The following is a 71,534-nucleotide window of genomic DNA, read 5'->3' on the forward strand; positions in this document are numbered from 1 at the left end:
AGGGGGAGAAGTTTATCTTTGTAAGAAATCAAAGAGTCCAATAATTGGGATATTGTTGGAGCTCTTTTTGATGTATGGCAAAGGGGGAGAAATTTAGGTTTAAGTGGGAAACCTATATACCTTTGCAAGAAATCCTAGCTCAAGGGGGAGCTTAGGTGAAGGGGGAGCGATTGCTCATTTATTAGCAAAGGGCGAGAAGTTTATCTTTGTAAGAAATCCTAGCTCAAGGGGGAGCTTAGGTGAAGGGAGAGTCTAGGATTAGGTTCCATGATTTATGCATGTATAGATTGTATATTTATTTGCATTATTATTGCTATATTGTTTCCCTAACTTAAACGGGTTGCCAAACATCAAAAAGGGGGAGATTGTTGGAGCAATCTGGGTACCCTAAGTTTTGAGGTTTGGGAAAATATTTAAGTTAGGATTATTGTTGTATTTGATATGCATTGTGAGTGTGCAGGATATATGTACAACAAGGAAAGTCCAAGTGTGATCTTGGCAAAGGAGGAAAGTCCAAGGATGAGTCTTGGCGGTGTAAGTCCAAGCATGTAGTCTTGGCAACGTAAGTCCAAGTGTGACTTGGCAATGGATGAAGTCCCGAAGGCGCGACCTCTTGGCAAAGGAAGACCCGACAACAATGACAAGGCCGATGGAAGCTCCAGAAGGCAAGACGTGAAGGATGGGGAGGCATCCGAGGGACGCAAGGCTAATGAAGGAGGCTAGAAGGCTAGATCTAGGTTGGTCGGGCGAGAATGAGTGCTGAGTGAATGTACTCAGGGTAAAATCATAGAATTAGGCTTTACTGTAGTAGTACTGTAGCGTTACTGTAGCAGTACTATAGCAGTCGATTGGTGGTTTCATCAGTGGACTGGTGCAGTCGACTGGGGCAGTCGACTGGGAGCGAACAGAGAGTTGGTATCGAGCCGTTGGGCTGCAACGGTCGAATTTCCACGAAGGGCAGTCGACTGGTAGGCGGGGTTTTCTAACTTGTGGCCTATATAACCAAGCATTGGAAGCTTGGTTAAGGTTGACGAAATAGAGGTGGTTAACCCCTATTAGTAGTCTACCAATGTCTAGCTTCTCAAGAGTCCTTGGTGAGAGTTTGTGGCGAGGTTTCTCCACCCACAAGGAGCTACACGAGCTAGCCGGAGGTTTTCCGGGGAGTCATCCACCGACGGATCGGGATCGTCCACCTTACGGACAGCCGTGGAGTAGGAGCTTCATCTCCGAACCACGTTAAACAACATGTCATTGGGTTTGCTTCTTGTTTATTGTTTTCTAGGGTTAGCTTTGCTTTTGTTTGTTAGTATTTTTGTTTCCGCTGTGCACTAACAAGCGTAGGAAGCGACGATTTGGGTGAGACGCTATTCACCCCCTCTCTAGCGAACGTCAAGGTCCCTTTATTTGAGGAACTCAATTGCTAGTCGTGTCCACGAAAAGACAAACTTTGTTTCAAAAGAAAGCATGTAACATCCAAGTTGCCGTTAATCGAGTGCGATATGTAACCTCCATTCCAGGCCCCATGTGCAATTGTAGCAAATATGACATACTTTATCGTTGATTTTGAAAGGCCTCAAGTTGTGTTTTTGCATCATTGTGAGCACTAGCTACACCACCAATATGCGTATTAAATACTTCCATTACTTTTCTCTAATTATTCATCCCTGAATTAGTAAATGTCTCATCTCCAACTCGACATCTTCTATGAGAATTTTTAAAGAGATAGTAGCAAAAACAAAAAACTACATCTTTTGATATGCTATACTCTAACCATTAAAATTTTTTAAACCAAGCAATTTGGAAACTTCTATTCTCTTTACCAAATTGTCTTTGAGTATAACTATGACCAAATAGTTGACAAGGTTTTCTTATCAAATATTCTCTTCGAATCTAATCTCTAATAGAACCGTCAAATTCATTAATTGGTTTGCATAGTCCTAGGTCACTAACAATATCATTCGGGTTGAATTCAACACGAGAATATTTTTTTTTTATCTATTTTCTTCCATAGAACCCTTAGAAGACTTAACACTTCATTTTAAAAATTTCTTCATAACCTATGTCAATTTGTCAAAATTATTAATTTATGCAATCAACATAACAATTGCAGTATTAACAAATATAAATCATGAAATTAGGAATTATATGAAATAAGGAACAAGATTCACCTAAAATTGAAGGGATTTTGCTTGTTGTGAAGGATCGGCGGCGGAGTACAATGGCAGCGACGTCCACGGAACATGAGAACAGTAGTGGCGTGAGGCGTCAACAAAGTGAAGATGCGACAAAGATGAGGGCAACAATTTGAGGAGAGGGAGAAACAATGAGATCTTTTAGCTCGATTGGGATTTTTGGTTTGAAGAGGAAAGGGTTTACTTGGAAAAAGGTCCGGCTACTGGAAAAGGGATCGGGCAATGAGAAAAGGAAAGACTTTTTTTAGTGATACTTTTGAGAAAAAAGTCCAATAAATTTGAAAAACTACAATTATACCCTTTATCACGATTACACCTTCATTTTTTTTTTCCCAAAAGCAAGGGGGTACTTCCACACCCCCTCGTGTCCCCTTGCCTCCGCCGGTGATGGCGGTGAGATCGCAAAGAGATTGGCTCATCTTTAGAATTGTTAGTCAATCAAAAGTTTATGAGCAAATTTGATATTTGACTTAGTAAGAATTTATCTATATTCATTTAATATATACAAGGTTAATTATATGAATAAGTTAAACAAGTTATTAAATTAAATAAATAAACTTGAATACATTCATATTTAACTCGTTAATAATATTCATAAACAAAGATGATGAATTATCCACTAACAATGTTCATGAAATTGTACACATGAACAAAATTTCTAAATTATATTCATCAATCAAGTTTTTACCAAACTAATTGATCCTGTCCGAATGCTGAATCAACGGACGCTGGGCACGTGGCGCTCTCCGGTTGCTGACGTGGGTCTTCGACTGGTTGCACGAACCTCCGGCGAACCTGCACAGAAGTCGGGCCGGGAAGGGGTTCCCGGCGGCGACCCTCCGATGCTCAAGTCAGGCAAGCTAGCAGTGAGAAAAGTGGCTCCAAAAATATCAGAATGCGTACCTCCGGTGAAGGGTGAGGCCCTTTATATAGGGTTGGAAAGGGACTCACGCACACATATCGAGGCGAATACGTGTCCTTAGCCCATACCTCCATATGGGCTTGTCAGAAAAGCTTACCTGACCCCTTACTGCTACAGTCCGAGCACGTCTTTGACGGGACAGCGGACCCCTGTCATAAGATTCTGCGTATGGCTTGCTCCTCGGACATACCCGCTGTCAGAGGATGTTTCCTTGCCCTGTTCTCCTTACTATATGGCGAGTGTCCGGCCGGTCGGCAGTCCCTTTTCGTCCGGCCGGTCATACGTGCTGGACCGGGTGCTCGGCTGAGAGTGTTCCACATCAACGATGCTTTATGCTTCGGCCGAGCGGGCTATCCGCTCGGCCAGGTGACCCTTTTCACTATGAGCGTCGGAAACCCGCCCATGGTCGGGTTGTCTTCTGTCCGGCCCGGGAAGCTCCTGGCCGAATGTCAGGTCGACTCGGCATCCTTCCGTTCGGCAGGGCATCCTTCGTTCAGCGCGAACTTGGGGTTGACCTCCACGTGTCTTTGACCCTCCTCCCATGAGGGTTCCCCGTCCTTACCACCGGATCACATGCCTCCCCTTTAATTCTAGTCGAAGGAGGCGCATAGTCCGACTGACTGGACGCCCGTAGTGCCGAGCGGCGCATCCAAGAAACGATTCTCCGCTTCTCCACGTTAATCGCCTCTCATCCCACCTCTCTTGCGTTTTGCAAGGGATTCTCACGAAGTATTTTGTATAGCTAGTCCCCTCGGCTGAATATATCTCATTTCGCAAATGGGATTTTCGTCAAATGTTTACGGGGTACTCTTGGTAACCCGCCCGCTTGCACACTTGGTCTGCCGGACTCGCTTAGTTGAATACATGCATGGCTTTAACTGGAATTACCGCTAAACAACATTACTTCCGGCCGGAGGGTTTATAGTCGCCGGTCCGACTCTCGATATTTAACGTCGGAGCTCGACGGTCTTCTGTTCGCAGGGTTTATAGACGCCGGCTCGTCTCTCGATTTTTAACGTCGGAGCTCGACGGTCTTCCGCTCGGAGGGTTTATAGACGCCGGCTAGTCTCTCGATTTTTAACATCGGAGCTCGACGGTCTTCCGCTCGGAGGGTTTATAGACGCCGGCTCGTCTCTCGATTTTTAACGTCGGAGCTCGACGGTCTTCCGCTCGGATGATTTATAGACGCCGGCTCGTCTCTCGATTTTTAACGTCAGAGCTCGACGGTCTTCCGCTCGGAGGGTTTATAGACGCCGGCTCGTCTCTCGATTTTTAACGTCGGAGCTCGACGGTCTTCCGCTCGGAGGGTTTATAGACGCCGGCTCGTCTTTCGATTTTTAATGTCGGAGCTCGACGGCCTTTAAGGCTAACTTTAACACTGATGACATACGCCCTACCGAGCGGCGAGGGGTCTTCGTCTTCATGACTTGGCTCAGATAATTTTTACGCCCAGCCGATCGGCCCGGGGTCTTCGACATTGAGTCGGTGCCTCGGATCTTATACATCATGGAGATAGTCCGCTCGGCAGATAATGCCAATTGCGTTTTAACATTTTGCTTCCTGAATTTCAAATATACAGTCAAACGGAAAATATACAGCACACATTATATTGGTGCACCTTTCACCCTGCCCCGGAAAGGCTGGAGATAATTTGCGCTTCATGGTTGATCCAAGTCCCAATCCATCTTCATCCGCTCGGCGGTGCTCCCCCTTGAATGCCGGTTGGATCATTGTCTCGGGGGAGGCATCCGCTCGGGGATCATTGCCTCCGCTCGGCCACCTGATGCTGACGTTGTTTGTTGCTTCAGCCGCTTGGCTTGCGCATTCTCTCTCTGTTGCTCCACGAGCTTAGCTACTCTTGCCTTGATTAGAGCGTCGAGCTCCTTCGTGGAGAGCATCACCGTGGGCGGTCGTCCAGCCTCGTCCATTGCTTCCGATCGGATGCAGGAGCGTTTCCACTAGGGATGGCAATTTTCCCCACGGGTTTGGGGCCCCGCGGGGAAAACCCGAAATAGGGATGGGGATCCCCGATTTTTCGGGGATGGGGCGGGTTTGGGGCGGGTATGGGAATACTATCCCCATCCCCGAACCCGCCCCGAATACTTGTGATGATGGGAGATACAATGATGTAATTTTGCCAATTCTTGTCAACATACTTTCTTCAAACTTGTGTGTTCATGAAAAGAACTATAGTTATACAATATCCCTCTTGAAGGAGGCCACAGTGAAGGTCAGATGGAGTATATATTGTTAACTAGGACAAAATTACTTTGGACCTCTAACACACAAGTTTCGACTAATGACATGGGGCGGGGATGGGGAATCCCCGAACCCGTGGGTTCGGGTTCGGGGAATCCCCGAACCCGAAAAAATAAGAACGGGGCGGGGATGGGAATGGCAAACCCGCCCCCGCTCCGCCCCATTGTCATCCCTAGTTCCCACAGACGGCGCCAAATTGATCCTGTCCGAATGCTGAATCAATGGACGCTGGGCACGTGGCGCTCTCCGGTTGCTGACGTGGGTCTTCGACTGGTTGCACGAACCTCCGGCGAACCTGCACAGAAGTCGGGCCGGGAAGGGGTTCCCGGCGGCGACCCTCCGACGCTCAAGTCAGGCAAGCTAGCAGTGAAAAAAGTGGCTCCAAAAATATCAGAATGCGTACCTCCGGTGAAGGGTGAGGCCCTTTATATAGGGTTGGAAAGGGACTCACACACACATATCGAGGCGAATACGTGTCCTTATCCCATACCTCCATATGGGCTTGTCAGAAAAGCTTACCTGACCCCTTACTGCTACAGTCTGAGCACGTCTTTGACGGGACAGCGGACCCCTGTCATAAGATCCTGCGTATGGCCTGCTCCTCGGACATACCCGCTGTCAGAGGATGTTTCCTTGTCCTGTTCTCCTTACTATATGGCGAGTGTCCGGCCGGTCGGCAGTCCCTTTTCGTCCGGCCGGTCATACGTGCTGGACCGGGTGCTCGGCTGAGAGTGTTCCACACCAACGATGTTTTATGCTTCGGCCGAGCGGGCTATCCGCTCGGCCAGGTGACCCTTTTCACTATGAGCGTCGGAAACCCGCCCATGGTCGGGTTGTCTTCTGTCCGGCCCGGGAAGCTCCTGGCCGAATGTCAGGTCGGCTCGGCATCCTTCCGTTCGGCAAGGCATCTTTCGTTCATCGCGAACTTGGGGTTGACCTCCACGTATCTTTAACCCTCCTCCCATGAGGGTTCCCCGTCCTTACCACCGGATCACTAATCAATAGATAAATAAGTTTTCAAGAGAAACAAATAGGCTTGTAATATCAACTTCACTGACCAAAATTATTTTAAATATAAAAATTTTAAATAATCAAATAAATTTACATTGAAGGCTCAATAATTTCTAAAAATCAAGATCAAACACAAGCTCAAATTTGTTAAAAAGAAATCAAACCAAGATTAAATAATCAGTTTAATTACTTAGTTATTCTCAATTTGATTTGTCTTTGTTACCTTATTATATAAGCTTAAACAACATAAAATTTTACTCATTTACAATCCTATCGTTAGCTCCTTAAAGTTGATGGCAAAGTTGGACATAAAGATTGAGACGTTGTTCCTTTGATTCAGTCTATTAGGTATATGCACAAGGCATGAATCGTGATAACACACGAGATTGTCCAAACATAAGTTAAGTAGAAGGTAGATTTGGATGGAGCCATAAAAAGGGTTGTTTCGCTTAAGTTCGCGGTCGCTTAGACATGTGCTAAGTTCAAGACGTGTAGGTATCTAATATTGCATGTGTAAACTTATGCAAAAAGTCAAAGGATTTCATATAATTTTTTTTACACAATTTTCAAGGGAGATGCATACCCAATGGTCAAATCTCAAAATTTTTTTGGAAAATGGGTAAAATCCGAGGGCTAAAATAAAATTTCCACACAAGCTATCAATCTATGCGTATAATGGCTTGGGCTACAATTGCTCGGCCCATCGGCTCAATCGTCGACGATTCGAGCCCTAAACATTTCCGTTCCATCGTTACCGACGGCAGTGGCAGCGGCGCCGAGTGCCCTCCTCTCTCGCGGTCCCCGTCGCCGCAGCATAATTTTACTGGCCTTTTAATCTCCTTGCTCTGCACTCGCCATTTCCAGCGGAAATCATCCTGTTAGTGTTCTGCCTTGATTTCGTTCGAAGGTTCTTCTCTCATACTGATTACTTTTTCATAAAAGAGGTTCTTTTTTTCCTTCTCATCAACTGGAATGGTTGAATATCTTTTTTAATCCTGCATGATTCTTTGCACTCAGATTACAGATGGTTTTGATTTACCTATATCGGTCACTTGCAAAAGTTGCAAAACCGAGAATTTTCAAATCTTATCGCTCTGCAGCTGGTCATCATGATATTGCAGTCACTTATAGTAAACATATTCACAGTTTGTGTGATTCAGTAGAGAGCACACAGGTAAATCCTGCGAAGAAGGAGATATGTCAAGTAGATGGCCGACAATTTGTAGCGGGTGGGTTGAAGTCTTTCGATCACAATTCACTGGAAACAAAATTTGTTGTCGAGCCCGTTACTGACTGTGAGACGCCAAATTCTTGTGCCAAAATCTGTGATGAAGCTGAAAGAATTTGTAAGATACTGTCCAACCAGCCAAATTTGAACATAAATTCTAGTCTAGATGAAGCTGGAATAAGTGTCTCTCCAACTTTGGTAGCCGAAGTGTTGAAGAGACTTAGTAATGCAGGGATGATTACACACTATTTCTTTAGTTGGGCTGAGAAGCAGAAAGGTTTCGTGTATACTTCAGAAATCTTCCACCACCTAATTGAAGCACTCGGAAAGATCAAGCAGTTTAGGTTGATATGGAACTTGGTGGATATTATGATGCGTAGAGGTTTGCTGAAGAGAGAAACATTCACATTGATAATCAGGCGATATGTCAGAGCTAAGAAGTTGAAGGAAGCAGTTGAGTCATTTGAAAAGATGTCATTGTTTGGATTGAAAGCAGAATTATCTGATTATAACAGTTTAATAGATACAATTAGCAAGTCTAAAAATGTTAAAAAGGCTCAGGAGATTTGTAATGAAATGAAGAGAACAAAGAGGTTTATACCTGATCTTAAGACCCACACCATTCTTTTGGAAGGTTGGGGCCTTGTTCGTGATTTGGCCAGCTTAAGAGTAGCATATCAAAAAATGTTGGATGAGGGCATTGTACCTGATGTTGTGACTTATGGCATAATAATAAATGCCTTTTGCAAGTCAGGAATGTGTGATGATGCTATAAAGATCTTTAATGAGATGGAAGCAAACAATTGCAAGCCAAGCCCTCACATCTATTGTTCTCTCATTAATGGACTTGGTTCAGAGAAGAGATTGGATGAAGCCCTTAAGTATTTTGAGCTTTCCAAAGCTAATGGGTCTCCCCCTGAGTTACCAACTTACAATGCTGTTGTGGGTTCCTATTGCTGGGTCCTGAAGTTCGAGGATGCTTTCAGAATTATTGTAGAGATGAAGAAGTGTGGTATTGGTCCAAATGCTCGTACCCTTGAAATTGTACTTCAGCATCTTATCAAAGCTGAAAAGATAGAAGAGGCTTATGCAAATTTTCAGAGTATGGAAAATAAATTTGGTTGCGAGCCCCAACTAAACACATACTCAATGATGCTCAACATGTTTTGTACTGTTGAAAGAATTGACATGGCGATAAAAGTATGGAATCAAATGAATGAAAAAGGAATACCTCCTTGTATGCACATGTTTTCAACAATGATCAATGGATTCTGCTCCATGAATAGGTTAGATGATGTTTGCAGGTACTTCCAAGAGATGCTGGATAGGGGAATCAGACCTCCTGGCCAGTTGTATAGTAAGGTAAAAGACACTCTCCTTGATGGAGGGAGGAGGGATCTGGCTATTCACTTTGGATTGGAACTTGATCAGTTAAGAAACACTCCCCTGCATGGTTAAGGAATCCAATCTCATGACACATTCTTTGATAAATTCTTGATGGATTCCTTTTGAGATTATCTCATAACAAGAAAGAGAGGAGTATTTACTGCCTAGTTTCTTGAAGCAAACACAAAATTTGATTGGTTAAATTGAGCCAAAGCTTAGACCAGAAGTTTCATCCTTGTTTTATCCGGTGTTCTTGCCAGATAATCTTTCATATATCAGGATATGAGACAAGTGCTTCTATGGCTCCGACATGCATCATCATCAATTTGCCATATTGTTAATGATTATCGATTCAAGTACTTGAATCAGATAGAATTTTTTTACTTTAGAAATGAATATGGAGATCTTGATGTTTAGTCATAATTATAGGAGAGTGTATTGCAATCTTATTGTCCAACTGGATGTGCAGCCATGCCATTCGTTGACTTCTAATTAAGTAAAATCTCTTCCATTTTTTGACTTGATGCTAGTCATATCTTGTCACATAAGTCGGTTGTTGCCCTCTAATGTGGAAACTACTTTGGAAGTTGATGTTTAATCAAATGTGTCTTTTCCCTGTTCTCCAGAGTAAGGATCACTACTGTGATGATGATATAGGCAATGGCAGAATTGCCATCAGTCTATAGGTATGCTTCACAACGACTATGTTGAACCTTTGGAACTTCTTTTTGTTTGGTGTTTTAAATTCTTGATGCATTAATTTTGTTAATTATGTGCTATGTTATATGTGTGTTAGGTATTATTAGTTCACAGGGTTAGTTGGGGAAATTGAATCATCATTCCTAATAAACGTTTGTTATATAAAACATGTCAATGCACCAGAGTTACCCAGTGAAGTTCAGTTCCTTCGATGCTTTAGTTGGGAAAAATGAATCATGGTTCCTAATAAACTTTTTTTATACCAAACATGTCAATGCACCAGAGTTACCCAGTGAAGTTCAGTTCCTTTGATGCTTAAGTCACCATGATGCTATGGAAGGAATAGAATAATAAAATATAGAAGAAGAAGGTAAACCATAGTAGAGTTAGAGTTTAATACCAAAAATTAGATACTCATACCACCATTGACTGTGCATAAGATTGTGGTTCAAAACCTTAATGGGTTATCGGATCTTGTGGATTGTGGGGCGTGTCAATTATAGTCTGCAAGTAAGTGGCCAAAGCTGGGCCATATAAACTGGACATACTGAGTTAGAAGGGGATCACCATTTTAAGGTATCAGTTAGAATGGAAGAGGAGGTCAAATTGACCATCGATGAAAATGTTCTTCTCCTTAAGTTTTAAATGCTCGTTTTCCCTTTGTCTTGACATCCTCGTTCTCACAAATTATTATTAATTCATTTTTTCCCAACATCCTCTTCCTCGTAAACTATTACTGTTGCTTGGAACTTAGTCTCAACCTCAAGGGAGAAAATGCAAATTGAAGAAATTTTGTTATAGAGGCCCCATTACATTAATATCCATATGGAATTAACTGTAAAAGAGTTCTCACATAGTATATCAATAGAGACAGACCCTTTGGTTGACATGTCATTCATCAGAGGGCCATCATTTTAAACACACCGCTCCAGTTGACTTGTCATTCATTGAAGCCATTGTTCATGCCATACTTGACAACTCTACCCTTCATTGAACGGCTCTATATGGCAATTGCATAGTTCCATTTAAAGCTTGGAGTGAATAGGAGCAAATACACACAGAGAAAAGGAACAAGGCTATTTGTTACAAGTGTTCTAAATGGCGGTTGAGGCGGCCGCCTAGGCACCGCCTTTTCGGGAGGCCAACATCAACCACACCGCTTGGATCAAAGGGAGTATTTTAGGCGGTCAAAAGTCAATGTAGGCTACTGCCGCCGCCGCCGCCATTAGGTTAGAAATCTCGTCGTTTTGCTCGGACCGACACTGCACAAGTGAGGTGTCAACACGCCGTGACGAGTTCGAACCCCTCGCACGAGCCCGATGACGAGCCGGATGTGTCGCTTGAGCTCAACAATAGGCACAGATAGAGCCATCAATTTGGGTTGGGTTCGTCAGGTTGATCTGCCCTGCCAAATAATTTGAGCAGGTTGATTGAAATTTTAAAAACCTATTTAAAGGCGGGTATGTGTCAGTCGGCCCGCAACGAGCTTGGGTTGACCCGCATGTTGAGAAAAAAATCTCTAAAACTTAAAAACGAAAGTGGAAAATTCAATAGGTTGGTGGGTTTGACCCGCTTAATCCGTAACACAAAATTAAAAATTTTAATCTTATATATATATATATATATATATATATATATATATATATCTATATATATTGTGATGGGTTCACTTAACCCGCAATTCGTCTTGAGTTGGGTTTGGTTTGAGATTTCTCTTAATGGGTTAGCTCGCCCCGCCAAATGGCCGCCCGCCGCCATGGGAAATGTTGTGTGGAAAAATTACTAGGGGTGGAATTTATAGGATCAAACAATATGTTGCTAATATCAAGGGAAATGTTATCCCGTGTAAAAAGTCTTCGGATGAGGATAAAGTGAAGTGTAAGAATGTCATTGAAGAAGCAAGAACAAAAAAGAAACAAAAGAATATGAATGAAATGGAGGTGAGAGAAGAAGTAGTTCTTGAAAAATATGACGAAGATGAAGGGAGTCAAGGAACAAGAAGAAACCTGCCTACCCTTGGCGCTATTTGCGTCCGTCATGGATCCCGAATATTTATTGAGTGGAAGTAAGAAGATAAAACAACAACAAAATATTATTGATGCACTTTGGAAGCAAAGGACACACGGTGTGCACCAATATTTAGCTCGATGGGTGTACGAGTCCAGTATTCTTTTTCGTTCCATTGACAATGATAGCTTCAAAAGGTTTGCGGAAGCGACTGGTCAATTTGGCTCAGGTTATCATCCTCCAACTCAATGCCTATTAAGGGAGCTCTTATTGAAGGAAGAGGTATATAGAACTAAAAGTCTATTAAAGAAGCAAGAAGAAGAATGAACTTTGAATGGTTGTTCAATTTTGATCGATGCTTGGACCGATCGAAAAAGAAGAAGTATCATGAATTTATGTGTCAATTGTAAAGAAGGCACAACTTTCCTTTCTTCTAGGGAAGCATCGGATGAAGCACACACCGGGAATTATATATTTGAATATGTGGGCAGGTGCATTGAAGAAGTTGGGCCCTAAAGTATAATTCGAGTGGTAACGGATAATGCTTCAAATAATATGACGGCAAAAGATTTATTGAAGGAGAAGAGGTCATATATATTTTGGACTTCATGTGCAACTCACAGCGTCAATCTTATGCTTCAAGGAATTGAGAACCAACCTAAGTTCAAAGTGGTGATTGAGAAGACAAAGAACTTGACAATCTTTATTTATGCACATCACAAGACATTGTTAATGATGAGAAAGTTTACCAAAAAAAGGGACATATTGAGGTTAGGAATAACACTATTTGCAACCGCTTTTCTAACTTTGCAAAGCTTGATGGAGAAGAAAAGTGAACTAAGAGCTATGGTTGCTAGTGAAGAATGGAATACATGCCAACATTCAAAGAGTGCAAAGGGGAAAGGTGGCATTTAATACCGCTATGAGTGACTCTTTTTGGAATATGGTAAGTTTTTGCTTGAAGGTGTTTGCTCCTTTAGTTAAGTTGTTTCGTCTTGTTGATGGGGATAAGAAGCCATATATGGGATTTGTGTATGAAGAATTACTTAGAGCAAGAGAGGAGATTAAAGTGACATTCAAAAATCAAGAGCTTCACTATCGTCCGATTATTGATATTATTGATGAGAAAAGTCGTAATTGGCTTGACAGTTACTACATTTGGCGGCCTACCTCTTGAATCCTTATTACTCCTTCAATGACTGGAGCATAGGAAGTGAAGAAGTGGTCACGAATGAATTTTTCACTTGTGTTGAAGCATTCTTTCCCGATGATATTGATAATCAAAGTGAGGTAGTAAATGTAGAGTTGTTGAAGTATATCAACAAAGCGGGGGATTTGAAAGAGCATTGACTATAGTTGGATGCACAAAAAGCGATGAGAAATATGATTTGAGTAAGAACTAAGTAATAATTGCTTACTTTATTTTGTAATTTCTATTGCTTGTTTCTGGATTTTGCTTATTGTTATTGTTTGATTTGTTTTTATTTTGTTGGATGGTGGCATCTTTTTGGAAATGGTGTACCTAAATTGTAAAAGATGGCTAAAAGGATCCTTTCTTTAACTACAAGTTCTTCTTGTTGTGAGAGAAATTGTAGTACTTTTGAGTAGGGCTGTAAATGAACTAAGGGTTCGTGAACAAGTTTGGTGGTTGGCTTGGTAAGAGCTTGTTTATGTTCGTTCAATATACATAACATTAATTAAACAAACAAGCTTGAACAACTCGTTAAGCTAAATAAGCAAGTCTGAACACATATATGTGTTCAGCTCGTTAACGTTCGGGAACAATATTCGTGAACAACGTTCATAAACAATGTTCACGAATCATATGCATTAATAAAACTCTTTTCAATATGCTAAATAAAAAATAAAATAAATTAAAATAAATAAATAAATTTAAATTATCAAGCTCAATAATCAATCAATCTATTAAAAGTTTCAAACAATCAAACAAACTTGAATTGAGAGTTTGATAACATCTAAACGAACCAAACTCGAACCAAGCTCGAACCAAGCTCAAGCCAAGCTCGAACCAAGCTCAAGCCAAGCTCGAGTCAAGCTCGAACCAAGTTCGAACCAAGCTCAAGCCAAGCTTGAATTGAGAGCTTGATAACATTTAAACGAACTAAGCTCAAGTCAAGCTTCAAACAAGCTCAAGCTCATAAAAAATAAACCAAGTCAAGCTTGAACACTCATTTCAAAAGCTTAGTTCATTTTAAGCTCGACTCGGCTTGGTTACCTTATCAAACAAGCTTGAACACCTCAAAGTTCGGCTCGGCTCAGCTTGTTTACAACCCTACTTTTGAGGGGGTAAATAGTTAATTACTTATTGTGTAACTACTAATTAGCAATTACTAAATGTCTAAATATGTATTCAATATTAATATTTTTCTTTAATGTAGATCCATAGAAAGAAAAGAAATATACTAGATATCGAAAGGTTGAACAATTGAATCTATGTTCAATTCAATGCAAAGATCATAAACAAAAAGAGAAGACAAGAAGAAAAAGGAGTTGATGTGCTACTTTCTAGTGAAGCAACTATGTCATAAGGATAAGATTGTTGATGATGGAGATGAAAATACTGAGACAGATATTGAAGATGTAAGAGAACTTCATGAAGAAGAATTTGTATTGGATGAAGAAGAGGAAGATGTTATGGCTTTTGAGTTTCAATCCGATACAGAGGAAGTGTTGGAGAAATGTGGAGATGAACTAGAAGAAGAATTAGGGATATAGGATTATATGAGTTGTTTTGTATACTTTTGCTATTTTCATTATATGTTGAAGTTGAACAAATTAAATTTTGATTAATATTTTGAATTTGAATTAATATTTTGTTGCTTGTTTGTTTGTGTTTTTTTGCTATTTTGGACTATTTTTATTGTATGGTAAAATTAAATTATGTATATTTTTTTCTTAGAGAAGCCTTCAGAATTGATTGACCGATCGATTGAATATTGTCAATTGATTGGGTCAATCATTGGCTGGAGTTTCGTGAGGAAACAGATTGCTTGTCGATTGTCCAATCGATTGAACACTGATCCAATCAATTGAACACTGCCAATAGATCGACCGGCAAGAGTTTCGTGAGAAAAAAATATTGCCTAGGCGCTGAGAGGCGGGTGACTACCCGCCTACCGCTTAGCGCTTTTTAGAATATTGGTTTATATAATGACGGTAGGTTTCTACCAACTTTAAAATTTAAGCATAATATATTATTATTTTTTTTATTTTTAGCCTGAGTATTTATTTAACCTGATTGTGTTGTGTACTCTTGCAAAGAACAGGAAGTCAAGTGCTGCAAATATGAAATTGATCGAGTGGTTTGCTGTGGAAAAGCATGGTGCTGCCAATGCATATGATCTTTTCAGACCGCATGAGGCCAAGGTGTATTGGGCGTTGATAGTGTGGAAACCTGGACTACTGCCCAAGCATCACTTCACGTTATGGTTGATGGCTCACGGACGCTTGAAGATGGTGGACAGAATGTCGTATAAGCCCTACAAGCTGTGTTCGCTAAGCAAACAACAAGAGGAGTCCAACGCCCACATTTGTTTTCGCTGCCCCACCACTCGAGCGTTGTGGGACAAGGTGCGATCCTGGCTTGGTTATCGACATATGTTCACCGCCTATTTGGACCACTCCGGAGGTTATATCGAGGCAACGTTCGGCTAATGAAGGCTTGATACTTAGCAGTCACTTGTATTATCTTTCTTTTATGACAAACTCGCAATAGATGTCGTTTTGAGGGTGATGTACCTTGTGTTGAGAGATTGCTCCACAAGGTTCAGATCTATGTCTATAGTTTTGTAGACATCTAGAGCTTGTATTGGTTTGGTGACATTTATATATATTTACCGTTCTGCAAAAAACTAAGAGTATCTCCTCATTTAAATTCATGAACTTACTTTCCCTGGATTGTCTTTGATCATCTATTTTGTTTTTTGACAGTTCTGCTATTGCCATTTCACATACATTTGTTTCCCATGATTGTTTCGGATTCTCTTTATTGACAGATTTTGTGTTACAAAATTTCTACTTCCAAATTCTACCCATTTGGGAAATCACTGAATCAAAGCATATGCATAATAAAAATATTTGCTATATGTTAATTGTCTTTGTGTTTTTTTCAGTTAACTACTAATCCACTTTTCTATGTAAATTGTAGCAATATACAGAAAAAACAAAATTGACATACAGTGCTTTATTTGATTTACAAAATTGCTACTTAATAAAAAGCATGTGCCTGCGTTCTACCTTAGACACCCTTCATTTAATGTCTTTCTGCATGGAAATTCTGTTCTGTTTGATGGTATATTGTTTCTGGGGGTGACCTTTACGTGCATAAACTGAGGCCATATATGATTTGCAATTTTTTGGTGCCTTTTCACACTACACTCTTCTTGTTGTGGATGTTGTATTTTGTGCATCTAACATGATGCTTGTTCTGGAAAAAGTACAGCTGAATCGCCAGTTAATGTCGTTGCTATACATGCTAGCCTTCATCTTCCATTGGATCATAAGATGTCGGTGCATAATCTAACTGTGCAGGTGTGTATCCATTTATACCTGTTATGCACTTATTTTTTCCCAAAAGTGAAAGTACTAATGCTGTACTATGTCCATCAAATATATTCTTTTCATCTGCTATCAGTGCTTGGTTTATTGATCCCGTTATGAGTTATCCATTATGCTGGTGAATTATGTATACTTTATACCTTGTCATTAATTTTGTCTAGGTGTCGGATTAGTACCTCATGATTTATTAGATTGTGTATGTATTATAATGTCTATTGTGATTTTTTTGTTTATGATTCACTGTGTGCTGTATATATACAACGTATCAGTTAAGTGGAAGTTGATACACTTGCACTAAGGTTTACAATTGTTGCATAAGTGAAAAAATCAAGTTGATATTTTTACTGGGTCAAATAGTAACAAAAATTTGAAGCCTGCTAATATCCTTATTTCAGTTCATTTGTAACTCAACAAAAGCCAATCTTGTGCTGATGTAGTTGTATCAAACAATTGTCTTGTTTCTTGTCTTTCAATTATTGGATTTTATGTCTCTGGAACACCCTAGTGTTGTTTTAGCTTGTTTTGGTCATATATAGTTTCTGATAGCATATATAGATCTTATGTTGGTTGGTGGATGAGGATTTTATGCAATTAACTATCATCTAAATTATCATTCTCTCATCACGAATTGATTCTTATAGATATGATTGTTCTTCCTTTAAATAGATCTATTAAGTTAATCTTTAGAGACACCTGGAATTTAGCTTGTTTTAAACATGTATAGTTTCAACTAGAAATACAGGTAGGGCTGATGTCCGCACCTTCGAAATTTGGTGGAAAATGTTTTTTTTTTCTACTTAAATCTTAATGAAATGGATTTTTTATGTTTTTGTATAATCTAACATCACCTTTAGTTGGCAGGAATAGCTATTCTATTCTTATGAAACTATCCTTGCATTTGGTAACAAAATTAACCTGTAATATCAACTTCTGGCAGATATTTATTCCCTCTTAATCCTTTTACCTTTTACCTAATCCTTTTATTTACCCAAGAATACTATAGTGCTTTGTGATAAGTTGTAATTGATCTCTTCAAAAGCAAGTTTCTGGTTGTAGAGATATTTTGGTTGTTTAATCCCATTTCTGTTACATTCACAATTCATGCAAATCAAACCTACAAGTGGTAAGGCAAAGTTCAATACATATTCCTACTCTATTCCTATTTCATTTCATTCCCAAGAATAACTATTCAATTCCTTATTAATTCTATCCTGCTAACCAAGGGGTTTCAATGAGGTAATTTTCATGGTAAATTTAATTGATGGGTGTCCTTGTACTTCAAGAGCATAGCCCTGCGTAACTGTTCAACACTTTCACTGTATGTCAGGGTATCATATTGCTTGTAATAGAAAAGCTACTAAGCAGGTAACTAAAATGTTTGACATTTTTAATTAAAAGATTGCTACATTCCTGTATTTGTTTGCTGTCAGCAAATACCTGCAGGTGGTTAAGTACAGTTCGCTACCCCGCCCATACTTCCAGATTATTTTTTCTTCTTAAGAAACAAACCTAAAATGAATTACTGATGCTAGGAAAAGATGCACTTTGCATAAATTTATGACATGAGTGCACACTGGAATTTATTTCATTTTTTATGAATCTTACTCTTTGTTTTTGTTGCAGCCTGGTTTGTTTGGCTTGGTGGCAACAGTGAACTATAAGATTGATCAGCAACCATATCAGAATGTTTTCTATAATGGTACAATTGAAGTTGTTGAAACTGGATCATTTATAAGCATTGGGTCGGTTTTCCTTGTGACCCTTGGAGTTGCTCTTCTCATCTTCCTGGAATTGTAGGCATATGGTCAAATTCAACCGTTCTCAGAGGTACATCATCATTTGGCAGTTATTTGGCCGTTAATACACATCTAATTTTAAACTTCAAATGATTGGAAGTTTTGATTGATAAATAATTATTATTCTAGCTTCTTAAGTTGAACTTTCCATCAAATGCAAGAGAGAATGTGAGACTATGTAATTTCTTGCATCTCGTCATCAAGTTGTATTTGTCCTAATTATATGGGTCAGCAATATAAATGATATCCTTTTGTTGAGCTCTATGTGATGCTCTATTACCGGCAATCTTCAAATCTATTAAATATTTTTTTTGTTCTCCCTCTTACCTTTTATATCTTTCACTAATGGCTTCAACTCCTCTCTAGAATCTATTGGTCATTGAAAATTAATATATATATCATAGCTGATTTTGTTTCATATTATCTTGTGTTGAAGCTACACCTATTGCTTTCTAATATTAATATTTTTTTGTCTTTTTTAGTAACTAGGAAACATCCTTCTTAATATTCTCTGCTTAGCAACATTGCTTCCTAACTGCCCAACACTCTCCCAACCACAAAGTAGAGCATAGCCCAGTCTTATAAAACTTAATTTTCAGCCTAAGGGAAACACATTGATCACATAAGACTGAAAGTTTCTCTCAATTTTGACGACTAATTCTTCTTTTTATTAATGTTAGCTACATCAATCTCTTTTTGTGTAATTAGAGATTCAAAATATCTAAAATTGTTATAACGATTCTATTATTCATCCTCCTTAACTATTCTATGGATTCTTTTCTTTTTAGTAAACTTCATTTCATATATCCAATTTGTTGTTATACTTGTCTTAAAACCTTCAATTTCTATTTTTGTCTCCATATATGCTTCTTATTTAACTGGAAACACTCATCAGCTGGCATTGTATCATCTGAAAATAGCACACACCAAGGATGAATATGATTGGTTAATTCATTTACTACTGTAGTAAAAAGATAATGATTAAGAGCCAACCTTTAATGTAAACCTACCTGAATAAGTCTTTCAAATTGCTCTTCTAAAATCTTCATTTGTTACGTACACAGCTTCCGAACCTGGACCAAGGTGGTTGAACCGGTCACCACCTCCAGTTGTGATTTTTGCGTTGCACAGGCCTAAAGTTCTGTTCAATTGGAGTGCCTTTATTAATCCAACTAGCAACCTCCATTCAAATTTAAATGGTTGAACTGGCTGGTCTAGAGCCATTTTTGAAGACAGGTTACATACTAATCCTGAAAGAGTGTGCTAGAAAAGTTTGCTTTCTGCAGTATCCTCATCACAGTATGCTAACTCATGTTCATAACAAGAATACAAGATCAGTAGGTCTATCGGATCCATGGGCAAGAAGACTTGCAATTGTATTCTTGATCAATTACTTCTTTCTATGCTATTTGCAAACATGTTTTCCGCAAAATGAGTTCAGGCCTGATATTATGTACAAAGACATAACCAGTTTAGAAAGGAAAATGAATTGCAATTTCTTCGTCGAAGAGGTCTATCCTGAACGTGGTTTGCCATCTAATAAGAAGAGAATCTTCTGTCCCTCTATGATAGATACTTTGATGTTCTTATTTCCTGTGATCTGTTTATGCTTTTAACATTAAAACTCATTTGGAGAGTGCAATTTCCAGGTTTTAGCATAACTTTCTCTAAATATGCTCATTCTGGTTTATATTGATACCTTACTAGCCTTTTTTTTCGCTCTCCAGAGAACAAAGAGATCGCATATGGATGAGTGCTTGCAGGTATTTATTAATTTGCACAATTGATGAATGTTCAATTGGAAAATAGTGATGCTGTCCTCTTATCCTTTTCAATTGGTTTTTGTTGCTTAAGGAACTGCTTATGCTCAATCGCTGTCAAGCAAGTCTAAGAAAAAGTAGAACATATTATACTCCCAAACTGCTTAGTGCATAGCTTCTGACAAAATTTAGGCTTTATCAATTCATGAAAAAAGTCTGGAGCCATTGAAGTAGTTTTTTTATCTTATTTCAACTTTCAGGTTATTCATTATTCAACATATTGGTAGATCATTTTCTGTACTGATTTTTGCTGGAACGGAGTACTATTGTCTCCAGATTATTAATACTGTTTTAGTCGCTATAGATTTATATTTTAAAGTAACTAATCTCCAGATTATACTGGTAATATTATGTCTTTTGAAACTCAAGATTTAAACCTCGCAATGGAGAGATGTGGTCACTAAGAACTTTTTTTTTTCTCTTTATGCAGGATGATTATGATGGAAGATTCATCATTAAGAAGATTCTATCAAAGTTTTGCTAGTGTTTGATCTGATCAAGACTTTTGTCAATTGTGCAATCTATAAGGAATAAATTGTAGTTGAAATCTATTATGGCAGATGACTAAAAGTAAGAAAAATAAATTTAATGAAAAATATAATCTTTGGAAGTTTAGTGGAAGATATTGTGGTGTGGGGTTCGAAAAATTAGAATATTATGGTGTTTATTTTAAAAGTTTAATACTATGTTTATGCCTATGATTCGGATGCTTAGAAAAATGAATGATATTTTTCCAAAGGGCAAAATGAATGGTATTTTTTCAAAGGGTCGGAATTTCTTAAAAAGTGCATTATTTTTTTTATATTTTTGAAGAATATATATATATATATTTTTCAAAATACTTATCTTATTAAAAAATTTTAAAAATGTATATAAAAAAAATTATGTGACGACCTCTTGGCCACATGCGGCTACTCAAGTGGTTACTTGGCTGCGACCTTTTGGACTCGTGTGGTCTCCTGATCGACTAGTGGCTTGGTCGAGCAATCACTTGGTCGCCTATGGCTTGATCAGGCGATCGTCTGGTTGTACGATCTCCTAACCACGTGTAGTCTCCTAGTCGCATGTGATCGCTTGGCCTGCTAGTGGCTTGGTCGGTTGATTGTGGCTTCTTGGCCACCTAGGGGTTTGAGTTGATGACCGTCCGATTATGAGGCCTCTTGGTTGCGTGAGACCGTCTCGTTGTATGTGATTGCTTATTGCGATGATTGCTTGGTTGTGTGGGCGCTTAGATTAACGATCACATATGGTTGTGGATCATAATTTTTAAATTTTTAATAAGATAATATTTTGGATGAAAAGTGCATCTTCAATAATTTTGAAATTCAAATATGTCCTTTACGAAAATGTTCAAAAATAAATCGATATTGCGGCCGTTGGCAGGAAGAATAATATTTGAAATTAAATGTGTTTTTTAATTTAAAAAAGTAAAGTAGAATATACTTCTGAAATTTTCAGAATTTTAGATGAGTCGTCTGGGAAAACGCCAAAACTTTTTCACATCAGTCAAGTTGAAAGAGATGGAACCCTCCGACATTCAGACCGGCCACATGGGCATGTGATGATTGTAGTAAGCTGCAAATGAGTGAAAGGGGAAGGTTACCGACCTCCCTTTAAAGATCATGTTTTTTTATTAAAATCCCCGGATTGAAGAAAATTATATCTACAATCTTATGATTTACCTTTTTTCCAATTTTAATTTTATTATGAGTTAATTTATGTTTTTAGTCCTGTAACTTATAATATTTTTCTATTTCAATTATTTTTCCTTCAAAATTGAAATTTTTTAATTAAAAATATCTAATTTATGGTTAGAATATAAAAAACATATGGATCATAAAAAATCAAAATCTCCAAATTCAATTTATAACACATCATTTTTCGTTGAAAAATTTCAATTTTAGAAGAAAAAGGACTGAAATTAAAAAATATTACAAGTTAAATTACAGAAAATGTAAATTGACTTATGACAAAATTAAAATTGAAAAAAATATAAATTACAAAACTAAAAACATAATTTTCTCTCCTCGGATAATGATGTAACTGTAAGATATTTGACAGATGATTAACAACTGCGTGTATTATAAGATTTTTCTCTTATAAAATAAAAAATATATATGATATTGATTGTTAAGCGACGAGCTGTGCTGCTTTTAAATATATGATAGTGAAGAAATGTAAGATTTTATCATGTTGAAAGTTTGATAAATCAAAGTTTTTTTTTTTAAGTGTTGAAATGTTAATGTTGCCATTGGATACAAGGAAGTTTAAGATATAAGTTTGAGTGAAAGAGTATTGTAGTCTTTTATTTTAGTTCACTAGCAAATTACTCGGTCTAGTGATAAGCGAGTTAGATTCAGAGGCTTCAAGCCAAATTTCAGGAATCCAAATTCATACAACAATACTGAATGAGGTCCAACTTTGTCACCCCAGGGAGAAATAAGGAAGTTTCAAATTCAATGTGATGCCAAAACATCTTTTTAAAATAAATAAATAAATAAGTTCTTATAAATCCAAATGCAAATGGTTTGCACTTGCTTTAGGATGACCTTGTTTAAGTGATACATGCATTGTCTCCAAAGTGGGGTGATATCTTGGTTTGCATTGTGGGCAATACTAAAAGTGTCTCCAAACTCTCAGTTTGTGCCTGGAGCTGCTAAGCTATGCAATTTGTGCCACAGTCCACTTACTACTGTTTCCGAGGCTGGATTTTTTCTTCTTTTTTTTTCCTCTGAACATTATGTGCATTTGGCTCTTTGCAGAGCCTGCTGAAGTAAACATTCCTGACCACGTTGGATGTTGTAGAAACTTCGGTATCATCAACAAATGCAGGTTGTGCCGTATCAACAAGCACTCTGTGATGATTTCTTCCATCGCAGATGTCATGTTTTTCTATAAATTGATCAATGACTCCCTTCTGAGAAGAAGGTTTCTCCAACCAATGACATCAGAGCATCGAAAGGGGCTAACTACTAGTTGCTCTAAGCCCTCTCTTCGGCACACTAATAAATGGCAATGGAATGCGTTTTTAGATATAGACAAACAAACCTACAACAATCAAATTTCTCATTAGGACTATGAGACTATCTATGAACTTATTAATTCAACCATCTTTTGAAGTCACATCATGGCTGGTCCTCCTCCATACTCAAACGTCCAAATTAGTAAGCAACTAACTATTTGATAATCGATCAAAAGACTACCTCCTTGGCTGTCAGAGTCTTCCTCCAATGAATCTTTTTCCTCTGGAAAATCGGAAATTAAGGCCTCGATGCCATCCACTTGAAGCCATTTAAGGATGGTGGTGGAGGCGGTTCCCACCCTGAATCTGGCTCTTTCCGCTTTGATGGCACCGCAGATGTAGAAGACTGCATTTGTTCTTCCGTCCAACCTCTATGCCCTTGAAGAAAGAATTGATGTTCAAAAATGCCACCTCTGATCCCACTCTCTGGAGGTGTCATCCCATGGCTAGCCATGTAGGGCATATTGGTTGTGCCGAAAAGAAAGTGTGATGGTCTGCCGGATAGTCCAGCATGTCCCGAGACAGAGACATGAGGTACAGGTATCACTCCTCTAGCTTCTGCAATGTAAGGAATGCTCCCGGGTGAATAGTATGCTGTTGGAACTGACATAGCAGGTCCAGATGGAAGTCCACCATACCCGTAAGAAAGTGTTGACATGTTCGTGCAAGGTAGAGATGGTCTGGTGGCCACAGCAGGCTCCATTTGCAGCCCATCTGGTATGAACAAATGTTGCAGTTGATTTGTATCTTCTGTTCTTGTGATCGGAATTTCCGATCCCATTATTTTGACCAGTTCATGTGGTGCTTTCCATCCAAAAGTTTCAGGAGCTTTTGTAGATGACTGCCTGAAGATGTGGCAACCAGCATCACTTGAAGATGGGTTGTCATTTAGATCAAAGTCTCGATAGGAAGACTGTTTATAAGATGACGAAGAAGCTGAAGATAGGCTCCGTTCTCCATTTTGAATATTCAGCTTCCAAGATGAGAACGGAAGCATAGACATGTCCTCATCCCCGATACGATTAAGATCCAAATTCTGCTTCTCTGATTTTGAACCAACTTCAATACACGAATCTCCAGATGGATGGCTAGAGGAAGAAGGCAACTGTCTCAGCGATGTGGGTTCATCAGTAAACCCATCCACCCTTTCAGCCACATTCAAATCTATTTCAAGGAAAATTGATTTCTGCATTGCACATGATGTCCTTTCACCATCTGGAGTTCTTCTAGGAGATGCTGGTCGAAAAGCACTGGTTGCAGCAGAACCCTTCCACCCCAATTCACCTCCAAAATGAAGAGTAGCAGGCACTGCTGGAGGCCCTTTTGAAGAAGCAACAACTGCTACTGGAGCAGACACATTCAAAGGCATTTTTGGACTGGCCTTTGTTGAGTGCTCAGGTTCGTCGTTGCAAATATTTGCATTCAGATCAAAGGCACACCCATCCACAATAGCCATGCAAACAGATTCTTGAGCAGGAACTTCAGGTTCAGATGATTCTACATCTTGATCAAAGTTTTCTTGATCAGAACTAATATTCTGGGTGATCTCTGACCCCTTATCAGGAGATGATGCGCCAGTATGCTCAGTTCCAGCTGACGAACTGTTCCTACCTACTTGCTCAGTCAGTACCTTCTGTTTGTCATCTTCAGAACCATATGCTTCGTTGGAATTGACATTAGGAGAACTGCAGAAGGTTTCTCTATAATTAACCACCTCTTTCTCCACTGCTATAGCTACTTGCCTTGCAACCTCAAGAGCATCATCTAGACATTCAAGTTCTAGTCCAGATTTCTGGTTGACCTCTTTATTGGAATTGGTGGACCTCACAGCTTTTAGAAAATCAGCTGACGCTGAAAAATGACTTTTGCAATACTTGAAATTGAGTTCAGAATCAAGATCCCTATTGACACTACTCATGGCTTCCACCTTCTGACCAGACAACTGAGAATCACCACTATTGTCACGAATGCTAGCATTAAGAGAAGGATCTTGAAAAGTAGTGAGATTTGCTGGTGGCATGAACTCCTTGGTAGTCGTCAAACACTTGTCTTGCCCATTGTCAACAACCCCAGACTTAAGTTCCATCGCCCTTGAAGAAGAAGAGTCACCAATGTAAGAAACTGACGTGCATGAGATAGGTAGCTCTGCAGCAACTGCTGATGTTGCATTGGACGCAGGAAGAACAGGAGATGAATGAATATCGCTTGCGTCGATGGATTTGCTTGGTTTGACTTCTTTAGTATCCATATCAATTTCTTTCACAGTATGAAGGACATCCTTGGATTCTGATACATCACGCTGATTGTCTGCATCTCCTTTCGGACAAACAGGTGAACAAGTGCCTGCCGGTGGGGTTTCCTCTGCATTGCAAACAGAAGGCTCTTCTATAAGAGACAATTTCTGTTGACATGAGTTTGAGACAAGGGTTGACCTCAATGAATTCTCCTCTACGAAAACAGATTTCGAAAGGATTGTGTTCAAAGATGTGGAATGAAATTGCTCACATAAAGAACCCCTCTCATTTCTGGAATCAAGCAAACTCATGACGTTTGAGACCTGTGATTCAGGGACTGCAGATTTTGCTCCATCTTTTCCTTCACCAGATACGAAGGAAGGAGGAATACTGACAGGTGGAATTGCTGAATTTGAACCATTTTCACTAGTCTGCACATCCTCAGATGTTCCAGGTTGATTTTTTTGACTGATCCCAACATTATCCTGATCATGAAAGCATGCATCATCTTTTTTTGCACGATCCCATCTATCATGCAATACTTGTGCCTTTTCTTTAATTGCAGTACTTCTATGATCAAGGAGAAGTTCAATTGTAGCTCTAATTCCAGAGACAGATATTCTTTTATTGTCTATAGGAATCCTCTCAAATGATGCCAATAATGAAAGGATCAATTCCTCAACAACAATTCCATTTTCATCAGTGTTACTGTTTAGTGCTTCTTGAAGCCATTTTTTCAGAAAAGAAAGACCATTTAACTCGACAAATTGACTAAGACATTCCTTGTGGTTAGTAGCTGCTAAAACACTTGCAACCGTAGACCATTGTCTTGCTGCATCACCCAAGTTATTTGTAACATGATCGTTTAGCTTTTGAATAACGGAGAGTAGCTCTTCAACCCTAGCAATGCTTAAGAGTCCATCTCTCATCTCCGATAGGGTAAAGAAATCCTCAAGTGTCATTCTGACTCACAAGATAAATGAGCCAGTAAAAAATTCAATATCCAGTTCCTTGCGCCATGTCATCATCGCCAAGCAAGTAATAAGAGGATAAACTAGTAGAATTTTCTGCAATATATAGCACAACTCAATCAGAAGTCAACTCACAAATACCAAACCAAGCTTGGTTTCAGAAGAAATAATAAGGTTAATTAGTGCATTGCAAAATTTAACAAGTATCATTAATCATTTTCAAACTCACTGGAAGAGTGACTTCTTTGGCAATCTCATTTTAATATAATTGCATAACCAATGTTAAAAAAACAAAAATACTCGATAATAGACATTTGAATCTCTCTCACTGATATTGTAAGTTTTTCTGTTGTATAGGCTCTATAAGACCCATACTTGGCAACTCCAGAGACTCTCATTGCAAACTTAATTAGTGCATTGCACAATTTAACAAGTATTATTGATACTTGGCAACAATTAATTAGTGCATTGCAAAATTTAACAAGTATTATTAATCATTTTCAAAGTCACTGGGAAGAATGACTTCTTTGGCAATCTCATTTTCATAGAATTGCATAACCATTGTCAAAAAAAACACTTGGTAAACATTTGAATCTCTCTAACAATTATTGTAATTTTTTTTTGGTCGTATACGACGGATTAAAACAATTTTTGGACAATACCTATAAGACTCATACTTGGCAACTCCTGGCCAAGCTTCTAGTAATGCCAGGTCAGTGTGAGGATCAACTGATAGAATTACAGATATAGAATATATTTATAGCTAATATTTTCTTTCCTAAGTTCTCATAATTAAACAAATAGACATATGATGTCGAAATAGAAACTTACAGAAGAGGAAGATGGGATTCAAAGCAAGAAAACATGGTTCACAAAAGCACATAAAACAAGAGTGTCATCCAAGTAATACCCAATGGAGGCTACTAGGCTCAACCAAAAAAATAAATTAAAAAAGTATACATAGATTTACACAATAAGTGAACCTAACATTTTTCCACATAAGAAAATGAACTGTCTCTCATAGAACAAAATAATAGATAGCATATAGGTTGTGTCAGTTCATGAGTCCTGATTGTGAATTAGAGAAAGAAATCTTGAGTCAAAATTGATTGAGAGGAAAGCTCCATTGGATATTACACATGGAATGCATCCAGCAGATGATTCAAGATTTGTCTTGAAACGCTTTAAATTATTCCACAGTTCTTTTAGTTGGACTTCACGGCTTATGTGTTGATATGATCCACAATTCAAAAGATTGAAAAACAGATTGCTAGATAAATCCTAATGAGAAATCACAATGAGACACCCTTATCCAAACTTCTAAATTACAAGGATACCAACTGGATATATATGTTTGTAGTCATAAAATCAATTTATTGCTAATGATGCATTTTGGTTTTTAATGTTTTATGGCTACTTTTAGTACCATTTCCCCCCAAGTGACCCTAGGGTCCTGAACTTGCCACACAATAATTACGAAAAGTTTAACTACTACAGTTCTTCATTAAACATAAACATCCAATTCATTGAACACACACATGCAAAAATGACAAAATATGATAAGTGTATCAGAAGATTATTTCTTAGTTGCATAGCTCCTTAAACTGTAACATCTCTTTAAAAAGTAAATCCAAAATGGCATCAGCAATACTAAATGATGAGTACTAGTGCTCATGTTGGTCAAAGCCCAAATATACATAAACGTAGATTTCCTACAGATAGGGAATATATCAGACATCAATACTTATTGCTCCCACAGGTGTGGACCACAAAAAAAAATTTAAGGAAGTATCAACTGTGGAAAGAGGACCAGGCTTAAAGAATTTAGCAACACAAATAAAGCAAATAAAGCAGTTTGCAGCTAAATTTATTCCTTATGCATCTAAAAAATTACAATCCAGTGATCCCTGAGATGAGAACGTAACATGTATATTAAGAAATGAACGTTCCAGGTCCCAACGATATAGCCATAATTCCTAAACATCCAAAAACAATCAGTGGCTTCCCCTCAATTATAGCAATTAGGATAGAAAAAATGGCTTTGGATACACTATTCACTTAAGAGAGTACCATAACAAGAGCACTTAATTTGTCCATAGCAAATTTAAAACAAATCAAGTTTTCCTGAAAACGATAACTCACACAAATCTGAAATCTAATACTCCCATAACCAGGATCACCACAAATAGTAACAAGAACAAGAATTAGTTCAAATGATCAATTCAGCTTGCCTACAGAAGAGCCGTAAAACTCAAAGTTTCACCATTTGTTTTTACTACAACCACAACGTTAACATGATTACTTCGCAATGACAACTTTTAAGAAAATAAACTCCGAACAAATTATGAAGCAAGAGAAGATCGAGAACAAATTCCACGAGGAAAATAAAGCCGATCACATAATTCTACTTTAATACATAATATTTAAAGACATGATCGAAAACCTAAATCTCCATTTTTTTTTTCCTGGAATCGCCAAAAACAAACCCCAAACCGGTAAAAATAGGCATTAAGATCAAGTCATCGAGACAGAGAGAAGGCGAGCAGATCGGATCGAGGCCGACGACCGAAATTAGAAGACATCACAGGCAAATTCGAGCGAAGCAGGGATTACCACGGCCTATGCGCCGGAGAAGACGAAACCCTAGAGCTGAGTCCGAGTCTCCGCCCACCGAAGAACATGAGGTGAAGGAGATTTGATCGCTCCTGTCTCTGTCGCTCTCTTCTTTTGTCGTCTCCGTCCTCGTCCCTCTGCTCCAACGTGCTTTCGCTTTCTAAAGCGGCAGCTGCGCTGTGGCGGGCTCTGGCATCTGAGCCCAGCCCCTCTGTGTCTGTCACTGTCCCAATTCCTGTACTAATTATATTTATTCGACCGCCCACTGTCTAGAGGGTCCGGGTTAACTTAAACCGTCTAATTAATTGCCCAGGTTCCAGTCCGCAGGCTCAGCTCATATCCGGTGTGCGGGACTAGGTCTGGCATGTCCGTAAGCCGGATTTACCTACCTTTTTATTAACAAATTAATAATAACTATTTTTTAATTTTTTAAAAAAATAAATAAATAAATTATCGGGCTCACCTTCCTGCCTGCCCTGGTCGGCAAAGACACGTATCACCTAACACCAAACACTTGTTGGGCGTGGCAGATTTCTTTTTTAGGGAATATGACATGACACATGACATGGAAAAATGAATCTAACGGCCCTATGCCATATTTGGGACGATATATATATCTCCAATAGATCAATAATTCATTTTGATCCCATTTTTCCATGAAGTGAATTCAGAAGGAAGAACATCTTCATTGGAAGAAAGAACGGCTTGGGCAGTCAATTTTCCTACCAAACCATGGTAAAGAAGCCCTCTTGAACCAAGACCACCAATCAACCAATACATGCTCTTGGCAGTCTCACCGAGTAGGCCATTGACACAGCCTAGGAGAGGAAGAGAGCCATAAGGTGTTAATGGTGGCATGGCCCTCAAGCCTGCCTGTGCTCCGACGAAGGACCAGCTCTGTACCGGTGGATATGCAGTAGCGGCTTTCGGCAAGAGTTCTTCCATCGCCTTTGAAGCTTCCTCTTTAGAGACACTTGATGAGTAGTTAGTAGAATTCCAGTCCCATGTCGATCCAATGAAAACGTTCCGTGGTTCTCGAAATGCAAGCCACGCATCTGATAGTATTGCGGGTCTTTGATGATGATACTCTTCTCTGAAAAATGGTTGGATCGACTTCGAGTTAGAAAATGTAAGTGATCAAATAGGTTTGAGTATCAAACACGAAGAATGCTGACACTGTCTGAGACAATGTAAATGGACATAGGGTTGGGAACATACGAGAGATCAGTCGGCAAATGGAATTGAGCAACGACACCTCTGCACGTCCTCAGAGGAAGCTTTCCTGAGAGCTCTGGAAGTTTGTTGACTTGAGCACCCAGACATATGATCACTGCATCATATTCCTCTGCACATTTCTGGTTAGCAGTTAAAATCGAACTGTATATGACATTTCAATGCAAACACGCAATTGTATAAACATAACTCGCAGTCTCGCGTCATGCAGATAATATTTAGGAATTAGAATAATTCAAAAAGTACTTTAACATTTAAAAAATATATAACTGAAAAAAAAAAAAAAACAGACCCAAAGATGTGTAACCTGAGACTAGATTGTCAGATTACTCTTTGGGTATTTTTAAATGAATTATTTCTGGGTAAAAACTAATAAAAATATTTATGTTATTTTAACTAGATCATCATTTGACTGTTTTATCTTCAATGTTAAAATTAGCATGAGTTAGCAAATAATATGCAATTGTTTCAATTACTTTGTTTGAGAAACTTCAAGTTCACAGATGTAAATTTACATGAAGAAATTTAACTCTCTTTGGAGTGTGCTTTTACATCTATTTCTTGATTTCACCCTGGAAAACAAAGCAAATTATATAAATTCTAGGAAAGTGTTTGATGAAGTTAAATTCTCTGTTAAAACAAGGATAATTTATAAGCATAGCAGTACCCATTGAACTGCGTTTTCAAATAAAGTACTTCCAAGTATCAGCAGGTCACTAGTACAATTTATGGCTACTGGTGATTCAACCATAGAGTCACAATCCAGATTTAATTATTGCTAATATGCTAATTAAAAGATGCTTATATGTTTTCAAAAAGCAAACATGTCGAGAAAAAAACAATTCTCAAGAGACTTACCAATGTGAATAAAATATCTTTGTTTATAATGACACAACAAAGTTGTCAAGAAAAAAAGGATAGTGTGAAATAAAAGGCATTATAGATATTAAGCATCTTGTCCAGTTGAAAAACAACACCTAGTACCGGGCCAATAATTTCAGCAAAACAATGAAATTCACCTGATAATTGCTCGAGGTTGTTGATAGATTCTTTGAATAGATAAATCTCATTTTCTTCATGTTCTGCTAGCTCATTGCAAGCTAGAAACAGCGCCTATAAAGCACTTAGTTAAATAGTCAAGTTGAAACTTAATTAGACAGTAAGGTTAACATGAAGAAACATTAATCATAATACGCTATGGGCTATGATGGAACGAAATTTGCACCTGGAGGTATCTCTTTGGATGGATATTCATAGCAAGTGGCATATAAATAGCCACGTCAACAGGCACAAACAAATCTGGTACTAGAGATTGGGCAGCATTCCTATCCAGAAGCTCAAGATAGCAACTCTCAAGGAAACTCTGAGCATTCTAATGATTTAAAGAAGCAACAGTACTCATTAAAGACGATTAAAGAACCACATTTAATTGCATATGTCAAATGAGTTACCTCCCTCAGAATGTCCGCATTCTTCTCAGATGCTGGTCTTACAATTCCCCTGAAAAATGATATGACACAGAAATCAGCTAGAAAAATCTCTGAGATTTAGCATTGTGAGAACATATTGCAGTATGCAGATGTTAGTAGATGGCAGCTACTGCATGTTGGAAGAAATGAATAGGTAAGAGTTGAATCTAACTAGGATTTTGTTTTACATGTTAATAATTTCTGAGATAATCCAAAACATCATTTTCTTTTTCATGAAAATTCCTTGTAACAGGAGTAAATGATATAAAACCTAGCAGATCCAAAGCCAGCTATAAGGTTCATTTTATTTTCAATTAAACAAAAACTAATATACATTTTGGATATGTTTACCTTTGCCAAACAAACTTCTCGCTAATGTCAGTGAATGAATATTGAAATACTTCATCGGAAGATCTGGCTTCCGCAACTCTGCTTGCAGTCACTAACAAATCTAAGCATTCGCTCCAACACTCAGCACCTTTCCAAAGAAGCTTAGCTGCAAATGGCACAAACTCAACAATATCTAAAATCCCGCAATCCTAATGAACGGCACTTGTCACAAGACTAACAGAAATCTGTGCTTTAGGAGCTTTACTAAAACGAGAGATAAATGCGGGCACCTTTAGGAGAGTAGGGATGGAGAAGCCCTCCCGACGCACCGGATGCGCCACCACCTATCCCAGCATCATCATAAATATCTATACAAAGCCGAGCTTCCTTGGATCCTTGCTAAACAATGTGTCAAGATTACAAGTGAATACGATTAAAAAGAATCGATCTGATTGACAAGCCAGCCTTCACACAGGCAATTCATCATACATTTAGCCGTCACGGAGGAAATTACCTTGAGAAGGTGCCACGCCACCGAAATTCCGGCGAAACCAGCACCGAGAACGGCATATCTCGAACATGGCTTGTGCCGGGCAGTTGCAGTGGTGGAGTACGCGAGGCGACTCCAGGAGCGGAGGGGAGAAGAGACTACAAAGCGATTCCCGTTTCCGGCGAGGGGAAAACACCAACTCTTTCCGATCCGCCGGAATTCATTAGGGTTTTTACGGGTTCCGACGAAGGGATTTGGAAGCGGAAGGAGGCGAAGGTGAAGCTGGAGAGGCGAGAGCATGAGTGAATCCATTCTCGTTCTCGCGGTGACCACGTTAAATCGAGGTCGCGCGGACTCGTGATATATGGGCCGTGTTGGGTGGTACTTAATGGGCATACGTGCTGGACTCGCCCCTATTCGGCCCAAATTAGGCATGACCTTTCAATTGTTCTGGGTCTGGCTCGTCAACTCCTTAGTAATTTGACTTCCTGTATATGAAAACTTTGTTCGTTCCTAATTCAATTTACTTGGGAAATAAAAAATAAAAAATTACAACCTAGGCATTCATTTCTCATTTTAGTTCCCTAACTAACCAATTAAGTTTGATTGATAAAATAGTCAACTAAAGTTAACTTATAATAAGAAACTGATGTGACAAATACTTTCATATCTATATTTATTTTTCAAGGATTACGCCAAAAAATTCCACATGGTGCTTGTCTTAGCACCAATTAGTCAACCGTCACCAACTACTTAGGAAGAGTGACATGTATTATGTCAACGCACCTTCCATGCCTATAGCATTATTTATTTATGTCAATTATATTTTTCATTTGAAGAATATTTTAGTATTTCTTTATTCCAATAAAAAAATGATAATATTCATTTTGAATGATTGAGTATCATTAATTCTTGAATATATACTATGAGATTAGGGGATAAGATAATTCGCGGGACTTTTGTATCTGTTGATAATAAACTTTTAATTTATATGTGATAACATCAGTATATGAATCATCTATATCGATTTACAAAACCTCGAGAATAGGATTGAGTTCATTAATATGAAATAGAGTCTCGATAAAGTTGAAGAAAAAAAATACTCTTCCTCTTCCACAGTTAAGTACAAGTACAGTTTGTCGATTTATCTTACTGGACTTGATGATTTCATTAGGATTTCTAATTGATCAAGAAACAAGGATTAATTAAATCATTTGCATATCGCTCCACAAGTAATCACCACTCAACCACCAGTCCCCTGCATCGTAGCTCTCAGGACAGTCCACGTGGAAGTCGGCCCACGGGCCCAGCCGCCCCCACCACCGGGAACGACGTCAGTGCTGCCGGCGAGATGCTCCATCTCGCCGGCGCCCGGGAACGGGGAGAGCTGGGGAGCCGGGGAAAAGCAATCCTCTGACCACCCAGAGGCGCTATGCATCATCACCATTGCAGGCTCCGGCTGCCAAGGGACGGCGGCGGAGGAGGAGGAGGAGGCGGAGGCCGTAGAGACTGCAGAAGCGGCCTGGATTCGCTCGAGGAGGCGCGGGATCCACAGCCGGCGCGTTTCCTCCTTAAACGCTTCGCTGTCGGCGTCGCACCGGAGCTGCTTCGCGCGCCTCTGCACTCGGGTCCTCCAGTAGTTCTTGATCTCGTTGTCGGTCCTCCCCGGGAGCAGCCGTGCTATTTTCGACCACCTGCAGCATGCGATTCTCAGAAAATTAATTAATTGGTTGTTATCAAATCGCGATCGTTCGGCGAAGGAATTAACAAAATCTAGACTGCGTTGAGGATTATGTACCGATTTCCCCACCGGGAGTGGAGTTCGATGATGAGGAGTTGCTCCTGAGGAGTGATGTTCCCTCGGCGGAGGTCCGGCCGGAGGTAGTTCAGCCACCGGAGTCTACAGCTCTTTCCTGTCCGTTTCAACCCTGTTTCCGAATCCAAGCTTGCTAGTTAGGAATAATTAAGGATTTCTAGTTCAACAATAAACTGGTGAATTACCTGCAGAGCGAGCAAGGGCGTTCCAGCGGCCTTCCCCATGCTGGGAGACGTAGTTGACGAGGAGGAGGTCCTCATCGACGGTCCATGGCCCTCGCCTGAGCTCCTCCATATACCGCGGAGAAGGTGGTGTTTCTCAGGCGAGAAGACTTTGGTTATGCTCCTCTTCTCTTCGCTTTCTCTCCCCTATTTATATAGAGAGATAAGAGAGAGACAGATCGATAAGGAATTAAGGATCCTTATTCCTTGCTGCTTCGGCTTGCTTTGATGATTACGTAACGAGGAAAAGATTTGACAGTTTGACAGGAAGGAGAAGGAAGAACAGAGGATTTTTTTTTATCTTTCAACATTTTACTGGAAGTTTCGGTATTACTTATTTCACATACCTAATTTTCTTAATTTCAAAAATCATCCATAGAAATAACGCGCGCTGGATAGATAACTCCATCTTTAATTAAAGCAAATTTTGAGATGGAGACAATGAAAATAAAGGGAAGTGGGTTAAAGTGAGAATCAGAAAAGGAGGTCTCTGGTTTGACGCTTAAATCAGTACAAAAATGGGAGAAGAAATGAACACTAGATACTTGTATTTTCTAACATTATAAAATGTATCTGATCAATAGAAAGAGTCTTCCTTTTTATAATGACCCTAAGAACCCTCGTAAGTATGAGATGTAAGAGAATATCTAATGTCAGAATATATCAAGTAATGAAATATGCATAGCCATCTTCAAGGAAGATTTCGTTTTATGTAAATGAACAGTCTTTTGTAACCCTCGTATTAATGAGACGGTTGAGAATGTCCGATGTCAGAATATACTAAGTAATGCCAGACAATAGAAGTTTCACATACACCTTCGGAGGAAGGTTTCGTTTCTTGTATATGCCTTGATTGCGGAATTGGAAGATGCACAGACACCTTAGAGGAAGGTTCTGTTTTCTATATATGTCTTAGTGACGAAATATTCTCTGTCAAGTAGCTATTATTTGCCTCCTGAAGACAGTCCAACTGGCCAAGTGGCGGACCGACTATATGCTTGGAGATTGACAAGATAAGTGGAGAACATAATCCCTTAAGTTTATCGGCTCTTTGCCCAACCTCCTATATGTTGAGAGTTGCCTTAATGCTGAGAGATGGAGAACTATGTCCTGTAAATCCCACCAGGCCTTTGTCCGACCGATTATATGATGTGTGTTAACATTGTAGAAGCAAGGAGTTGCGCTCCATATATCCAACTGTGATGGAACCGACCGGGTGTACTTGGTGTGTCTTGGTAATGAATGGAGCACTAAGACCCTTAAGTCCGACCAACTCTTTGACCGACCAATCATATACGAAGATGCTTATGTTTGAAAATGAAGGGGGGTTGAACCCTATAAATTCGATCAACTTTTGGGCCAACCGATTGTAGATTGAGTTGTATTGTAATCTTGGAGAGTTGGATCCCGTATACTTGATCGGCATTTAGGGTCATCCAAGTTTATTTTATATATCTTTGTACCGAGTGGAATGATAAGTTTCCAAAGTCTGACTGACTCTGAGTCAATCAACTATATGTTTAAGGGATTTGTGCTCAAAGAATGGGTAGTGAGGAGCTAAGATCTAATGCAAGTGACTCGTTCAACTACATGTACTCTACTCTGATGACCACCTTACCATAACTTTAACTGTTATCTTACCTTTATTTTAACTGCCACATTATTTCAGCTCGCAACATACCATATAAAAAAATATATAATAAATTCTTTTTATATTCTTTTCCCTTCTTTTTTACTGAATAATTACATGAGTTTTTAAAGGTATAAATATATTAAAAATACTTACAAAAGTATAATCTATAAATCAATTTCGAACGAAATTAACTAATAAATCTACCCCAATCAAAAATTTAATATTTTTTGAATTGTACTGAATATCAGTATCGTAAGCCAACTTATGACAAAATTTTATAAAGTTTTAAAAATTCACCAAGTAAATTTTTTTTAAAAAAGTAAAGATTCGTGTAAAAACTCAAACCCCTGTGATTATTTCGTGAAAGGAGGGGAATGACGAAAATATGCTATATATTTTTGAAATTCTAGAAGTCGGGTAATACTGACATTTCAATAAAATACATGTCCCTCTTTTAAAATTTATTAAAAATTACCCCTCAAAGAGCTTTTATCAAAAAAAAAAAAAAACTTTAACTAAGATGTATAATTTTAATTAAAACTACTTTAAGATATATAATTTTGATTAAAATTATTCGTGCTCTTAGAATAATATATCATTAAAGTGAAAAAATAAAAATAATATATTAAATTATTGATAGAGTATAATTTAAATATTTTTTAAAAAATTAATATTTAATAATAATAATTATTATTATTATTAGTGGGAATGAGTCCGATTGACAAGTTTTTTTTTTTTTCTCAATTAGGAATTGACTAATAACATCTCTGTAAACTTCTACTTATTTTCCAAGTGAAGTAAAAGATGGAGTCAAATTTGTGAAGGCACTGGATGGAAGTAGAAATTGGGGAGAGATCACATCTATCAAAATTATTAAATTACAGGAAATTAAATAGAGTGACAATTAATTTTCCAGTTTAATAATTAAGCATTTAATAATTGTATAATTATCCTCACTAATCTTCCAGGCAATGGTCTTCGTCTCCGTTAAGGCGTTAATCATGCGTTCCACGTCGTTTTTTGGCGTTACTCGAAGACGAAGGGGAAAATCGATCGCTGTCATTAATGACCCCTTTATTGTTGCATAGTAGTTTTCATGGCACAAAATAGAAATTAAAGGGTTTAAAATTATTATATAAAATGACTATGAGTATTTGACGGTTATATAAAATGACTATAAATATTCTATAAATTAATATATATTTATATTTTAGATAAGAATTAATTTAAATTACACAAAATAGAAATTAAAGGGTTTAAAATTATTATATAAAATGACTATGAGTAATTGTCGCTTATATAAAATGACTATAAATATTCTATAAATTAATATATATTTATATTTTAGATAAGAATTAATTTAAATTACACAAAATAGAAATTAAAGGGTTTAAAATTATTATATAAAATGACTATGAGTAATTGTCGCTTATATAAAATGACTATAAATATTCTATAAATTAATATATATTTATATTTTAGATAAGAATTAATTTAAATTACACAAAATAGAAATTAAAGGGTTTAAAATTATTATATAAAATGACTATGAGCAATTGTCGCTTATATAAAATGACTATAAATAATATTCTATAAATTAATATATATTTATATTTTAGATAAGAATTAATTTAAATTACACAAAATAGAAATTAAAGGGTTTAAAATTATTATATAAAATGACTATGAGTAATTGTCGCTTATATAAAATGACTATAAATATTCTATAAATTAATATATATTTATATTTTAGATAAGAATTAATTTAAATTACACAAAATAGAAATTAAAGGGTTTAAAATTATTATATAAAATGACTATGAGTAATTGTCGCTTATATAAAATGACTATAAATATTCTATAAATTAATATATATTTATATTTTAGATAAGAATTAATTTAAATTATTCTTCATTTTTATTTCAGGCGCCCTAGTTTGCTATCATTTTTTTAAAAAAGAAATTCCTGCAAAAATTAATAAATTACCATTTTACCCTCTATTATTTTAATTTACGGCTAAAATACCATATGAAATATATCGCAAGTCATCTAATCTCACACACGGAGTCATTGTACTGAAAGCTACAGATCATCTATTTGAAGCTGCAGAGATGACGCACTAGGAAAGGTAACACAGCCGTTGACATGGAGAAAACTTCAATAGGGAGAGACTATGACATCTGACATTCCTTTCAGCTTTTTTCTGCGTACATTCAAAAGAGTCAATAGAACGTTAGGATAAAAATCAGGTACGGGGTCTCTCACGTAGGTTCTATGATGCTCAAGTCAATATAGTGACTGACTTTTAGGTTAGTCGTCCTCATATCGAAGATCTTAGTGCCCAGTGAAAAGCTAAGTCTTGATGAAGGTGATGCTCTGACTATCACCTCATATTAACTTTGACTATTATCTCATCCTAATTTTAACTTTTATATCATCTCTAAGTCTGCCTGTTAACATACGACAAAAGACGATTCACTTGTCCTCGGTACCTCCATTAATCTATCCTTAGTCCAATACGAAAGAAATCGTCAAGACATAAGAAATGACATACTCGAATATGTTAAACTTCGATCCTAAAATTTAATATGATAACACTTCATATCTCTACCGCACCGCTACAAGGGAACTAGGTCCGCCTGTTAATGCCCCAGGTGAAGGTTGCCACCAGCCATGACCAGATAAATTGTGCACGTGGATAGCGTGCCAAATGAAGATTATGCGGTACTAGTAGAATATCAAGTCACGTACGTAAAGAAAACACTGTGCAAGTCGTGTATAGGCACCGCCATCAGAGGCTGGTGGCTGGAGGTCGGCGTCCACCATACGAAACTACTGAGAGAGTAGAGTTTGTATTTTGCATGGCTCCCTGTCGACGTGTGATTTGACAAATGCAAATTTTAAATGGGGAAGAAACCCAGCAGTGCAAAACGAAAACGATAGGCATTATTTTTCTCTTTCAAGCCGATCATGAATTAATGAAGCTATTTCAGCAAAGGTTATATGATCTGATAAAGAAGCTAATTGAAAGCCTCTGCACACACACACTGTTCGGAGTGCATCTATGACATCAAATACAAAACACATGCATGAATGCGATTTCCCTTTCGGCCGCACTTCATTTAGGTTCCAGCCACTCTCGGAAGAGGGATAGCAGGTATATACGAGTCGTCGTGGCGAGGGAAACAGCTTGCGATAACTAAGAATGCAACCGGCTGGAACCTCATTTGCTTGAAGCTGGCTTGCTCTTTCGGCTGCTGTATATAGTATCTGGGTTGTCACTTTTATCGGTGTCGGAACTGTCCCTCTGGGAGTCAATTTCTGTGCCTCCTGCACGGTTTCGACGGTGTCTCCGTTCCTGCAAACTCCCATATAGGTGAGATTCATCTTAACAAATCTACTTGTGCACATAAAAGGTGGAGATTCAGTTGCAAAATATTATATCTGTGAACATTAAAGTTGCATCTGTCCTGAACAAGATTGCTGATATGCTTTAAGCAATGATAATATTTGCTAAGATGCTAAATAATTGCCTAATGGTTAATTATCGGTTTAAGCTTTGCTTGCAACGTGGATAAAATTACCCACCGACTACTCAGTAATCTGTTTGATGAGTGACGCATGAGTAGAGTAGGACTCAACTAGTATAGAATAGCATGATCTAGGGGAGTGAAAGCTTGTCAAGATTGGATGGCGGGCCTTGAGTGTGGTTCAATATGGCTAGAGGGGGAGGTGGTGAAAAGCTGTAATCCTAAAATTAAATTTGTGTAGCCAAACACACAATTCAAACGTTAGTTTCATGTGGGGTGCTGCTTGTGTGTTTGATTGTTCATGTCAAGTATAAACACAAAGGAAATAATTATAAAAGAAATACAAAACTCTAACGCACATATTTAACATGATTCAAGGACACTACTCATAATCCACAGCCTATGATGCATCTAGTGTGTCACCTCAGAATAGTTCCACTAGAACCCATTCACTCACAGAGGTATTGAGTAAACTTCTTACAATCCGAAACTTGAAATATTTACATCAGATCTTTTCTCACAAATATAGGAAATGAAATGCCAGTAAAAGTGATTATTACGAGCTTGAATTGAACCTTGCAACCTAATCCAATACCTTGGAGACTTTGAGCAATCAAAGCACAATATTAGAGGTGTATCTGAGACTATCGTTCAACCCCCAAGCTCAAAGCTTCCCAAGAGCTTTAATAAGAAGCCCTTGAACAACTTTATTTTTCCCATCTCCAATCAATTGTTCCAAGCAAATGTAGCCATTGAGTAGCCAATTACTATATCTCCAATCAATTGAAAATTCCTTTTAGTCGACTCTTCAAACGTCCAGTTAGTTGAAAACCAATCCAATTGATTGTTGCTCAAACTGACATAAACACTTTGTTTACTAAACTCTAGCATCCAATCGAACTAGGTTCACCCTCGCTGGAAACCAATCCAATTGATTGTTGCTCAAACATAAACACTGAATTTACCAAACCCTAGAGCTAGTCGAATTGGGTTCACCCTCCAGTTAACTAAATCATGTCAGTGCTCAGTCAAAAGTTTTAATAGTCACTTGGTAGTTTACCCCTACCTAGCAAAACATATCATTCATATCATCCCTGATGATGTTGGCCAAAGCAAAAATCCAAAATTACACATCATTCGTAATCTTTCATGGATTTCATTCTTTGAGGTCCTCAACCTCGTCGATGCTTCTCATTGCCCTCGAGTTTACCTCATATCCAGCCTTTGGGTCCTTCAAAATACACCAAGCCTCAAGAGCTTACTCCATGTGCCATCTTTCTCCCCTTACCTATGAGTCAACCTCAGAGAACTCCTTATGTTAGACCTTCAATTCTCGGATACACTAAGCTCCACGAGTTTGCTCTGTGTGTCATCCTTCTTCCCGCACCTTCCAAGTCCAACCTTGCATAACAAAGAACTTTCCATCCTAATGCTCCATCCCATCTTTTTCCAGCCCATTACCTTCATGCTCCATCCCCTCACCTCCTTTTCCATCCCATTACCTTCTTCCTCTTCATCTTCATTCACAACAGATCTTTTCTTTTTGCTCTAGCCTATCACCTTCGCCACATCTTCTAATTTCTTTAGAGATAGATCAACCACATTTCGGAAGTTTGGTGCAACTAACGACATACAATATTCCAAAAGAAAGAAAGGTTGAAGATCCACTCTTTTCTTCATAATTTTTGTTTTCTTCTTTTTTACAAACATTGTGATCAGCTGCATGATTTTAGTTGATCATTAGTTTTTTAAATGCTTTTGAAGAGGTAATACTGCAAACATATGTCGTAAAAAATGTTCAGATTGTGCACATAATAGTCAGAACCTCTCTTTAAGTGTCAAACTCATATCTCATACCCATACACATGTTGTGTCGTGTCAACGGTATTGGAGGTAAATGGCAGAGTAGAGCATCAAAGACAGAGTTTAAAGAGCTGGAGATTGGGGTTCGAGTAGCTGTATGGCCTTTGGGTTCATGTTCATAGATGGGGTTGAAACCAAGGTAGAAATTTTATGTTTGGTATAGTAGGAAGGAGTGGTAATGTTTTCCTATTCTTGAGGTGGAGGTTGTGGTTTGATGCTGATGATCAGGGAATTACAGGAGTCTGTGAGATTAATGCTCTTTTAAGGAGCAGAACTTGTAATTAAAAGATGTTGATTTGAACTTGCAAGGAAATGGTGATCAGGTGGCTTGGTGAATGTTGAGCAGCCTGTAGTGGTGGATGATGGTTGGTGAAAGATATGGTGAGAGCTTCAGTTAAGGGACTCTCTTCCTACAAGTGGAGCTAATGTGATTGTTAGGCAGCGGGAGTCTAATGTGTTTTTCTGTTGTTGCTTCCATGCTGGAGTTCACTATGCCAGAGGATGATATAAATGTGTTGGCAGGGGAGGTTAGTAATTCCATCAAAAGGCAGATGTCAATAATTATTGCCAATTCTAATGTGGAGGATGAAGTGATGGTTGATGTTAATTGTTCTAAGGACAGTAGGAGTTCTAGGAAGATGCTGTGCAAAAAATAAAGTCTAATAAAAGTGATCCATTGCTTCCTTCTTGGCAGCATAAGGGTAAAAAGGATGCTCTCTAGTGAGTTGAAAAGTAAAGTTGATATAGAGCGGCCTTCATGAAAAAATTGGTTCTATAATTCAAGAGGATTGACTAGGTAGGCTAGCTCAGAACACCTCTTTATCTTTTTGTCATGTAAGTTGAAACCAAGTTCAAGTTTGGTGGACGAGACTGATTTTAGTGATGATGATGATGCTAGAAGATGGGTGGATAATCTGGGTATAGAATGGAGTGACAATTGGGTGGATGCTTCAGGTAAATCTGGTTGTATTGTCTGTAGATCTGGCTGTATTGTCTTAATGTGGTTTAGGGAGAGGGTGCCTATCAGTGTGGTGTATAGACACAAGCAGTATGTCTCAGCATAAGTTTCTTCGAGTTCAAGGGATGAAGTACCATTCACTTGGCAAGACACAAGCATTCAGTTGTTGTCCAGAGAACGACCTTGGTGTTTCATTAAAAGACTAATGTGGGATGGTATTCCTTGATTGTTAGCTAGGGACTTCAACTGTGTGTACAGAAGAATAAAAGAAATGTGGACTTTACTTTTCAGTTTTAACAGATTTGGTTCATGGTTTCTCAGTGTGTTTTTTTCGCATGGCTTTGATGCTCAGAATCTTCCATTTACTCTCCGAAACCCATGTCAACACAACATGGTTGTGGGGATGGGATATGAGTTTGATACTTGACGAGAGGTCAAGTCTCTTCAGTGGACATACACCAAAAAAAAGATCTGTATATTTTTAAAACATACTTTTGCAATTCTACCTCCTCAAAAGCATTAAAAAAAACTAATGCCAACTAAAATCATACAGATGTTCATAACAACTTGGGGGAAAAACAAATATCAAGAAAAAAGGGCATATCTTCAAGTTTTCTTTTTCCTAGAATGTTGTGTGTAGTTAGTCCGAAGGGGAGCCTTGGCGCAACGGTAAAGTTGTTGCTTTGTGACCAAAAGGTCACAGGTTTAAATCTTGAAAGCAACCTCTTGCAAAAAGCAAGGTAAGGCTACATACAATGGATCCTTCCCCGGGACCCCGCATAGCAGGAGCTTCGTGCACCGGGCTGCCCCCTTTTTTATTTTTGTTGTGCGTAGTTAGTCCCACCAAACTCCCCAAATGTGGTTGGTCTATCACCAAATAAATTGAAAGATGTGGTGAAGGTGATAGGCCAAGAGCAAGAAGAAAAAAATGTCACGTACCTAATACAACAACAACAACCAAGCCTTTTCCCACTAGGTGGGGTCGGCTGTATGAATCCTTTTACGCCATTGAGCTCTATCTCCTATTATATCATCATCTATATTTAAATAAATTTTATCTTATTTTATTGTTGCTAACCAAGTCTTTTTTGGTCTTCCTCTTCCTTGTTTGATATGCATGTTTATCATATTTTCACATCGTCTAACTGGAGCATTTATTGGTCGTCTACGTACATGTCTGTACCATCTTAAACATGTCTCTCGGAGTTTTTCCTCAATAGATGCAACTCCGACTTTCTCTCTAATGCTCTTATTTCTTATTTTGTCCATCTTCGTATATCCACACATCCATCTTCGTATGTCCACATATCCATCTTAACATCCTCATCTCTGCAACTCTCATCTTCTGCTAATGTGCTCGAGTCATAGCCCAACATTCAGCTCCATATAACATAGCTGGTCTAACTGCGGTTTTATAGAACTTATCTTTAAGTTTAAGAGGTACTTTACGGTCACATAAAACACTCGACGCTCCCCTCCATTTCACCCATCCTGCTTGTATTCTATGTAAGACATCTCTCTCAATCCCTCCATCATTTTGTAAAAATGATCCTAAATATTTAAATCTCTCGGTTCCGGGCAACTCGTCCTCTCCTATCTTAACAATTATTTCATTACTTCTAATATTGCTAAACTTAAATTCCATATATTCTGTCTTTAATCTACTAACCTTAAAACATTTCCCTTCTAGTGTTTCCCTCCAAGATTTTAGCTTAGCATTTACTCCTTCACGTGTCTCATCTACCAAAATAATATCATCTGCAAACAACATGCACCACGGTACTGTGTCTTGAATGTGCGCAGTGAGCTCGTCCATAATTAGTGTAAAAAGATAGGGACTTAGAATTGATCCTTGATGTAACTCTATCTTTATTGGAAATGCTTCAGTTACTCCGCCTGAAGTCTTTACTCTGGTCGTTACATCCTCATACATATCCTTAATTAGTTCAATATATATTACGCTAACACTTCTCTTTTCTAAAATTCGTCATATAATTTCTCTTGGGACTCTATCATACGCTTTTTCTAAGTCAATGAATACCATGTGTAGATCTTGTTTTTGCTCCCGATATTTTTCAATTAATTGTCTAAGAATTGATTTTCCATCACCGTTGTCTCCTTCCTTAATCTTTTTCCCAAAGTTTCATAGTATGACTCATTAGTTTAATACCCCTATAGTTTACACAATTTTGTACGTCTCCTTTATTCTTATATAAAGGAACTAGAGTACTTATCCTATCAAGTATTTTTTTCGTTTTCAATATCATGTTAAATAATTTGTAAGTCATTCAATACCTTGTTTCCTAAGCACTTCCATACCTCTATTGGAATATCATCCGGTCCACTTTTCCATTGTGCATCTCATTTAAAGTTTGTTTTACTTCTGAAGTTTGAATTCTACGATAAAAATTAAAATTTCGATGCTCATTTGACCTAATTAAATTACCCAAGTTAAGTTGGTCTCCTAAACCTTCATTAAAAAGTTGATGAAAATACCTCTTCCACCGCTCTTTTATTTCTCCATCGCTTACTAATACCCTATTACATTCATCTTTAATACATTTTATTTGGCTAAGATCTCTTGTTTTTCTTTCTCTCACTTTAGCTATTCTATAAATGTCTCTTTCCCCTTCTTTTGTATCCAATTTTTGATATAACCGTTCAAAAGTTTCATTTTTTGCTTCACTCACCACTTTCTTAGCTTCTTTCTTGGCTATTGTATATTTTTTATGTTTTCCTCATTCTTACAAATATATAATTCCTTATAAGCTATTCGTTTTTCCTTCACTTTCTCTTGTACTTTCTCATTCCACCACCAAGATTCTTTACTTAGCGGTGCATGCCCCTTTGACTCACCGAGGACACTCTTAGCTACTATTTTCAACTTTGATACCATCTTATCCCATGTTGTATTAGAGTCATCGTATATTTCACCTAATGCTTGTACTTCTACCTTCTCCTTAAATATATATTGCTTCCCATCCTTTAACTTCCACCACTTAATTCTAGGAATTGTATATATTTTCTTTCTATTGATACTATGTTTGAGGCGTATATCCACCACTACTACCCTATGTTGGGTAGTTAAGCTTTCTCCTGGGATGACTTTGCAATCTTTACAAATCTTTCTATCATTCTTCCTAACCATAAGAAAGTCAATTTGCGATTTATTATTCTCACTTTTGAATGTGACTAAGTGTTCTTCTCTTTTCTTAAAAAACGTATTAGCTAATATAAGGTCATATGCTATTGCAAAATCTAATATAATTTTCCCTTCCTCATTCCTCGTTCCAAACCCATAACTCCCATGTACTCTCTCATATTCCTCATTTTTCACTCCGACATGTCCATTTAGATCACCTCCTATTAAAATCCTTTCACTTGGTGAAATATTTTGTAATATTTCATCTAAGTCCTCTCAAACCTTGATTTGGTAGCTTCATCTAATCCTACTTGTGGTGCATATACGCTAATTATGTTCATAGTTTCTTTCGCCACTATTATCTTAAGGGCTATAATTCTATCCCCTTTTCTAACTACACCTACAACTTCATCCTTTAACAAACTATCTACAATAATACCCACTCCATTTCTTGTTTTACTCTTTCCAGTGTACCATAACTTAAAACCCGTGTTCTCTATCATCTTTGCCTTCTCACCTGTCCATTTTGTCTCTTGTACACACAAAATATTAATTTTTCTCCTAATCATCATATCTACTACCTCCATTGATTTACCAGTGAGAGTTCCTATGTTCCAAGTTCCAAATCTTAGATTATTAGTTTTCCTATCATATTTGTTCTTATCTAACCTATGGTGTGAGAACTTTTGCCTATTTAACACTACACCCAAGTTCTCATGGAGATGTAGCGGTCCTTGCTGAGATGTTACAGTCGGACCTGTAACGCGAACTCTTGCATATTTATCACTACACCCGAGTTCTGGAGATGTAGCGGTCCTTGCCGAGACGTTACAGTCGGACCCTACAACGCGTTCCTTCCGGGGAACAACCTAGCATTAGCACAATAGTTTAATGGATTCATTCATGAAATATTTGCCATAGTTTGACGCTGTCACAATCGCCATATTTCATGTTATTTGCATAATAGTTTAGATAGTTCTTATCCTAACTGATAGTATTTTGAAAGAGGAAATTAATAATAAATCTAAAAACTCTAATTCATAATATTTTGAAAGGAACAATTAATAGTAAATCTAACAGCTTATTCTAAAGCATAATATTTTGAAAAAGTTATTTAAATATGTTTATTTGGGAATCCTGTCCTTCAAACCAACCTAGACCTCCCTTTGAGGAAGTTATGATGGGACAAATAACCTCCTATTATTCTTTCATGAGTTCAAAAAGTTCTTTTAATGATGAGGTGATTGAGTTGGGTCTTCATTGAGAGTTTATAATCATGCTAATGTTGGTGCAGCTTGCACTAATGATCCAACTCAGGTTTTGATTAATGACAAATGAGTTAAGTTAGGTGTATTTTTTATCTAAGTATTTTACCAAGTGTACAAGAATTGATAAATCTAGAGGACGAAACACCAGGCTGAAATCCAGCTAGGTCTGCAGGACTGGATAGCTGATGCGAAATCCAGATAGATCAACGGACCGACCTGATATCTGGCGGGAAGTCTGATTGGATCTGCGAGACTTGACAACCGGCAGAAGTCCAGTTGAGCCTGCGGACCTGACAACTGGTATGAAGACCTGGTGGGTCAAGAGACTAGTCAAACCGACTACAAGATGGTAAGTAAAGGTAAGTCACTGGAGAAGAGTGACTCGGTGAGGGTGCGTCCCGATTGAGAGACAGTAGATGTCGGTCCAGTTTAGATCCATTTTAGATTCCTAAACTGAGACTTTGAGTAGATCTTGATCTTGGGGAGGCATAGTCTAATTACTACTAAGTATTATTGTGCTAACACTTGTCTTGCAGTTTATTATTTGGTTTATTGGACTAGCACACTTTACAGGGCAAGAAGAGCGCAAAGAAGCCTTGAGTGAACTATCCCGAGGCGCCTTCCATCCCATGGAAGGCGCCTTCAAACAGTGGAATGCGCTTTAGCACTATTCATAGAAGGCACCTTCCACGAGATAGATTTTAGACCTCGTCGCAGATAAGGCACAACGAAGTCGGGATAGAGTTTGTCACATTGAAGGCGCCTTCAATGGCTATGGAAGGCGCCTTCCACACCCTTTATAAGGGGGACTCGACCAAGCTTCGGCACACAACACTCATACGATCATCTGCGCTTCCGATTGGACTTCCGAACGCTCCGGCTTCCTGTTACAACTCTACTGTGACGCTGCCACGCTCGTCTACTACTAAGAAGCCGACCAAACACAGAGATCAAGCCGACCCTAGTGAAAGAGTGTTTGGTAATCTTTTTCATTTGTGTACTTAATTACTGTAAAAGGATAAGTACAGTGTGTTACCCTTGTCCCGGAAGAGGCATTTTAGTGGATTACCCATCGATAGGTCCGTAGGACCTGAGTCTTGGAATAGGAGTCGCCGAAGCCTCTGAACCAAATAAAATCGAACGCGTGTTCTTTTACTTGCTTTTCTATTTTCGCTTTCTTACTTAGTTTTCCGCTGTTCGCTCTGTTCTTAAAAACAAAAAAGACTTGTTTTGTAAAATCACGTGATTCACCCCCCTCACGTGCGTCTCGATCCAACAGCTAATACTTTATTTTGTAAGAGCAGCTTTGCATTGAGTCTTCCTTCGCTTAGCCTTGTGTCAAGTTTTCATCGAGTTATGGCGAAGGAACACTATGCTATGCCTTTATTGAGTAGTAGTTAGTGCACCGAAATGTCCTCCAACTTTGATAGTGTCGGTCCAGGAGAATTCCTTGATGTTGTTGATGATGATAAGGTATTGTTGCTTTGTTTTCTTGAATGATGGAAGTGGAGATTATTGTAAATGCAGTGACTTTAATTATAGGTATTGCAATGATTGTAATAGATGAATTTTTCTTACCATTAAAAGGTTTAAACCTTAACATGAATTACCTAGCTATCTTGTTGTTCATTCTTTTGTTCTATCTCTTTCATGGTATTTTTTCCAATTGTACTTCAATCTTGTTTTATTCATGAATCACCTTGGACAATGAATAGATTATAACTAGTATTAGAAGGTGATACGGTTAGTGATGGAGGGGCCCAAGAGGAAAGGATTAGAAAAGTCCAGGCTATGTGGCGGTCAAAAGTCACGAGGAGGTGGCGGTCAATAGTCATGGCGACTTGGCGGTCAAAAAGGCAGGCTGACAGGGCAGTCAGGGCTCAGCATAGGCAGAAGCGGGTTGGGATCGGCAGAGCTGAGTGAAAGCAGCCCGAGCTACAGGCCTGCAGTAGAGGGCCCGGAAATACAGAGCACAGAGGCCGGTCAGAAGCGGCAGAGCTGATCAGAAGTAGCTCGATCCACAGGCCTGCAGTAGAGGGCCCGGAAATACAGAGCACAGAGGCCGGTCAGAAGCGGCAGAGCTGATCAGAAGTAGCCCGAGCTACAGACCTGCGGTTGAGGGCCAGGAAGTACAAAGCGCAGGATGCAAGTCGGTATCGGCAGAGCTAAGCAGAGGCCAAGAACTGGAAGTATAGGCCAATGGGTCGGAAGTGGCAGAGCTGATCAGAAGCAGCCCGAGCTACAGACCTGCGGTTGAGGGCCAGGAAGTACAAAGCGCAGGATGCAAGTCGGGATCGGCAGAGCTAAGCAGAGGCCAAGAACTGGAAGTATAGGCCAATGGGTCGGAAGCGGCAGAGCTGATCAGAAGCAGCCCGAGCTACAGACCTGCGGTTGAGGGCCAGGAAGTACAAAGCGCAGGATGCAGGTTGAAGATCAGCGTAGCTATGTCCAGACAGTTAGGGCTGCAGGTCTGCGAGTTGAAGGCCTGGAAATGCGAACCACAGGTGCCGGCTGGTGCGGGGACACCATGGATCGGAGGAGCTAAGTAATACGGGAGCGGAGAATCTCAACGGTCCGTCAGGGGTAATCATTACATACCAACGATGCGGGCGAAGGCGAAGGTTCCTGAAACGAAAAGATGCCCTCATAGCCAGTAGTAGCCTGCCAGCTGTCCCTCATTACAGGACAAAACCCAAGTGCGAAGGCGGAGGTTCCTAACAGAAAGATGCTTTCACAACAAATAGCAGCGCGACAGGTGTCCAGGACTAGAGGACAAAGCCGGGCGTCTAACGTTTTCTGACAGGGGGGCAGGTTCTAGCAGGAGGACGCATAAAAGGGGAGAAATCCCTCGTACGCAGGTACGCGCACACACTCCCCCGTCACTTTTTTCCACAACTGTTTTCCTTTTCTCCTTCTGTCTGCTTTTTTCTGGGGAAAAAGGACCTGACTTGAGCGTCGGAGGGCCTGATCCGGGGACTTTTTCCCTGGGTTTTGGTCTCTAACGTGAGAGGGGGGATCGTCTGAGTGTGCGCAGGGTCCTGCAGCCGCATCAGCCACCCGTGGGGAGCCTGCACCGCCCGCGACTTTCCGTCAACGCCCAGTCCACCGCGACCGGCCTCCGTCCGACTCAGCTTCCGGACGGGATCAGAAGGAATTATTTTCATATAGCAAATTTAATTATAATAATCTGCCGGCAGTTGTGCACAGTATAGGATTAACTATTTAATACATACTGTATTTTCAAAATTATTTCAATATAATCATATATCAGAATTAATAAAATGACAGTTGTATATCATTGTTAAGGACATAATTAGTCAAATATAATTAACTTATATTGGTATTAATATATATATATATTTTTAAAAAGGACAGCTCGCACGAAGCTTTCGCCAATGTGAGGATTCCAGGAAGGGTTAGACCGTTTTGGGTCTATTGTATGTAGTCTTATCGCCCCCAGGGCGTAGCACAGACGGTGGGCGCATGACATCTCTGGCGTAATGGCCAGGGATCGATTCTCAGGAACTGACGACCCCACCATGCGCTTATGGCCTGTGTAACTACATGTACCTCCCTCCATATCCGTGGGGTCGACATTAGGGGGCCGCTAAGGTAGCGGATCTACTTTTTTTTTTATTTTATGTAGTCTTATCTTCCTTTGCAAAAAGCCATTTCCGCAACTTGAACTCATGACCACAAGTCACATGGCAACAACTTTATCATTACGTCAAAGCTCCCCTTCTACAATGAATATTTTAACATTATATTAATTTACTCTAGGCATTAGTTATATTATATTATTATCCCTTTATCTATGTCCACAATTTGAACACATTTACACCGAGCCAATCACTTAAAAAAAAATATGTGCATGACACCTAAATCCATACCTATACCTGTATTGGGTACTCGTATCGAAGTGTCTAAGTAGCATAGGTCCCGCAAACTATGCTTAATGATATGTGGTCTATAGGGCCTAGTTCGCGTGGTGCAATAATAGGAAGGGTAAGAATAGAATTCTAGCCCAATTAGATATAGTGGCTGAAGCTCTTCAGTTGGCACCATGTCTCTCTATTTCCAGAGATCTATCCTTGTCGTTTCTATTATTACAAGAATCTAGATCAAAGAGAAGCTATATAAAAGAAAAGAATATGAATTAGAGAAGACTTACTGCATTCAGAGCAAAAGATATGCAAAGACACTAGGAGGCCGAAATAGCAGAGCAAAAAATCTTTTAGAGCAGTGAAAAGAAAGGTAAGGAAAGTATACAGGAGGTCGGGGAAAGTAAACAGGAGGTCCTAGTTATACTGTGGAGGTGTAGTGTCGAAAAAAGAAATATGACCCCAAACTAAGCTTTAATGATAGCAAATCAAAGAAATTATGAAAATGAAAAATTGAGAAGATAAATAAAAGGGAATAATGCAGTGAAAATTCTATGAGAAATGACCCTTTGAACTAATAGGGTAGTAATTAATGTGTAAAATTACTAGTAACTCAATAATTCATTGGGCGGCAACACGTGGGCCGCAGGATTCAACCAGCACGGATATCATTTTTCACAAAGAATGAAACTAAGGTGGCGTTTGGTTTATGGGTTTGGAAATGAGGGAATGGATTCATTCCCAAACCTTGTGTTTGGTTAATGGGAATGGAATCAAGATTTTGGAATGAAATCCAAAAATTTGGATATGGATGAAACCCACCCCCTCCCTTGGGTTTTGATGGAATAGGATTGTGAATTAAGTTTTAGACAAAAATACCCTTAGTATATTTGTTCATTTTTTTTTTAATTTCACACACTCTCTCTCTCATCATATTTTCTCTCTCCTTATTTTATCATCACATTTCCTCTCTCAAGATACTTTCTCTCTCCTCATTCTCTCTCTATATTCTCTCCCATCATATACTCTCTCTATTTATTTCTCTCTCTTCATTCTCTTCTATCACACTTTCTCTCCCATTATACATTTTCTACTTATTTTTTTATCATACTTTCTCTCTCATCGTACTTCCTCTCTCCTCAATCTCTCTCCTCATTTTCTCTCATCATACTTTCTCTCTCCTCAATGTCTCTCAGCATACTCTCTCTCCTCATTTTCTCTCATCACACTTTCTCTCTCTTTATTCTCTCTCATCACACACTCTCTCTTTATTTTCTCTAATCACACTTTTTCTCTAAGCACACTTTCTCTCTCATCATATTTTCTCTCTCCCAGTCTCGCATTTTCTCTCATCACACTTTCTCTCTCTTCATTTTTTCCATCACTCTTCCTCTATCAGTATATTTTCTCTCTCCTCAATCTCTCATTTTCTCTCATCATACTTTCTCTCTCTTCATTTTTCCATCACTCTTTCTCTCTCAACCCACTTTCTCTCTCATCATACTTTCTCTCTCCTCACTCTTTCATTTTCTCTCATAATACTTTCTCTCTCTTCATTTTTTCCCATCACTCTTTCTCTCTCATCACACTTTCTCTCTCATCATACTTTTTCTCTTCTCAATCTCTCCTATCATGCACTCTCTCCTCATTTTCTCTGATCATACTTTCTCTCTCTTCACTTTCTCTCTCATCATTTTCTCTCATCATATGTTTCTCTCACATTCAACTTTCTCTCCCATATAATTTTTTCTCTTATTTTCCTGTAAGGGTAAAAAAGAAAATTTAGGTTTATTCCGATTAAAAATATTTAACTAACCAAACATCATTTTTAAGAATGATACCCAAGCTCATACCCATTCCCATTCCATAATACTATGATACCCATTCCCATTCCGATTCCTAGGAGAGAACCAAACGCCCCCTAAATCAATCCAGAGCCAGCAAATGGCCAAGCGGAGAGTGTTGTAATAGAGAACAGCTTGTCTCTATGTTGAATATGTATATGTGGCAAGGTGCTATTAGAGGGTTCACACTCTGGGGATTATAAGAAGGGGAACTTTAGTCATTTCAGGGGCTTGAATGGCAAAAGGGTGACAATTTTCTCCAACTCGGACTTCCTCAGACCTCTTTCTAGCTCTTGCGTTCCTCTACTTGGATTCATAAACCCTCAATGCTTAGATAATTCAAAAATCCATTATAGTTCATCCCTTTATCCAAACCCTCTTACCTCAACTAAGGGCCTGATTCAACTGTGTAAACCCACCCTTGATGCTGAACTAACCCAGCAAAAAAACCCTCCGAACTGAATTCAGTTTGGGCAAACTCGGCCTAACTGACCGCAACTCTAGGAACTCTGTCTATCTCAAACTCCTCTAGTCCCATTTCCAATAATGATCAGAGCTAGATTGCCTAAGCTAGAAAACTTTTGTAATATTGTAACTTCTTGACAATTACAACATTCAGGAATATATAAGCTTGTTTAGCAGTTCAAAAACCACTAAGATATGAGCTATAAATCATCTTCGATGAGCTAGGCGAGGTCCTGATTTTGTTAAAATTTTGATAAACAAGACATTTTGAAGCTCAAGTTGAGCAGTAACTTCTATCAATGGACAAGTCAGAAGATGCAAGACTATTTGCGAACCCTATGAGATAATGGTCACCATTCATGCACTGTGTATAGCTGAACTCACACCAAAAAATGTCACCGCTCAGCTTATTTTTTCTTTTTAATCAACATGCTTAATTGAACTTTTCTTTGGTTATATATATATATATATATATATATATATATAATGCCAAAGTACAAATCTCTGATAAACATAGCCTTAATTTGTTTCAACAAAATACGAATGTGTAATTGTCCAATATAGCACAATCAAAGTGTCATATTTTGATGAACATCAGACCTAGATCAAAAAATATGTAGGCATCCTAGTATGTCTATGTCCACTAGTTGCTACTTTAGAGGTAAGAGACACATCTTCATGCAATTGTTTGAGCTGAAAAGATAACTAGCCTCTCAAAAATATGCGTCAAAACTGAATTAAACAGATACTGAGCAAGGTCCAATAAGATTATACCTCTCGTGGAATTGGCTCATCGTTGTCTAGCATCCGGACAACTTGACCCATCTTTGGCCTCTTCTCTGAATCAGGATCAACACACCGTAAAGCTGCCAAAAGAGCCCGTTTAAGTGCCCTTGTTGATGGTCTTGCGCCTATGTTCTGGTCCACAACTTCTTCTGACCGCCTACTCCCTACCATCATTTTCAGCCAATCAACAAGATTTACCTGCATAATAGCAAGCATATCATGGAGCCAAGATGATGGTGAACTACTTTTTAGTATGCCTAAGTTATATGGGTATTTTTTTAACTTGGATAAGCCACATAAAGACGAGATCATGGTAAGAACCTGGACTCCATGTATAATCAACAAAAGCCACAGATTAATAGCTGCAAATTAAGGTTGGTAACATGTGTATATTGAGTTTCAACCAGGGTAAAACTATTACTCAACTAAACATAAACCATGTTGCTCAAACTCGGGAAAGAGAATCCATACCCATGTGGGATACACGTGTATATTGAGTTTCAACCAAGGCAAAACTATTACTCAACTAAACATAACTATGTTACTCAGACTTGGGAAAAAACATCCATACCCATATGTCGGACACAAGTCTCTGATTTTTTAAAATGAAGACACGGGGACACGTTAAAAGTGTCAAAATTAAGGTGGAGTCATAATTAATATTAAAATTCAAATACTGATATTGATCTAATAATAATTAAAATTAATCTTTAAATTAATACTATAAATTAAGTATAAGAAATATAAGTTAGATAAGTTATATTTATAAATATATTTTATTACAAGTTTTATAATTTTTAGTTAAGTTATCTAAGTATACCTATACAATAATTATATAAGTTCTTTTAAGTTAATATGCCATAGTGTTATGGTATAATTTCTATAATTTACAATATCTGGATTAATTTATATAACCCAGCCAACAGGCCAACCCTGGTTTTTTATTGGTTCAGGCTGAGCAAAGAGAAAAGATGTCGCTCAACACATGATGCAAAACCTTCTTCCTTTCCTCAATGCAAACCCACCTCCCTGCGGCAATCTTCTAGCTCTTGCTTTCCATGTCACAAGCACACCTACCCACGCTGACCTTCACTTATTTTCCACAACACAAGCCCACCTCCCTGCATGACGTCGTTAAACTTCCATCACCTACGAAGTCATCAATGGAAGGTAATCTTCCTCCCTCTCCTCTTCTTCTTCGTCGTTCTCATAGAAGACTCTAGCTTCTTGGACTCTATTTCAATATCGGTATCCATGTACGGTATGGGTAAACAGCAAGTTTGAGTATCATTGGGCATAAAAGTATAACTTCTAATAGAGTTGTTTTCTTCCCATCTCTCATCGCATAGTTAAGTTGGAACTTAAGTCTATTATATGATTATATGCGTTAATCAAATTCATACAACAAAAACTCCCAATTAATGTTCCACATCGAATTCCATGTAAGTTCTGTGTTCTAACTAACATCAAGGTATTTTAAATTACTTTTAATCAAAAATATACAAGCCATAAAATAACAAGAGAAAAACCATTGATACAGTAGATGAACTTAGTCAAAATGGAGAAAGTTACAATATAATTCACAAAACACTTTTTTGTGTCAGAACTATCAAGCTATCGAGTAGTTACAAAACACTATAACTATATAACAGCCGATTAGCTCATGCAAAAAAAAAAGTACATAAATAGGCAAACAAACTTATCAAAACCAAAGGAGAAAACAAAGTACTTAAAAGCTATCGAGCTATCATTTCACCAATATGACATAAAAGCATGTCCATTGCCAAGTACATAATGAAGAATGCTTTAACAATAAATTTACACACACATTATTATGGGCACTGATTAAAAGTTAAAACTGCTGTGTGCTTGTTTTGATAAGTTCTAGTTGAAAAATATTTTGACGGTGAAACAAGTAACAAAGCTTTATGGAATTCAGAAGAGTAATGATGAACCATGTCTCTTGTGCAATCTTAAGAATAACCATTATTCTAGCCAACTAAGTTGAATGCATCTTTAGTTGAAAATCTTCGAAGTTCTAAGCATTCATGCAACTAGGTAGCTATGTCAATGGAGGTCAGGAAAAAACTAAGATAGGATTGCCAGCAAATGCAGACAACTAATGGAAATAGGTAAACAATCAGAATCTGCAGAGAATGCTAGGGCTAACCTGTGTAACTTGTTAATAAAAACTGAACAAAGTTTTGTGTGAGCAGACAATGCAAATACCTCATTGGTGGGGCGCCCATAATCAACAGGATCTCTCCCTGTAATTGCTTCTAGAAGAACAACACCAAAACTGTATACGTCACTCTTTTCATTTAAAAGCCCGGAATTAGCATATTCAGGAGCCACATAACTGTAATCGAGAAAAATACATAATGTTAATCCAACAAAAGAATAAAGCAATTTTTTATAGCAGAACTGGGGTGTGCTAAGAGAACTCACCCAAAGGTTCCCATAACTCTTGTAGTTATATGACTTTTACCAGCTCCCAACAGCTTGGCTAAACCGAAATCAGACACTTTTGCATTAAACTCATCATCAATCAATATGTTACTGGATTTTATGTCACGATGCACCACCTTTGGTTCGATCGCTTCATGCAAATATGCAAGGCTGCCAAAAAAACGTGTTTTTTCTTCTGATTATATTAAGAGCATGAGTGATCACTTGAATTGACTTTGTTGCACTAAGGACAAAAATAAAACATGAGACAATAACACTCTAGTTGTCATAAACAAACTAATACAAAAGCAAGGAGATGACCTGCATTTCAATTTGAACAAATAAATGAATTCGGACTTACGCTTTGGCAGTGCCCAAAAGAATCTTTATGCGAGCCTCCCAAGTGAGAGAACCCTTCTGACGCAAAGCCCCATGGAGCCACTGTTCTAAATTTCCATTATTGACATATTCATACACTAGCATCCTGAGTATATGAGAAATACAGATAAAAATGTTGCACAAAGAACTCCTGAAAACTGTTTTAATATCTAAGTATTTTTGACATGAACAAAATTTGTTACCGTAGTTATAGAATATACAGAAGTAAGATGTTAAGAAATGAAAGCAAAATCTTGAATTAAAAAATAGATCATTAATGTTAGTGCTATTGCAGCAAGTTGAGGTAACATAAATACTACAAAATTAAAAGTTTACAATTATTGTCGTTCACCTTTGGGTACCCTCCACACAATATCCAAGTAATCGCACTAAATTCTTGTGGCGTACATGACCAATGGCTTCCACTTCCACTCTGAATTCCTTCTCTGCTTGACCTCTATAACCAACATCAAAAAGGTAACTTTTGAGCTTTGCTGAACAAAAAATTACAAAACAACATAATAAAGGTTAAAAAAGGTGATGCAAAGAAAGCATACAGATTATTAAGAAGCTTTTTAACAGCCACAGGAGTACCATTGATGAGTTGTCCTCGATAAACAACACCATAACCACCCTCCCCAAGTATGTTATCCTTTGAAAAGCGATTGGTTGCAATTTCCAAATCCCTTAAGGTAAACCAGTGACCCCAGCCGAGGTAAGAGAACTCTGGGAGGCCGGTCAAAGGTGATGGAGCAGTCATAGGGTAAGATTGCCTCCGTGTGGTGACTATTCCGGAACATCCTTCATCTCCAGAATGGCAACTACCATCTTTATCCATGCAATGAGATGAACCTGAGTGACTGTTTTCATCCACATGCCTTGATGTTCCCATGCCCAAATGGGCAATAACCCTATTTGACTCCTTTTCGTTTGATTTGTCATGATGCGTAAGAACCCCATCATGTAAGACAAAATCATTAGTTGGTGTTTGTTGTACTCTCACTTCTTTAATTTCCTTTGAGACTGCTGGTATCTGGCTAACCGGGAGATTGATAGAAGTCCTCAACCTCTTCTGACTCCTTGCATTAAGACATATGACTAAGATCAAAAGAACAGCCAACATAGACACCCCGACTGCTATTCCAATTACAACCCATAGCTTAAGGCCCAAAAGAAAAGTTTTATTATTCAAATGTTCCCCCAGAGATGACATAATTCTTCCAGTAAATCACCTGTAAGGGGAAACAACTGACATAAATTATCACTTGCCGTTCAAAAAGCATGAAGCCCGCTAGAATTGTTTCTTTCACACAATAGTTTATAACACATTTAGAATCCAAATGGACATAACCCTAAGGAAGAGAATTAAATCATGAAAGAAAATCAAAGAAGCACTGTATACATCATCTCCAGCTTTGTGTTCCAACTCATGGCACTTCCTTTGAATTGGAATGCCAAAGCCAAAGGTACCATGTATAAACAACAAAGAAAAGATAAAATTACACAATGCTCTAGATATATATTCAATAAAGAAAGCTTACAGCTTTAAGAAAAACAGAACAGGTCTACTTGTGGGCCACTGCTAAATAGGACTAAAGGAGGCTCATTACTTACAAATGGCAGGAACTGTTAATGGTAGTCTGGCATGTTAATGCTCCTATAGCAAGGGACAATGACATAAGTGGATTAATGAAACCCAAAGAACACAAGGAACAACAACCCATAAACGAACACGTAGAAGGATAAGGAACAAACACAACTACAGAAGTCAACTAAGATAACAAAGCAGCCTCATAAGATCAATTTAACACCTTTTTTTCTTCCAGTTGCAAACTTCCAGGAGGTCGAGTGCAAAACTATTTTCCATGCATCGAAACTTGGTCAAAGGAATTCAACATTGCCGAAAGATCACAACTATATAAGATAGAGTGCGAATAACTTAATAAACTGAACAAATTAGGTTCCTCCAGTTCTTCAGAACCCTAATAGAAGAAAATTCGATGGATCTATCCTCCTCAACAAACTTGTGGATCAAAAACTAAGATCGATTCCTAATTCTACAAATAAGGAATCCTTTCAGGAGCTGAAACAATAAGAAAGTAGAGCTCCCACAAGACGAGCATTCCAAATCTAGACCTACTGACCAGGAAAAAAAAGGAAAGCGGCTCGAAGATGGCCCTTATGCCTAGAATGGAAGCTTGAGCTACCAACGTTAAAGGAAAAATAACCACGGAAGAAAAAAAAAATCCGACTTCACCAACTCCCGCACGTTGACGTACCTCTGACCTCCACTTCTTCACCGAGATCGCATCTTTCCGCCGTTGCACAAAACTCAGCAGCCTACTCCGCTTTCTAAGCCAACCCCCAGCAGAAAGAAGGCGCGCGGGGCCGAGCGCTACTCCAGCGCAACTCTGCGTCAGTCCACCAGATCAAAGGAACAGAAGACGGCTCAGCAAGGCACGAACGGAGGCGCTGCTGGAAAGCAACGTCCGCACAGATCTAAGCCGCAATGGAATAGCTCCCTCCCTGAAACCCTTTCCCCCGTCCCTGACTTCGGAAGAAGCAGCCGAACCCCCTAAAAAAATGGCTTTTGGACTCGCAGAGTGGAAGCAAATGGGGCATGCGACGAAGGAGGGGTAGAAGGGGGGGAGCAAGAGGTAGAGGGAGGGATGGAGCTGTCAAAGGTAGGTGGCAAGAACAGCGGCAGAAGGGAGCGGAGGAGGCGAGGAGATGGAGTGCAGTAAAAGAGTTGGAATGGTGGGTTTATTCCGCATTATTATCATCGTTAGTGTCAGTATTAATTAAAATCATCCGACTAATTCATCCTGAGTCAAAGTTTGTTCGATTTAATTAAAATATTGGTGTAGAATTCAACGTCATTGATGAGTGTTAGAATCTCCAGTAGTGGAGGTGGTTAGAGATAGTTAACAGTAGATTAAGATTTAGATATGATTATCCTCACCTATTCCTAGGTTATTATAAAGCTGGTATGCATGATACTTAGTGGAAGAATTTTTCTTAATCGTATGATTAATTTAGAAATACTAAATTAATAGATGATTCATTATAAATACTTTTAAATTTATCCTAATAGTTATTTTTAATAGTTAAAGAAAATTTGCATAGAGTTAAATTAGTTATTTTTAAAATTAGTAAACACTTTATTGGTGCCAAAACTCTACCCTTTGTAATTTACTAAATGTTATAGCAATTATAATGGTGCTAGCCATTGTAACGATGTAACAGTATAGCAGTTACATTTAGGATGCGTTTGGTTCAAATTATCATGTATAATCTTGGTTATGTGATTATCAGGTAATCGCATAACCAAAGTTATGGGGAATAAAACATAACCAAATGTTGTTTGGTTCAACCTAGGTAATGCAACAAAAATTTAATTGTTTGAAGGTTTTAATGAATACCTTAGTTTTATATTTTACCGTATTACCCTCAGTTACAAAATCAACTATTTTTACCATTTTAGTTTAATTATTATTATTATTATTTATTTATTTATTACTTTTCTTTTTCTTGTATATTTTTTTTTAACTTTTTATGTGTTTTTTATTTTTTTAAATGTTTTTATATTTTTTATATTATTTATATTTATTTTTTTTACATTTTTTAAATTTTAATTTTTATTTATTTATTTTATTTTTTAATTTTTAAAATTTTTAAATTTTTATAAATTTTTTATTTTTAAAAAATTTTAAATTTTTATAAATTTTTTATTTTTAAAAGTTTTAAATTTTTTATTTTTTATTTATTTTATTTTTTAAAAATTATTTAAACAATTTTTTTTTATTTTTTTTACATTTTTTCTCTTTTTTCCATATTTTTTCTTATCGGAGGGTATTTTTGGTAAAAAAAAATCGTTAACCCCGGAATCAAGAAAAACCTTAGGGGCCGTTTGGTATGTGCGTTTTCCATTTTCATTTTCTGGAAAACGCGTGTTTTCTGAAAAACGGTGTTTGGTTTACGTTTTTCACGCGCGTTTTCTAAAAAATTGGCTATCGTTTTCTAGAAAAACAGAGAATGACAAAAAGTCGTTTTCTGTTTACTAGAAAACGCGCGTTTTCCAGAAAATGAAAATGAAAACGGTGCAAACCAAACACACCCTTAATTTTCTGAGGTTTTCCGATTCCGGGCTGCATGACCCTTTTGCTGACGTGTCGGGCATGGAACATTACTCGGGAATCATCGAATACCTAAACCAAACAAGATTTTTGTTGATAACCTTGGATGGATAACTAAAGTTATCAAGAATAACTCCGAACCAAATGCACCCTTATAGTAAGCGGATAGGATTTTCAATTAAAACGGATGAATTCAATAAATTTTAAAAATAATAATAATACTACATAAAATATTTAGCCATTAATTTTATTAAAATAATAATTTGTTAATCCTTAAAATTTAAAGTAGAAAAGTTATTTATAATCTTACTTACCTGTAATATTTAACATTTTTAACTTCCATTCTCATCTAAAATAATCATCCTAACTAACAATTTATGAAAAAAAAAAAGTTTATATCTTACTATTCCCTTTCAAATAATGAAACATAAAAAAAAAAATAAAGGAACGATCTATTTTTCTTGTTGTTATTATGGTTGGACAAAGAGTAAAAAGAGTTACTTGTAAATAGTGGCTAGTCTGAGAAAATTAAAATAAATATCGTTGTTTTGTTATAAATAGAGAAGACAAAGGGAAGAAGAAGTAAAGAGTGAGAGCTTATCTTTTTCATTATCAACTTTGAGTAACAATTCACTGAGTTCAACAACGACTCAAATACAGTAAAATAAGGTTATTCTTATGGTGTCAATAAAATCCTAAAAAATATGAGAAGGGAAAGAAGATGTGAAGGCTAAGTGCTGTTGTTGTTGTTGGAAGAGGACATATGTTATGTTTCTTACTTGCTAAAAAGAGAAAAGAGAGAAAAAAAAAAAAAAAGCTCGAGGAAAAAGAGGAAAGAAAAAATCAAATAGAGGGATGGATGAAAACATGATGGTAATGTACTATACAACATGGTGAGGGTTGCAATATGATGGGGGCTGCAACATGCATGAGGAGAAAAGACAGAGAAAAACAAAAGAGAAATTTGTTTCAAAAATATTTTAATCCATTTTAAATCATCAAACACGTTTAAAATAATCTTAAACTTGATCCAGACTAAATCAATTTTAAATTAATTGAATCAATGTAATTTTTATCTTCACATTTAACTGTTGAATTTAGTTTAAATTCGATTTAATTTTAATTTAATATTTATTGTACAATTTAATTGTCTATTTATTATTATATATTTTATTTTTAAAATTTAATACTTAACCTTTTAAATCGTGATATTTATTTTAGAAAAATGATACTGATTAATAGATAATTTAAGTCGAGGGCTTTTCAAACATTGATCAATGACGACTAATGATGAATCGGCCGATAAAAATGACAATGAGTTATAATATTAATTTTTTAAAAAATCTTAGCTCGTCCCCACTATCCGACGCCCTTATTTTCTATAACTTTACTCTTTTCCCAGATCTGAAAACTAATTCAAAAGCCAAAGCAGATGGGTATCCGTAGTCGCTTAGATGTGGAATCGAGGAATGCAGTTGCAGACTTGCAGTAGAGGGAAAAAGGTGGGGAACGGTTTACAACCCAAAATATTTAGTCTTTGATTTTAAGTTGAAATTTATTTATGACTCCAAATTAAAAAATCATTTGTGTTCTCGTCTACTCATAATATTTAGCATTTCAAATTTTTATTTTATCTAAATAATCATTCTAACTCACTACCTAATAAAATAAATCTTATACTGTATCACTCGCTCTCTTGCAATTAATTTTCTCAATTAATGAAATATGAAAGAAAAAAGAAACAGCTGAATTATTATTATAAGTAGACAAAGAGGAAAAAAGTTGCTGCTTGTAAAGGGCTACATGTTGGAAAAAATAAAAAGAATACAGTTACTTTTGAGAAAAATGGAGAAGAGAACATATGAAGGAAAAAAGCTGCTGCTGGTAAAGGGTTACACTTGGGGAAAAATAAAAAGAATACGGTTGCTTTTGAGAAAAATGGAGAAGAAAAAATATGGAGGAAGAAGTTGTTGAAAAATTAATTTTAGTGACTAACAAATTAAATAGGGATAAGATGATTATTTTATGGGTACATCATAGTAAATCAATTTCTCGAGTGAATGAGAAATTAATGTTTAATGAAAAGATGATCTGATATGATCGGACAGAAGTTTAACTCGTACACGAGTTGAACTCATATATGAGATTACATGAACTTAACTCGAGTATATAGAATCATTGAGGATTGTGAAATTATAATTATAATTAATTTCATTAATTGATTAAAATATTAATCATAATTATGATATTAATTAATTAATTAATATTTATAAAATATTAAGTAAATAATTAATTAGATTAATTAATTGAATTAATTATTAAATAGTTGAAAAGGTTTAAGTGAAAAAGATAAACTCCGTGTCTTTTTTATCTTTGGGAAGAAATCTTTTTTCTCTTGGAAGTAACCCTTCGTCCCTATAAAAGAAACTTCATTCCTTCCACTTAATACACTCAATTCTTAAGTTATAAATTATACACTCAATTCTTAAGTTATAAATTCTACTATTGAGTTCTTTTTTCTCTCTCCTCTCATAAGAGTATCAAGACTTCGAAAGTTCGATAGGGCTCGAAATTTGCAGTGCTCCTATTTTGACATGTAAGTTGTTGTATATTGGGAGATAATTGTCGATAAATCGTAAGCACTTAGCGGGAAAATATCGTCTTAAAGAAAGAAGGTCTAGCCTTCACCTCGATCTTAATATTCTTATCCGTAAGGATAAGTTTACCTAAAGAGGGTGTTATTGGGGATCTTGTATGACCGGCTAGAAAGGGAGTTGGATAGACGGCGCCCCCAATTGATCGCTTCCTACATTTGTTAGTTTGCGTAGCGAAATAATAATACAAAACAAACAAGCTAAAGACTAAGAAAGAGATGCAAACCGCTAACAAACTCGTTTACGTGGTTCAGAGATAACTTGCTCCTACTCTACAGCTGTCTGTAAGATGGATGATCCCTCAATCCGTTGGTGGATTAGTCCCCGACAAACTCCGACTAGCTCAAGTCTCCTTATGGGTGGAGAAAACTCACCACCACACTCACCAAGACCTCTTGGATTACAAAAAACTCTTGAGTACTTGTTGACTACTAATTAGGGTTATCCACAACTAATTTCATCAACATTAACCAAGCTTCCAAGCCTTGGTTATATAAGTCACGGGTTGAAAAATCTTGTCTACTAGTCGACTGGTGAAAGTGCCAGTCAATTATCCTATGTGGAGAGTTAACCGTTACAACCTAACAGCTTGATACCAGTCGACTGGTGAAAGTACCAGTCGATTGCTCTACACTATTTGAGCGAATAGAAGCATTCTGTTCACTCCCAGTCGATTATCATTTCCATCAGTCGACTAGTACCTCGATTACAGTCTCTCAACACTCGGACCCTCATCCTTATGGCTCACTTGACGCTTCTTTGCAGCCTTGACCTCTTGTTTTCAAGCCTACTTCATTTGGCTCTCGTCCCTCGGATACATTCAAGTCCACGGATTGCCCCCAATGTCATCCTTCGCGTATGCCTCGAAGTCGCTTTCCTAGGTCCTTGTCCTTGTTTCCTTGTCCACGGTCCCTCGGATGCTCCATGCTTTACCGGACCCGAAGTCATCAAACTAAGTCATATGTGTATCATGCAAACTTGCACACTCATATACACATATCAAATATAAGGATGAACTTAACTTAAACTCTTTGCCGAAACACCAAAAACATATGGTTACACGGGCCATTGGGATTGCTCCAATAGATGTGTCAATATCTGAAGGGATAATTTAATGATTGACGAGATTAAGTTGGTAATGATGATACTAAGAATGATACGTCTATTGCCCAAAAGGGTACGATGTCTCGATAACCGAAAGGGTATGTCGAGAGTTTAAATGAGACAAAGTCCATGAGCTTCACCGGTTAGAGTCATCGACTCATTATCGAGATAACTAACCGGGCCCAACGGTTGGTCAACACTGCAAATTCATATCTCCATATAAAAACCTCTAACAATCTTAAGACGATATTGACAGTTATGACAACCGTGGGTCTCACACCTACTGGAGAGAAATTGGAGTAATTCTCCGTAATTATCTTCAAGCGATGATAGTAAAAGACATTGTATTACTTGAAGAAAATGTACCTTTTAATGTTATTATCAAAAGATGTCTTAGCGCATCTAAAAATGAACCTTAAGTGATGAGAGAGTTAATCACAATGAAGAATATAACTTTACTATGCAAAAATCATGTCTTAAAAAGATAGACGATAAAATTATCCAAAAAGAGGGCTAATGAAAATTTTCAGATAGAAAATTAAGCCCACTTGGTAAAAAGCTAGATTTGAGTCTAACTCAATAAGACCCAAGTAAAGGTCAAAATAGATGAGTTAAAAGGATTGCATCACATATGTTGTAATTGACTAATAAATTGAGTCAAATGTCTCTCGAAGAATAAATGTAATCATGGTCAGCACTCCAATTAGGCAACTACAATTATGGATCGATGAGATTAGAATACCAAGGGATGTATACTTCTTGAGTCGAGTGTCTCTTGAAGAGTGATATAATTCTGGTCAACACTCTGATCAAGTAACCAAAGTTTTGGCTCGATGAGATTGGAAGATCAAGGGATATATACTTCTTGAGTTAAGTGTCTCTCGAAGAGTAATACAATTCTGGTTAACACTCCAATCATATGATTGCAGCTTTGGCTCGATGAGATTGAAAGACCAAGAGATGTATACTTCTTGAGTCGAGTGTCTCTCAAAAAGTAAATATAATCCTGATGAACACTCCCATCAAACGACTATAGGTTTGGCTTGATGAGATTGGAAGACCAAAGAATGTATATTTCTTGAGTTGAGTGTCTCTCGAATATTAAATGAATCATGGCCAACACTCTAATCAAATGATCGTAGCTCTAGCTCAGTGAAATTGGAAGACCATGTGATGTATATTTAATTTCTAGATTGAACACTTTTTAAGAACAAGTGTAATATTGGTTATCATCCTAATTAGACAATCACAGTTTTAACTCGGTGAAATTAGAAGATTACAATTATAGAGACTTGAATTAACTAAGTAGTTGAAAATACTAGAAATGTAGTTGAAAAAAATCAACTAAGTAAGATCATCTATGATGATTGAGGAAGAGAATGAAGGATATTGCTCAAGGAATATTTCTTGAGAAGAGCAACATTCAATAATCACTTATATCACATTCACTTCAAATCAACAATGATGGCAAAAACATTGAGAAGATGATAAAGCTATATTGATAAATTTTGAGTTTATCTTGAAAATCGTAGGGGAAGTTGTCCTCTCAACAAACCACAAGACCCAGTGGGATAAAAATGAAAAATCTCTATAAGACATTGAAAGGTCATGAATCTTCCAATGAAGCCTATAAATGTAGGGGTATTTAGATATAAATACTCAAATTAGGGCTCACTGAATTAATTGCATAAAATGTATTGATATGTACCAGTATATATGATATATTATGGTATCTAAGAAATTATGAGAATGACATTAGTGTAAAATGATAAGTCTTAAAAAGACTTTTTAAGACTTAAATACCTAGAGCAATAGATTTGTAGTGGTGGAATTATGCGGATTCGCTAGTTAAAAAGATCTATCAAGAGATCAATTATATTGCATATATAGGGGAATGAGAGTAAAACTCAACATTTAAATCTAGTAGTGGTAACCCAACCATGTTAACTAGAGATCTAAGGATCATGGTTCAAAAGGGACAATAAAGCTACAAGATTGGAGGTAACTAGGAGTAATTACTCCAACTCATTTCTGAAGACAAAAGGCACGACCTATAAAATGAGTAAAGGATGAATAAATTTTTTTAATGATTCTTATATTATTCTACAAAGAGTATAATAGGGTATTACATGATACTCTTAATAGGAGATCACCTATTTAAGTGTGAAGATAGGTCACTTCAATGAAACACTTATGAATCCCAAGTTTTGTCCATGGCCAAAATGGGCATGATAGAGAACATGTAAAAGACTAGGGGCTATTATGTGGATATAATTGTTTTAGTTTACACAATGATTGAATAATTCAAGATATAGTTCATTAGATAGCCAAGTAAATCCGATCGTATTCCACTATGAAATGTTCAAAGCAACAAGATACCTCTCTTGATGTGATAGTCTTTCGATGAAACTCTTATTTTAGACTTGAAACTTATTCATAATTTTTATTCATGTGAGAGATTGTTGAAAATTTAGTTTTGGTGACCAATAAATTAATTAGAGATAGGATGACTATTTCTCGAGTAGATTGTCGTAAACTAATTTTGTAAGAGAATGAGAAATTAATGTCTAATGAAGGGATGGTCAATATGATCAGACAAAAGTTTGACTCGTATACGAGTTGGACTCATGGATGAGATTACATGAACGATAACTCGAGTATATAGAACTATTGAGGGGTTTGAAATTATAATTAATTTTGTTGATTAATGAAGTAATTGATTAAAAGATTAATCATAACTATGATATTAATTAATTAATTAATATTTACAATTAAGTAAATAATTAATTAGATTAATTAATTGAATTAATTATTGAATAATTGAAAAGATTTAAGTGAAAAGATAGACCCATGTTTTTTTTTAATTTTGAAAGAAACATTTCACTTCTCAGGAGTAATCCTTCATCCCTATAAAAATATTTCTTTCACTCAATACACCCAATTCTTAAGTTATAAATTCTCCTATTGAGTTCTTTTTTCTCTCTCCTCTCTTAAAAGTTTCAAGGCTTTGAAAGTTCGACAAGGCTCGAAATTTGCAATGCTCCTATTTTGAGACATAAGTTGTTGTATCTTAGGAGATGATTGCCGATAAACCATAAGCACCTGGGCAGGACAATATTGTCTTAATAAAAGAAAATCTAGTCTTCACATCAACCTTAATATTCCTGTCTATAAGGATAAGTTTATCCAAAGGGCGTGTGTCGATATCCGAATGATAGCTCAATGACTGATGAGATTAAGTTAGTAATGACAATACCAAGAAGGGTACGTCTATTACTTGAAAGATGTCTCGATAACTGAAGGATATGTCGAGAGTTTAAATAAGACAATGTCTATGTTGTCATACCGAACTCCACCGGTTAGACTTATTAACTCATTATCGAGATGGCTAATCGGGGCCAATTGTTGATCAACACCGCAGATTCATATCTCCATATAAAAATCTCAAACAGAAGTAATAGAGGAGAACTTTACTTTCTTCATTAGCAATATTGATTAATTTCGGTGAGCTCGACAATGACACAAAGAGACCAAGACATGGTAAAATAGGACTATTTATGTGGTGCTAACAAAATTCTAAAAAATATGAAAAGAGGAAAAAGATGTGAGAATTTGATAAGTCAATGATTTTTTTCCGTGTTTCAGAATACGGTTAACCAACATGTTAACTAATCGATTACGATAAATTGGATCGGATTTTGTAGTTTTTTCTTCTGCAGTACCTCGACATGACATGGGCGTGAAAGAGGTTCAAGAATCAGTTTTCTTTTTATAAGGGTTAAAAACGAATTACTTATTTTGGCTTTTTGACCCCATATTGTAGGGTGGATCTCGAAAGATATGAAAGATCTCCCTCCAAGCTGTACATACGACTTTCATTTGTTCTTGTTGCTGGAAGAGGGTAGCAACTAATGTTGCGTTTCTTGCTTGTTGGAGAAGAGAAATGAAAGAAAAAAATTCTTGTGCTTGAGAAGAGGAAAGGAAAAAACTATAGGTTTATTGTTGTCGTAAAAGAGAATGAGAAGAAGAAAATGAAGGAGGGGAAAAAAAGGGATGGACAAGGACACTGCGATGGTGTATGATACGGTAGGCCTATATAGCTTGCTTAGGAAGAAAAGATCAAAACATACTGTAATTCATTTTAAACCTATTGAACATGTTTAAATATTAAACTTGATTTAGTCATAACTTAACTAAATCAATCTCAGTTTAAACTAACGTAATCCTTATCTTCGTGTCTAGCTAGCCGTTGGATTTTGTTTAAACTTGATCTAACTTTAATTTAGCGTCTTTAATTCGTGTTTTATGATTTAATTCATCCATTTATTATTATATATTTTATTTTTAAAATTTAATATTTAATATTTTAAGTCATGATATTTTATCGTAAAATTAAAATCAATAGATAACTTAGGTTGAGGGCCTTTTAAATATATGATGAATTTTAAATTTCCGATGATGAATGGTAGTGAATCAACGATCAAAGACAGCGAGATACAATATTAATTTTTTAAAAATATCTCGAATGGATGGAACCTGTCACCACTTAGCTATACCCCTGTTTATAGTTAACTTTCGGATCAATCAAAGTAAAGAGAGAATTTGGATAACAAAAATAGCGTAGAATATTGTTTTGATGATTAATGAATAAAAGCATCCTTTTGATAATTTTAATAAAGAAAAATGATCCTATTTTAATATTGCACTTTATTCTATTAAGTGTGGGTAGAGTTGTCAGATAGATCGATTCATGATGAAGCGGATTGGCTCATACAGGTCAGCCATTTAGTGGGATAAGATAGGATGAGTTGATCTGTCATCTTAGTGGATTGGAAAATCCTCAACCTAATACAACTAAATACAGATTGCAGGTTAGACATGTTAACCCACAGACCTACTAAAAATTAAAATAAGATAAAAAAAATCTGACAGGCTTGGATTGGACTATGAGTTGCTCATCTAGTGAAAAGAAATTATTTAATTCACGAAGCAAAATAAATTTAACATCTATTACTCATGAAAATCTGTCAAAGTAAATTAAGAAAGCTTACCAAGAAGATGGTTATAAACTAATCTCGTAGCCCCAAATCCCAATTACATCAATACACTACAAAAGAGTAGTAAGCGGGCTCTAAGTTCGGATGAAAACAGTGTCAATGGATCTCAACGACTATTTAAGGTGCATGAGCGGTTGAGTTAGCATTTTCTCAACTCGTGAGGCAATCTAAGTCCGTCGTGAGCCGATCCATGTAGATCGTGGGCCTAAGCAAGTCAGCGCACCTTAACTCATCTTTAAATATATTGATGAAATTTTAATCTAATTCATTTAAATTATTTAATATGATAGATTAATCTAACAGTGGAGGCATTTGGAAACGTCTCAAAGTGAATACGACGCAAGACATTTAGCTTACAAGTCTCATTTATCTTCCTTAAACCTGACTTTGTCCCTTTAGTGGATTCCAAAGCACACAATAAAGGAAACACTTTACACTTTCCTCACATCTCATCTGAAAACTAATTCAAAAGCCAAAGCAGATGGGTATCGGTGGTGAGTTCAAATCCTCTATCCCTAATATTACTTGTCCCCGTGTTTCACTCATCGCCCCAATCCACTGTCGGCGGCCTCCGGCCGTTGGCCTAATCAATACTATAACCCTTGAGGAAGGTGAATCCAAGGGGGTTGCCATCGGCACGATCGGCACCGGAATCCGGCCGGATCTGAACAAACTTTCCTCTACCGTCGATCTAAGCCCCTGCTCTGATCCGGCCGGATTTCGGCGTCGATCGTACCGATGACGATTCCCTTGGGTTTATCTTCCTTAAGAGTTATAGTATTAATCGGGATGGAGGCTGCAGGCCGCCGACGATGAGTTGAAATGATGTGTGAGACACGGGGACAGAGAGAATTTGAGAGAGAGGATTTGATTTCATCGGTGGTCGCGTAGATGTGGAATTAGGAATGCAGTGGCAGTATAATAATAAAAAAAAAGGCTAACCTAAAATTTTAAATGAGATGAACATTTTAAAAGTCGGCTTTTGACTATATAAATTGTGATCAAAATTTATCCACGAATTAAGAGGAGACTGTATACCTTTAAAATTAATCGAACACTTGAAGAAAAAAAATCGCCTAAAAATAGTTTGCTATAGTTATAAAGCATTATTTTCCTTGTCTGTGATGGCCTTTAAATTTATGCACGAGGCATGTATTTAATTTACGATGGAATCTCGACAAATATGTATAATATGTGTGACAATCTTATAGAATTTTATGGTTGTTGTCGACTAGCTAGAATGATTCTTTTAGTTTTTCCTATTTCACTTCTAACGACCCCTTCTAATGCCTCCCCTCCTATTTTGACCCTTTCGTCCTTCTCGTTACCGTCTTTATCCTACCCTTTCTCTTTTTCTTACTCTTTCTTATCCCATCGTTTCATTGTCTCTTCCTATTCCTCTATTAAACACTGCCCCCACTTTTTCTTCACATTATTTTATAAAATAAGAATATTATTGGTATTAAATATTTAAAATAGTATATAATAAAATATCATTTTAAATAATATTAATTGTATTTTAATAATTTAGTGGATAAAAATTAAAACAACTCAATAGCGCCTATTTTTTATTTTTTTATTAAAAGAACATCGCATTGGGTTTGCTCTCCTGGTAAAATAATATAATTATCCTTAAATATATTATTCGTCATTATTATCTTTTGTCATATTATATATTATATGTAGTCCGTATTATGGCTATATTTATAAATTATAATAATAGTTACAATTTCACAATGGCTATAATATGAATGCTAGTAAAGAAGACAAGTTTACCGTTTTCAATCTGTTACAATATATTTAAAGAAGGTTGTGTTATTTTAAATGAAATTGATGAAGTGGGACGTATTTTTTATAAATAAAAGGTAAAAGAAAAGATGGACGCCACGTTGATTCATATGGCATGTTGTAAGTAGGCTCAGAGGTGATATAAATAAGGTGAAGTAATCGTCAAAGTTAAACTGTTAAAGTGATGATAATCAAAGTAAAAATAAATATATTTGAATAGGTTATTTTCAATCAGACTCAACTCCTTATTTAATACTGTGATTTTTAGAATATAGTTGGTCGGTTCAGAAGTCAATAGGACT

The 71,534-nt window shown here is 37.4% G+C and overlaps 6 protein-coding genes and 1 long non-coding RNA gene across 8 annotated transcripts; 3 read left to right on the forward strand and 4 right to left on the reverse strand.

Annotated features, from left to right (window-relative positions):
• Positions 1-7,085: 7,085 nt before the first annotated feature.
• Positions 7,086-9,512, forward strand: LOC122055877 (pentatricopeptide repeat-containing protein At1g71060, mitochondrial-like). The gene is made up of 2 exons (XM_042617557.1): positions 7,086-7,291; positions 7,402-9,512. Exon 2 carries the CDS (start codon positions 7,409-7,411, stop codon positions 9,068-9,070), a length of 1,662 nt encoding a protein of 553 aa, XP_042473491.1. The 5' UTR covers positions 7,086-7,291; positions 7,402-7,408; the 3' UTR covers positions 9,071-9,512.
• A 34-nt stretch (positions 9,513-9,546) lies between these two features.
• LOC122055878 lies at positions 9,547-15,987 on the forward strand. Its single transcript, XM_042617558.1, has 2 exons — positions 9,547-9,684; positions 14,992-15,987. The coding sequence occupies exons 1-2, from the start codon at positions 9,659-9,661 to the stop codon at positions 15,377-15,379; spliced, it is 414 nt and encodes a 137-aa protein (XP_042473492.1). The 5' UTR covers positions 9,547-9,658; the 3' UTR covers positions 15,380-15,987.
• A 1,083-nt stretch (positions 15,988-17,070) lies between these two features.
• On the forward strand, positions 17,071-20,465 carry LOC122055879. 2 transcript variants are annotated; one of them, XR_006132945.1, is made up of 4 exons: positions 17,071-18,109; positions 19,143-19,314; positions 19,806-19,841; positions 20,329-20,465. It is a non-coding gene; the product is annotated as an uncharacterized LOC122055879 (long non-coding RNA). The 2 variants fall into 2 exon arrangements; XR_006132944.1 differs by having other exon boundaries at positions 19,143-19,841.
• A 2,274-nt stretch (positions 20,466-22,739) lies between these two features.
• LOC122055881 lies at positions 22,740-28,896 on the reverse strand. The gene is made up of 2 exons (XM_042617559.1): positions 28,739-28,896; positions 22,740-26,221 (listed from the first exon to the last, which is right to left on the reverse strand). The coding sequence occupies exon 2, from the start codon at positions 26,114-26,116 to the stop codon at positions 23,159-23,161; it is 2,958 nt and encodes a 985-aa protein (XP_042473493.1). The 5' UTR covers positions 26,117-26,221; positions 28,739-28,896; the 3' UTR covers positions 22,740-23,158.
• Positions 28,897-29,352: 456 nt separating this feature from the next.
• Positions 29,353-32,597, reverse strand: LOC122055882. Its single transcript, XM_042617560.1, has 8 exons — positions 32,285-32,597; positions 32,061-32,169; positions 31,792-31,936; positions 31,423-31,471; positions 31,197-31,343; positions 30,991-31,084; positions 29,957-30,083; positions 29,353-29,831 (listed from the first exon to the last, which is right to left on the reverse strand). Exons 1-8 carry the CDS (start codon positions 32,570-32,572, stop codon positions 29,366-29,368), a joined length of 1,425 nt encoding a protein of 474 aa, XP_042473494.1. The 5' UTR covers positions 32,573-32,597; the 3' UTR covers positions 29,353-29,365.
• A 737-nt stretch (positions 32,598-33,334) lies between these two features.
• LOC122055883 (transcription factor MYB2-like) lies at positions 33,335-34,490 on the reverse strand. Its single transcript, XM_042617561.1, has 3 exons — positions 34,262-34,490; positions 34,059-34,188; positions 33,335-33,954 (listed from the first exon to the last, which is right to left on the reverse strand). Exons 1-3 carry the CDS (start codon positions 34,368-34,370, stop codon positions 33,504-33,506), a joined length of 690 nt encoding a protein of 229 aa, XP_042473495.1. The 5' UTR covers positions 34,371-34,490; the 3' UTR covers positions 33,335-33,503.
• A 4,389-nt stretch (positions 34,491-38,879) lies between these two features.
• Positions 38,880-59,240, reverse strand: LOC122055884 (probable receptor-like protein kinase At5g18500). Its single transcript, XM_042617563.1, has 8 exons — positions 58,773-59,240; positions 57,051-57,725; positions 56,846-56,950; positions 56,477-56,599; positions 56,116-56,286; positions 55,897-56,026; positions 53,656-53,865; positions 38,880-39,288 (listed from the first exon to the last, which is right to left on the reverse strand). The coding sequence occupies exons 2-8, from the start codon at positions 57,704-57,706 to the stop codon at positions 39,154-39,156; spliced, it is 1,530 nt and encodes a 509-aa protein (XP_042473497.1). The 5' UTR covers positions 57,707-57,725; positions 58,773-59,240; the 3' UTR covers positions 38,880-39,153.
• Between the last annotated feature and the right edge of the window lie 12,294 nt (positions 59,241-71,534).

This window comes from Zingiber officinale, chromosome 3B, assembly GCF_018446385.1.
Source record: "Zingiber officinale cultivar Zhangliang chromosome 3B, Zo_v1.1, whole genome shotgun sequence".
Taxonomy (NCBI): Eukaryota; Viridiplantae; Streptophyta; class Magnoliopsida; order Zingiberales; family Zingiberaceae; genus Zingiber; species Zingiber officinale.

Coding starts and splice junctions, on each gene's coding strand:
- LOC122055884 (XM_042617563.1), bottom strand. CDS start 57,706: ATGTCATCTCTGGGGGAACATTTGAATAATAAAACTTTTCTTTTGGGC. Junction 56,600..56,845: donor TGTGTGGAGGGTACCCAAAG/GTGAACGACAAT, acceptor TCATATACTCAG/GATGCTAGTGTATGAATATG. Junction 56,027..56,115: donor AGAGTTATGGGAACCTTTGG/GTGAGTTCTCTT, acceptor TCTCGATTACAG/TTATGTGGCTCCTGAATATG.
- LOC122055883 (XM_042617561.1), bottom strand. CDS start 34,370: ATGGAGGAGCTCAGGCGAGGGCCATGGACCGTCGATGAGGACCTCCTC. Junction 34,189..34,261: donor CGCCCTTGCTCGCTCTGCAG/GTAATTCACCAG, acceptor ATTCGGAAACAG/GGTTGAAACGGACAGGAAAG. Junction 33,955..34,058: donor CACTCCCGGTGGGGAAATCG/GTACATAATCCT, acceptor CGCATGCTGCAG/GTGGTCGAAAATAGCACGGC.
- LOC122055882 (XM_042617560.1), bottom strand. CDS start 32,572: ATGGATTCACTCATGCTCTCGCCTCTCCAGCTTCACCTTCGCCTCCTT. Junction 32,170..32,284: donor TGGCGTGGCACCTTCTCAAG/GTAATTTCCTCC, acceptor CACATTGTTTAG/CAAGGATCCAAGGAAGCTCG. Junction 30,084..30,990: donor CAACCTCGAGCAATTATCAG/GTGAATTTCATT, acceptor AGAAATGTGCAG/AGGAATATGATGCAGTGATC.
- LOC122055878 (XM_042617558.1), top strand. CDS start 9,659: ATGGCAGAATTGCCATCAGTCTATAG. Junction 9,685..14,991: donor GAATTGCCATCAGTCTATAG/GTATGCTTCACA, acceptor TGCAAAGAACAG/GAAGTCAAGTGCTGCAAATA.
- LOC122055877 (XM_042617557.1), top strand. CDS start 7,409: ATGGTTTTGATTTACCTATATCGGTCACTTGCAAAAGTTGCAAAACCG.
- LOC122055881 (XM_042617559.1), bottom strand. CDS start 26,116: ATGACACTTGAGGATTTCTTTACCCTATCGGAGATGAGAGATGGACTC.